This window comes from Merops nubicus, unplaced genomic scaffold, assembly GCF_000691845.1.
Source record: "Merops nubicus isolate BGI_N331 unplaced genomic scaffold, ASM69184v1 scaffold341, whole genome shotgun sequence".
In the NCBI taxonomy this organism is placed as follows: Eukaryota; Metazoa; Chordata; class Aves; order Coraciiformes; family Meropidae; genus Merops; species Merops nubicus.
Genome location: NW_008585971.1, coordinates 60434 through 132522, shown reverse-complemented (window position 1 = coordinate 132522; position 72089 = coordinate 60434).

Here is a 72089-nt window from a genome sequence, read left to right as displayed (position 1 = left end):
ATCAAAAATTCTGCTGGTCAGCCCTCTTTGGTGGCTTTCTGAGTGAATATGGGAGCACAGCGTGGAGGAGAACTTCTTGAGAGCCAAACTTGGTGTTTCCGAGACCATCGTTCAGAGGGGTCAGAAGACTCCAGCTGCTGGTGTTGGCTATTTATTAAAGGCAGTGAACAGGTTAATGTTTCCCAGTTGTTGTTGTTTTAATGCTATTTTTAAACTAATGAATTCCATGAGCTGTGCAGGCAAGGTAGAGTTTCTGTCTCTGCAGGAGAGACAATGCCATATGTTGCTACATCTTTTTCTGGGCTGGTAAACACATAGGGGTGGTAAAATCATCTGAGATGACCCTGGATGTCTCTCTTTACACAGTGCCCTTCAGGGAGGCTCCCACCTATTCCAACAGGAGGAGGAGACCCCCCAGCACCTTAGCAGCACCTCGGATCTTACTGCGCTCCAACAGCGACAACAATCTCAACATCAACAACCTCCCTGAGTGGTCGGCCTCCTCCTCTGCTTCTTCACACCGCAGCCTTTCACCTCATCTGCTTCAACAGATGCAGAATAATCCCAATGGAACTGTAAAAACTGTGGGGAGTTACACTCCGTCCTCCCGGAGCCGGTCACCGTCCCTGAACAGGCTGGGAGATGATGCCAAACGGCAGCAGCACAGGCACATCAGGTGACTCTTTGACTATTTGCCCAGCATGAGATATCCCTAATACCATCATGCTCATCTGTCATGGTCTTTTATGTGACTTAGATGCCTGCTTTGCACTCTATATAGGTAATAAACTCTCAGCACGGTGGAACATGTCTGAGTGTGAATATTTTAATTGGAAGCTCAAGTTCAAGCCAGCTGTTGCCTCACTGAGCCCTTTGCTGACTTTAAAGCTCAGCAGGGACTGATCATTGAGTTTGCAGCTCCAAATCAAGGTGCTAACTCTGGAGGTCTTCTCTAATGGTTGTATTTCACAGCAAAGTAAAATGTTGCTGAGTTACTTGGTCCCTTCATGAAACCACTGGTCATGCCTGAAGCCTGTGTTGGAGCTGCTCGTGGGTGATGAGTCAGGCACTGTTTAAGCTCTCCTTTCTGCGGCTGTGTGTTGAAGCAAAGAGTGAAACAGAGGGAACAACTGGGGGCAATAAGTGGGGCTGTGTAGGGGGCTGGCCTAGAGCAAAGGGATCTTCTTGAGACGGTGGTAGTAGATGTGTGGGCTTCTTTCATGGTTATCCTTGCTGCAGGATTTTGCATTCCGTGTGACTTTGCTGCTCTTTCTGTCCTCTTGAATTACCAGTGTGATTTAGCAGGCACTTTTTGCACATGTCCTGCAGCTACGTCCCACTGGAGAGCAAATCCTGAGTAATTAGAGTGATGGAGGTATTGTGAGTAATATAATCAAAGAGAGGATTGTGTCTAAGTTAGGATCACAAATAGGGGGCTTCAGCTTTGTGAAGCTTTGCTTTGGAATAGACAATTACAGCTTCACTTTGAGGAGGACTCAGGAACAGCATCTGTCAAGTGTGCAAATGATGGAGCTGCACTGGGATGAGGGGTTAAAACTCAGAGCTGTAAAAATGAAGTGAGGCAGAGCTGAGCACTGATGGAGAGGATGAGAGTTTAAATGTTTTGACCAAACACGTTTAATTCAATGGTCATTTAAAATATCAGGCTTTGTCTTTCCTGTTTCCTAATACCCAAAAACTTCCATGGTTCAGAGCAGAAAAGGACATGAGTATTGGTAAGAAATGCAGCCCTTGGTTCCTCTCTGTCATTTTGAAGTGTGATGGATCTTTACTTGAGTTTTCAAGTCAGTAAAACAAAACGTCATGTAGTTGAAGCTGTCATCTGCTACCTTGCACCTTCTCTGCTCAGCTGTAGGCACCCAAACTGACAAGCCCTTTGTGACAGCAACAATACTGCTGGAGAGGGGAAATAAGGTGCAGGGTAAAAAAAAGAAAAGTTGTCTGAAATGTAAGAATCACTGGAAGGAACAGGACAAAAATGTCATGCCAGTGGTTTCATGCTGCAGAGCAAACTCACCTTGTGTGTTACAATAATGGCAAAAAGTCATTTGGTGATAATTTAGGTGATGCTTCCTCACAGCGCCCCGAATCAGCTTGAAACCAGGTTGTCTGGAACGAGGCTGCACGGAGGTGAGGAGGTGGCTGTGAACTGCTTTTGAGAGAATCAGTGTCCTCATACTCCACTGGTGATGCCTCCAGAGTGGGAGGTTTTTCCCTTAGTGTCCGTGATTATAGTAGCTGCAAAGGATAAAATCATTCAAATGTTGTTGGGAATAAGGAAACTTTTGTTTGCTTTGATTTTGTTCAGTAACTTTCCTCTTTTCTGAAAGCCTGTGATTTTGAAAGCTGGCACAAATGGGAGTGGAAACCAATTTAATGCCTGAAATTTTGTGGAAATAAAAGGTTGATCTTTCTCTTAGTGTCTCAGTAGCACAGCTCCTTAAGCTGCAGAGTTTCAGAGGTACCATCAAGACTTCTTTCAGAGATGTCCAGAGTACAACGTGCAAGTACTGAGAAGAGAGCCTCCAGCTCTCTAAATTTTAAGACAGCTAGAATGATTTTAAACATCCTTTTTCCTGCAAGCAATGCCTCTCTTGCCACAGGCCTGTTCTGCAGTCACGAGTGGTACCTTACATGACACTTTCCTCACATATTTTGTTTAACTCTATGGCCACCTACTTACTGTCAGCTAAATGTGGGAATTGTTGCTGTCTCTGCTGATTATTTGCAAATAATAAATTCAGCACGAAGCTGTTGCTCTGCTTAGATGAAAAAGCCCTTTTTGACACAGCAGTAGATGGGGTTCTGGGGCAGAAGCAGCGAGAAGGGCTGGGCTGATGGAGAAGGGTTCCTGAGGTTGTCAGGGTTTGTGTTGTGGGAAGGAGCTGGAGAGTGATGCTAGAAGGGGTTCTTGTGATCTTCACAGCCTGTGTGGCTCTGGTGTTCATCTCATGAGGCTTCTGTTTATCACACTAAACTGGTTTGGGGCGTGCAAGCAAACTGGCACCTTTCCTGTGGGATTTGTCCCATGGTGATTAGCAAAAGGAGGTGCCAGTACAGCCTCTGTCCAGGCTGAGACATCAAGGATGGGTGTGAAGGAAACGTGAGGAAAGATCTTCTCTTAACAAGCCATTTATCTCCTGTTGCAGTGCTGATTTCCTTTAGGAAGCTTGGTTCCTGAGAAATGATGCAGTCAGGGGGAAGGTTAGATGTGCCTTTCCCCCCTCTTTCTGAAAGAGAAAAAATGAATAGATCTTCTGTGACAGGGCTTAAAGAAGATGCTGAGACACAGCAGTGTGAATAGCTGCTACCTGCTTGCTGCTGGGCTAGGCAGAAAATACAGCTTGGCACAGGTGGAGATGGGATGTGTGGCAACAGCTTATGGGCCTGGGTGTTTTCATAGTGATGACTGTTTCTTCACCCATAAGGAAAAAGTAATGTAGCAAAAGAATGAGATGAGAGGGGGATGCTCTTCCAAATGGTAAAGAAGATCCACTATGTTATGATCCATTGGTTTGATCCACTTTACCTGTGTTGAGAGCTTTATTGATTCCTATTTTGTCAGAGATTGGTTAAAAAAAAAAAAAAAAAAAAGACAAACAAACAGTAAACTCCAGCCCCCTTATTTCATTTTGAGGTCTTCAATTTGATTTTCAGTTTGAGATCTTTGCTCTCTTCTTGTAAGGAAAGTAAGTGGAGTGTTGCAATGATGGTTGGACTTGGTGATCTTAGAAGCCCTTTCCAACCTTACTGATTTGATGATTCTATGCTAGATCACCACTGAATCATTCTTATTCCTTTGGTATCCCATCTTCTTCCTGTAAATCTTCCTGAATATTCTTTTTTTCTCATGAATATTTTCTGTTTCTAGATTTTCTCTGTAAGACTCCAAGATTTTATGTTGGTGGTTTTTTTGTTTGTTTTAAAAAACATTGACTGGTAGAATCACAGAATCATTTAAGTCAGAAAAGACCTTGAAGATCATCAAGTCCAACCATTAACCAAGGCTTGGAAACCCCTCCAGGGATGGGGACTCACCACAGCCCTGGGCAACTCCTGAGAGTTAGAAACTGTTCCTTGTGTCCAACCTCAACCTCCCCTGGCACAAATTGAGGCTCTTTCCTCTTGTCCTATCATTACTAGTGTGTTACAAGTTTATTGTGAGATGTCCTATAGGTTCTCTCTGTCTTTAATATTTGCTTCTTTCTCTTATATTTTCTTCTTTCCTTATATTTTTGACAATTCCCTCATTATTCCAGAGGTTTAATAATGACCTTATGTCTCATTCACTGGCTTTCACTAATTTCTTCTTTAGGCACCAGGAGTAGATTGTGTGTTGTTTGATGACCTATGACTTATTCAATCCTTGATTTTGCAGTCCATTCAGTTAATTATTCAGTTGTCTGGATTGTTCAGCTAATGTTAGGCTATTCAGAGAGATCCATTCCAACAAGAGTTGTAAATACTGACATCTTAAAGTCTTTCTGACAAATTGTGATACTTGGGATGTATGATTTGCATATAAATTTTAAACTTCAACAGGGTCTAGTGAATGTGCAAGTTTAATTTGCAGAAAAACTAAAAAAATAAATGGTGTTACATGTTTTTTTTTTCTAGGCCATCACAGTGAGATGAATATTGATTATGTCTCATATTGGGAGATTTCAAGCATTAAAAGTGTGTGTTTAGGTTGAAAAATGGGTGTTTTTTTCTGCAAGGTTAGATGTCTTACTGGAAAACGATTATGTTATTCACTGCTTAATTTAATCCTGCTAATGTGGTGATAAATGATTAACTTTGCCCACTGTAAGTAACAGGTTTGTGTTTTCTAATTTCAATTTCCAGCGCCGTTTACAGTCCTAGTGCCAACAAGGATGCTCTGGCTGCCTTGGATTATCAGGGTCCAAAACGCAAGCTTTACAGTGCTGTACCTGGGAGACTTTTTATTGTTGTAAAGCCATATCAACCTCAAGGAGAAGGGGAAATTCACCTGCACAAAGGAGACAGAGTCAAAGGTGAGTACACAGACTCATAGCATCACTATGGTTGGAAAGGACCTCTAGGATCATCAAGTCCAACCTTCCTCCCAACATCTCCCTACCCACTAGGGAATAATTAATTCTGAATAAACGTTTTCTTCTGCCAGACAAATTTTATTTTTACATTCTCTTTTATTTTAGAGAAAAAAAATATCTGTCCAATAGAATTGCTTTTATGCATTTGTTTCTTTACAGGGTTTTTTTACTCCTAGATCTATTTGTAACCAGTGCATATTTAGCTGCTCTTATAAGTGTAAGTGACTTTGAAGGACTACTAAAATTCAAAATCCATGCACTAATAGCAGCATTGTCTTCCACACAGTGCATGTAATTTGTTTCTGTAGTCATTACAGAAAGACAACTCCAGGGCTTTAAGAGGTTGTAAACATGTCAGCTATCTAAGCAGCTCAGGAAGAAAATGGGGATAAGGTCAAGTCTGTTTCAAGCTCTTCCCTCAAGGAACAATTTATTGGTTAAGTAGAAAAAGTCCCCTCCTGAGACTTAGGATAAGTAGGTGGCTAGAACCTACTGCAGATATTTTGGGGGTGGGGGAGCTGTGTGGTACTGCATGCATAATTTCTGTCCACTGGTGCATCTCCCAACTAAGAATATGCTAAAGTCAAGGCCAAACTTTGTGTTATTCTTTTGAAAACAAGAAGTGCATCCAAAATACAGCTGAGAACATGGACAGTGGGATTTACAGGATTGACCTTCCCAAGGGTGTGTTGGTACAGTTTTAGCTGTGGTCTTGCACATCCAGGTAAAGCTTTTCATGGAATAAAAAGACTTTCTGCTCGATCCACACAAACCAAATATCAGTTATGGAAATCAAATAGAAGGGAATAAATTCAGTGTCCTAAATAATAATGTTAAGCAGCAGAAAATTTCCTTGCAACTGAAACTACTTAACTTACAAAGAGAAACTTCAAATGTCTCCTCCCTTGAGCCTGCAAACAGTAGTTGGGAAAAAAAATAGAGAGCTGTTAGAAGGTATTTTTTGCTTTTTTTATTTTTAGATGTGGCTGATTCTGAAGTGTTTGTGGGTTTAATAATTTTTGTTAGCTCAAGCCTTCAGAAGGTGTAGGACAGTAATCTGAAGAATGCTGCACTTAAAACATACCCAAGATTCATTTTAAATGCAACGTCGAAGGAGGAATGTTAAAGTGAGGAGAGCCAGTGATGTCTGTAGGGCTGGAAAGATAGTTTTGCAGTTTGGGAGATTGTGATCTGATCAGGTAGGAAGTGATAGTTATGATCTAAAGAAAACAGTGCACAAGAAATTCTTGGAAGAGCCTATGTGAATGCTTCATAAAGCATTATAAAAGTTCCCAATTAATGGAAAGTGTCTGGGCTAGAATAAAATTAATAGAAGGCAAGCAAAGCTCTGAGGTGATAGAATTTCTTGGGAGTGCCCAATATCAAATAAAATTCAAGTCATAAGAAACAGAAGTCATCTTCAAATGCAAACAACATTGGCAGAGCCTCACATAGTTTGGGAACCAGCTTTGCAAGCATCTAATATATGAGAATAAACACCAGAGAAGTAATGCATAACAGCACTCCAGAAAAGCCTTCAACTGCCAGAAGAATGGCTACAATTTAGGGAGAAGTAAAGCTATATTCTGAGTAACTGTATTAGGAGTATATTATGAGTAATGTAAATATAAAATGCATTATGAGTATATATAAAAAGCTGTTATTTATATAATATATAGAAAAAGGTAAAGCAAATGTGATCTTTCCATATCTTTACAAAAGGTTGCTGGCTCCTGGGTTACAACATGAGGGCCTGTGTTCTTCTGTATGGAGAGGGCAGTTCTCACTGGAAGGGTGGAGGAACAAAGCAGGAGAGAAAGATGTTTGTCAGTCAATTAAAAGAAAATGAAAACATGTTGCATGTAGTGGAAAAAAACATTTGAAAAAGCAAGATCTGAGCACAGCCCAGAACTCTTTGCTTCTCTGTAATCTCAGAAAATGTAACAACATCAGGGAGAATTCCTGGTACTTATAAAGGATGACATTTTGGGAATCATGAGTGGTACTAAATAACTGTCTACATTGAGTGTGTCTGTAGAGGTCTAGGAGGTGCCAACAGGTACAGTGTGAGTATGGTTCAGCACCATCATCTAGTCTTTGTAGGACCTTGTACACAGCTGTGTTCAAGTGACTTGTTGGATTCCAAGACGTAGAAATATTTTTGTTTCTGTAGAGGATGTAAGATCAACACAGCTTCTTGGCAGCAGAACAAGACAATAGAGACTCCAGGCAGTTCCGGAGAAAGACAAGACAGAAAATGTGTTCTGTGGCAAGAGAGGGAACAATGCAAGAGCTTGGTTGTGGTGCTGAATTTTGCAGATGCATTCATTATCTGGTTGCTTGCTTGCATTAGAATTTCAGACTCTTTTATGGAAAAAAGTCCCAAGAATAAGGGGTTTAAATTTCAATGGAGAGTTTCATATTTTTCAAAAATTATTTCAGGGAGGCCTTGATTTTAAGTTCTTATGACAGTAACTGAAAAACAATGCAAGAAGGAATTGTCCACTTCTCAAATCTTCTTCCAACAGCATGATGTAAACTTGAGGCCAGTAATTTTTGTGGCAGACACGAACCAATGAATGCCAAAATTTTGAAAGAGAAAATAAATTGGTATCTCGTCTGTGAGTTTTGAATCTTTGTTTATGGGGAAAATGTATGTTTACTGCAACTGATTATAAATTAATTATTACTGTTAGGAAGAGGGGGATGTGCCCATCCAACAGCAGATCATCCCTGCAGGGATTATTTTTTCATCTTCAAGTATATGATTTGCACATTAAATTAAAGTCTGGCAGAGGTCTAGGACACTTTTTTTTTTTTTAGAGCATTTTATAGAACTTTGAAGCAGCAAAGTCTAGTGGGGTTTCTATGCATGTCAGTCTGCTTTTAGAAAAAAATTAGGAAAAGAAGAAGTGTACATAGAGATTGTCAGTGTTACTACTGAGGATGAAATCTTCTGGAGTGTAATTTAAGGCTGTTTTCATGGCCAGGCTGGAACTCTGTATGACAGACCCCCCCTTGCAAGTCAAAGGAGAAACTTCCAGAAGGAGATCAAATCCTATTTAGTGTTACCATGTCAATGGTTCCTCAGTTGTCACAAAAAAAAATGTCAGATTGAGCACAACAAGGTCATGTAGAGAACAAAGAGTCCAGGTAAAAAGACAGCAATGCTTTAAAAAATCTTGGTTGTGTAACAGTGTTGAGGAAGCCATTCAAAGTAATAAAAACACTCTGGAAACACCTTAGACTCACATTTAAAAAGAAACAAAAAAGCTTCTCTCCTCTGCCTACTGTTATGTATAAAATATTAGTGCTATTCTTTGTATATAAAATACATAAAATCAAGGCCTGGCTTCTTGGGTGGTTTTGGGGGGATTCAAAAATGAGCTTGGTGTTTGCTGTGGGATTCTGCCCCTGGGGAGATGCACATCACATGTACACCCCATGAGACTAATCGCAGTAAAGATGTAGCAAGGCTTTTATTACAGGGATAAAATCCCAGAACAACATATTACAGAGAAGGATTAGTTGGGAAATGTTTTTATGGCTTTTCTTTTTTAACTTGGCAGAATTAGAAGGGTCACGGAGAGGGACGAATTCCTGAACTCTTGATGAAAAGTGCTTTCATCAGATGAAGATGAGGCAGATTTTTTTTTTTTCCCCTAAAATCTCTAGAATTGCATGAGTGACAATAGTTCACAGTTTGTGATACAAGGAAACTGCTCAGAGAAAACTGTGAATGGGCAAGGTCCAAAAAAAATGTAAACCAAACAAAAAGGTCTTGTATTAGTAGGATATTACGTAGCCTGTACAAAAATATCTGCTTTATTTTTAGTTGTTAGTCATAAATACTGACATCATTTGTGTGTCTGCCACTCATGAGAGAGGGCCATGGCTGTTGTAAAAATAAATCTGATAGCTTTATTTATACAAGAATACCCCTAGTCTTATGTTTTCACATAAATAAAGAAGATGTAGCTTCATTCCTCACTCAAACACTTTTGATCTATTTATTTCTTTTTCCCTTGATGGAACAGTAACAGATATGAGTTCTAGGTACCAATCAACATGGTGCAGACAGTCTCTGGTCATTTAGAAATAAAACAATCAAAATTGTTTTCAGAATTGATGTTGTCTTAAAACATACCTGAAATGCATTTGAATTATCCTTCCCTGACCTAGGAAGAAAAAACTCCACACGGTTGCCTGATTCCAACACTTTGAGAACTTTTGGAGTCTCACCCTCAGTTTTCTTCACCTTGTCTTTCTATGTGTTTTTATTACAGCATTTCCATGTGCCATATGATTTCTAGTTATTTCTTCCAATTTTCAGGTCCCAAATCACAACACAGTTTGTCTATGGGTGGTTTCCAACTGGAAATTTTTATTTTCCTTTCTTTCTTCTGTTACCTGCCCTGATATTACTGTCTCCTCTCTTTCACCTCAAGGACAAACAGGATACAGGGTTGGTTTTGAAAATTTTTTTTTTTTTTTTAACTCTTTCTTACTGTAATTAAACATATTTTATACTGCTTAGGAACTAGAAAAATAGGGAGTTATTTCAGTGTCTCAAATATGCTCCAACAGACTTTTCCATTAACCTTGTGAGATGCCTCCTGTGCAGGCACCGTCTGCAGAGCTGAGAAAAGTTTACCACAACCCAGATCTCTTCTCAACTACATTCTCTGGGTTCAGAGAAATGGTAGTAATTCAGGAATAATGATTGAAGCATCTGTTTTAGGCAGAGAATCTGTAGTTCTCAGCACTGGAAATATTGACCCTTGCTACACTGCTTTTTTTTCAGTGTGATCTCAGCCAGGAGGGCAATCCAAATATATCGCTAACATTTTCATTTCTTGTGAAATCTACTTGTAAGTCATTTTGAAAAAGAAAGATTATTAAACCCCTGCTGTGCTTGAAGATATTGCCAACAGACAGTGCTTGTGGGCAGAAGGAAAGTTGGTCTCCCAGGCTTTTGCACTAGTTAGATTAGTAAATAAAACACTGGGAAGGGAAGAGCCTCAGAAATGCTGTTCGTTTCTTCAAGAGCATTTTGTACCTTGTGTGAATAAGTCTGGCAGCAAAATTTAACCTGAGAGGTTTGCCTGAGTATTGTTTTGCTCCTCTTTTATATGAAGGATGGAATTAATGCGAAATGGAATATTGCTCTTAGCCAGATTCATTGGTCTATTTTGTTGCCTTGCTGTCTCCTGACTTGATGGTTTGATAACATAAATGGTCGTGACTCATCACAGATAATAACCTCACCTAACTCATTTCTTCAAGTTCCTTGTATCCAAAGAGCAGGAGAGAGTTGTGCTTCAAACTGATTTGTCAAAGTGGTGTCATGAACACGTGGCTCCAGCAGAACTTGCTTTCATAGAATCATAGAATCCTTTAGGTTGGAAGGGACCTCCAAGATCATCAAGTCCAACCATTGAGCCATTAGGGCTCTAAAGTCCTCTGCTAGCAACAGAATCAGAATCTGTCAGGGTTGGAAGGGACCACAAGGATCCCCCAGTTCCAACCCCTCTGCCATGAGCAGGGACACCTCCCACTAGAGCAGGCTGCCCAGAGCCTCATCCAGCCTGGCCTTAAAAACCCCCAGGGATGGGGCCTCAACCCCCCCCCTGGGCAACCCATTCCAGGGTCTCCCCACTCTCATGGGGAAGAACTTCTTCCTCACATCCAGCCTGAATCTGCCCACTGCCAGCTTTGCCCCACTCCCCCTCGTCCTGTCGTTACTCGATATCCTAAAAAGTCCCTCCCCAGCTTTCTTGTAGGCCCCCCTAAGATACGGGAAGGCCACAATAAGGTCCCCTCAGAGCCTTCTCTTCTCCAGACTGAGCAGCCCCAACTCTCTCAGTCTGTCCTCGTAGAGACCTGCTGCTCTCAAGGCTGTGAGAACGTCAATAGGACATAAGAAAATCCACAAATCCCAGTTGTCTTTGCCCTTGACTACTTGAAGGCACCCTTCCTTCAGTAGACAGTAGCTGGTCCAAAATATTCAGGGGGTGGGGAGTACCAGAAGACCAAGAGGAGCTATGAATGCCATGTGAGCACACTAGCATAGTCCAGGTTCCAGATCTCAATAGGTTTGGGACATCTCAGCTGAATGCTCTCTACCCATGACCTGTAGTTTGGGCATCACTGCAGAGAAGAGCAAATTTGACTCTGTCTGCACTTTACTCAACAGAGATGGTGATCAGTGTTACAAAGGGATGGATTCTTCCAATGCTTGATTTGAATTTCTGTCCAAAATTCAAATTAGTGCAGAAGATTTGTTTCTTATGCTGTTTTTCTCTCTTCTTCACTTTCCCCAAGCTGTTTAAGAGAGACTCCAATAACAGGAAAGAGATGATCTTCATAGAAAGTTGTTGGCAAAGATAAAAAAGGAATAAAAAACCCCAGAGGTCCAAATGTCTAACAGCACAGCTCGTTCAGTTCTCCTTCAGTTGAGCCACAAACCTCAGATTTGGAGGTTTATGAGCAATTTGTTGTATTTGTAGATTTTGATGTAGTAAGTGGTTGCTCTGTTAATAGTCATCTTCTCATCCCAGGTCCTTTTCCTGAACATTGCTTCTTTGCACTTCTTCTTTCTGGAGAAAGTAGAAGTAATAAAAGATGAGAACTTGTTTTAAGTCAGGATCCAGCCTGACACTGACCATGTCCGTGGTGGTTTGGGCTTGTGATATGCCCCCAAAGCCTGAAGCTAAGGCTTCTTAGTCCTGCAGTGTGGATGGCCATAGAGACTGATGGGCACAGCCAGGAGATGTGCAGGAAGCTCAGGCTATGGCAGTCAGACTGTCAGAAGTCAGACAATTAATTACTGAAGGTAGGTAAGATAGCTTTTCACCTAAACCAGCAGAGTCACTTAGATTACAGGAAGGTAGAGTCTTCAAGCCATGGTTGGATCACACTTTTGTTTTGGAAGCAAAACTGGAAGTTAAATGTAAGATTAAATAGTGAGCTCTATATATCTATCTATCTATCTGTGTTGTTTCCCTAATTGGGTTTCTCTGTGAGGTCCCATAGGCCAAGGTGGGAAAGAACTGAATTTCCTTCTCCACTTGTGCTTCCCAGCAATTGTCTCTTAATAGTGTTTTGAATTTAGCTGTTTGTATCCCAAAGTAGAACAAACACAGGATTTTTGTTTACATCCGTCCAATTTTGATTTGCCATTTTATTCACATTATTGAACATCATTCTTGTTATAAACTATACTTCTGTTATGAAAAAACATACCAGGATTCATGATACTCCTCGAACCTTAACTTTATTCCCATAAAGTCAGATTCTTTCTGTAATTCATGTTGTCTGTAAAGAGACTCTGGGCTGCTCTTGCCATAGCAACCACATGGTTTGGTTTTGCTAAAAGGAAAAGGAAAAAACCATTTGCAATGGTAAAGCTTGATTATTTATTTTGGGGAAGTTATCTTTTGATCATTATTGTGATATAATATCTTATATTATTATGTAATAATAATAATATTTTTATCATTATCATGTCCTTCAGAAGGGAAAATGTTGATTAGAAAATCTCTTGTTGATTATGAAATCATTAGCAAGGTATGAATTTGTCTATTACAACATGCCTCTTAAGCACTATTGTGAGAGGGAAAAGACAGAAGTTAAGGTTTCATTCTTAAAAAAAAAAACATTAATAGATAGAAAAGAGAAATTATATTTTTTGATATATCCTTTAAATTCCCAGTTACCCACATTGGAATACATGAAGTGTTGCCACATTTTATAGAAATGTAGATTATTATGGCTTTGCCTCCTGCTGCAGAATTTCTTATTAACAGCAGCACCTGGGATATATTAAAAAGATTGTGTCAATTTTTTTTGGTGGTGCAGAACCATCTACATCTCAACTTCAACATTTTGAGTATCAGGCCATGCATGTATCCTCCATCTCACCAGCAATGTGTCTCTGCACATCAGCTGTGTCCCTGGCTACCCCACATCTGCCTCTGGTGTCCTCCCTGTGCCCCTTGCAGGTCCATCAGGTTTTCCCTTCCCTTCTTGGCACCTGGAATGATGGTTTTCCATGACAGTAATGCTGAAGGTACTGTCATTGGGATTGTAGATGTGATCTCCACACAGGCTTGACCCAGAATTTTTTCATTTCCCCTTCTGCCTCTTTTCCATAGGCATTATCTCTCCAGGCAGGACTATGTGTATTTTTGCTTTGCTCTTGCTATTAGTAATTGCTAATATTTAATAATTCATGTAATAACAATCTAAAGTTGGGGCTGGTTTTGCTCTGTGGTAATCACTTTTTTTTGCCTTGCATTCACAGTTAGACTTACAAAGCAAATTTCTTTCTCTTTTTGATTTGGGTGTTGTATCAGCTGCTACCACCATAAAGACATGAAATTACTCTATGGCTGTGAAACACCCAACTTCCCTCTTGCAGTGCAAATGCTTTTTGGAGAGGGAAATATCCATGCAATTTGGAGTGTTGAAACAGCAGATCTGACAGACCAATAAAATACCAAATGAGGGAAGTCTTTCTCAATCTCTAAGTAGTTTTCCTTCTCCCTCCCTTGCCAGTATATGGAGTGAAATCAGGACTGAGATTCTGTGCTGAAAACTCTCCTCAAAAACACCTCAAATTATTTGCAGTAAGAATCCTTTGTTGTCTCACATTTTGAAATTTCTTTCAGCTGGAGTCCTAGACTCACTTCTACCATTTGAAGTTAAATTAATCAGTAGGCTCCTACAATATTTATTGTATCTCTATGTTATTAATTAGGTTTTCCTATTTCCTTATCTCATATCTAAGAAATGCACTTTATTCTCATGTGAATAGAGGTTACATTGTTAAAATATACTGGAAGCTGATGAATACCTGATGTATATTGGATGAATTAATAGGCTTCTGGTTTATATAACACTGAATTATCACATTGACTTTGTGTGTTCATGTGCACAGGTTATAAACATTTTCAAAACCAACTGGAATTGATCAACATATTCTTCATAATTATGCCCCCAATTTATTTATCCTTATATTGTTATTTATTTATTATTGATTACATTAATGCAATTAAAGCACGGACCTAGTTTGTTTGTTTTGGCACACATTTGAATGTAGAGATGAAATATTTTCTGCTGATGTTAACAATAGCAGTGGGTGGTGGGTAAATAAAAGGAAAGGCATGCTAAAAATTTTATATTCACCTGAAGTGTCACTGTAGAGTTGTTGGTGTCTTCCAAGGTCAGTGCCCTCCCCCAGTGTCCTGTAACTATCTGGGTAGCTGTAGGTTTGCTCATATATGTCAGAAAGGTGCTTGATAAATTGTGCATTTGGGACCCATCTAGGTAACGGATTTCACCTTAAATGGATCTGTTTCCTGGGGTTTAATATGTATTTATTGACAGTGTTGTGTAAATGTGACGTTTGTGAAAGCTGTATCTCTGCATTTACTACATTGAAAGACTTCAAATTGGCACATTTACAAACATTTTTTTTCTGTAAAATAAGTGAGTTAATAGATATCCATGCTCCTTAACTAATATCACAAATAGCTTAGAATTGCACTGATGAAAAACCAGGTAAATATTTAATTTCAAAAGCAGTTTTACAGGTCCTGGCTGCAGATCCTTACCACCTCTTTAGTATTATCATGGTGTATTTTTTTTTGGAGTCTATTGTTGATTTGATTTTCATCTTACTGTATAGAAGTGCAAATCAGGTCCAAATTCAATGCCATTGTGTCACAGCAGTTGCAGTGATACAGAGTCCAATTGCAGTCAGGGGCAGGGACTATGACTGAAGCCTGATGAGGTGCATTTTAGCAAAGAGCACTTGTGGTGGAGATCATCAAAGGAGCTCTGAGCAAGTTCATAGCCCTCCCTGACAGAAATACCCTGCAGAGATGTCACCCCAGGTCTTGAAATCCATATGCATACACTAGCAAAGAGATGTGCTTGGGCTAATTAGCCTTGCTCTTCAGCAGGGTCAGTTAGCTGGGCTGGCTCACCACCACCACAGGTTTGTTCTGGGTACCTCAGGGGCCTCTCCACTGAATGTTGTGTTTTGTACAGATGGACTCTGAGGAGGGTGTTGTGTGACTGAGCTACATCCCCATTCAATATTGACAGAGCTAACCATGTTTTTGATAATAATATCACCTTTGCTCCAATATTAATGTAGAGTATCTTTAGAATAGCACATTTATGTTGTTTTATATTAAATACACAGTGATTTGTAGGAACATCTATAAAAAGAATTTAAACATAATACTTAGCAAGTATTTAGGATGCTTTCATTGCTGTATAATCAAAGAACCATTCTTGCTGGAAGAGACTTAAGGTATCACATCCAACCCTTAACCCAGCACTGCCAGGTCACCACTAAACCATGTCCCTCAGCACCACTTCTACACATCATTCATCTCCAGTTGCTTACTAGTAAAAACATACATTGTTTTTTTGTCCATTGGTCTCTTGTCACAATCCTTACTGAGTCATCAGATTAGCATTAAGGTGAGTAGAACTACCAGATAAAGCTTTTTCTCCTATTGGTATTGGTATAGAATGATCCTGTTGGAATGATTATTCTTCTCCCTATTGTTGTTATCTTCTACAGAGAAAAATAATTGAAATGTTTCAGAAGGGATCTACATTGTGTATCACACCTATGGGATATTTCTCAAGCCATTAAATTATATTACTCGACCTACATTACACATCTCTGGAGCAAGCCACTGAATAAAACGGCATGTTTGGAGAACTGGACAACATATGAGAGATCAAAATGTGTGTGATTAAAATGAAATTTCAGTGTGGGTTCAGTTTTACAATGGGTTCAGCACTTCAGCTTAATTGGAACGGACAAGGCAAAGTTTGGTCTTAGGATGACCATGCATTTATCCTTGACAAAAGCAGCGATGAGAAAAACTGAAAATGGAAAGAACTACATGAGGGCCAGAGAGTTATGACATAAATAAATTCAAGATGAGGTTCCAAAGGCTGACCAGGGAGGGCTGCATTCAAAGGTGTGCCCAGTTTTGGGGTGCCAGCATTTGAATTACAGTAAAACATTTGCTTTTACTGACATGATACCCAGTTATTACTGACCATGTTATGCAACTAATGTTAGTATTTACATAAGAAGAGAAAAAAAAGCCTAATGCTCCCTCTGTCTGTCTTTATTTAGTGCTAAGCATCGGTGAAGGTGGATTCTGGGAAGGCAGCACCCGGGGACATATTGGCTGGTTTCCTGCAGAATGCGTCGAGGAAGTTCAGTGCAAACCAAACGAAAGCAAACCAGGTAATGGGCTCAAGTTGGTGTGGAACCCTGACCAGGACAAACCTGCTGTGTCTGCTCCAGCAGGGAGGCAGCCTAGGTGGCCATGGTTGATACAACGGGGTGTTTGGCCAATGCTCCAAAGTGGAGAATTCAATAAAGCTGAGCTGCTGGGATTGAAAATAAAGATGGGTTTATTGTTTGGATTTTACTGCATGCTGTCCAAGCAAAATGGTCTTTCTCATGAAGGGTCTGTGCTGGGGAGTGCTGTGAAAGCTTTCACACAGAACCGTATGCAGACGTTTTGTCAGGCATCATGCTGCAGTTTATTTTCTTGCAGGATGAGAGAATGGCTAATTAGACAACTAAATAATGAAAAAAAACCCCACTGGTCAGTCATCTCCAAATATGAGGTAGTCATACAATGTATTTAGCTCTTATCTATAGTAATAAAGTTCCCTCTGGACCTTTTACTCACTTTGAGCAGTGACATCCTTTAGTGGGATGTCCCATATACATCCTTACTGATGACAAAGGAAATAGAATCCTCCTTCTTCATACACTTGTGTGGCAACAGTAAGTAAAACACAAGTGACTTAAAGAGTCTTCACAGTTCTGGGATAATAAAAGAAAAAGAAATGTACATTGAAACGTTATTCTACAAATTACCTGCCTCCATAATTTCTCTGCTTTAGGAATTAAGATATGAGAACATCCTCTCTAATTAAAAGCTCATTATAAATGTGCTCTGAGAATATAATTAATGTTCTCCAGGAGTGTGTGCGGTTTTAAATGAACTATTCGTGTTGTTTGGATCTCTGATGTATTGATGAAGAGCTTTTGGCATTGCACAGACAATACACTAAAATCTGTGCATCCTATCATTAATTCATAAACGTTATTCTTTTATGTATGTCATTATAAACTGCAGAGAGATACTTTTCTTTTATATAAATATATATATATACGCACTGTATAAACGTGATAAAATGGAATAGAATGCATGGGACAAGATAATAATTTGAGAGTAGTAAGGATTTGGAAATACTATTCAATAGGTATTTTAATTTTGTTGGTTATAATGGAAGCAGCAATAAGATGAAACAGAATTTAAGAGATGAGCAGAAGAGGAGGCAAAAAGTTAGATTTTGTAATATGGAAATAATATGGACTGAAGGAATGAGGCATCAGGGACACTGCTTGAGGTAACTAAACAGTGGGTGAAAAGGTTATACTTCCTTTTCTATTTCCCTTTCGAGAGAGAAAAAGAGAAGGAGGCAAACCAGATCTAATATTTAGAGGGAATGGATTTAGGCTTTGAGAATGGTGAGGGAATAGTTGTGTAGCTCTTCAAAAGGCTTAAGAACAAATCAGAATTTAAAGATGCCGGAGTATTAAACAAGAGGAAGACTGGGGTTGGAACTGGCAAATCTAGGAGCAGCACAGTTCTCAAATTCTAGATGTAAAAATGGTGTAAGAAGTTGTAATTCTCGTGTGATTTCATTTGTTGTTAACATTATGGAAGCCAAATTCAGTCAGCGTGAAGCATGGGCTGGTGAGGAACCATGTGTGAACTGTTCTGAAGATCTTCCAGTAAAACCTTGTGGTCACTTGACTGGAAGACTTCAGAAGGACATTGTATAAGAAAGTCATCACAAACACCTTTCTGGAGTCTATCATAGCAACTCTGTGTTAAATTTGAGCTGTGCATTTGTCTCCAAATCTGAAGAAAATTCTGGGGTGGGGCATTAAGTGAAGCTCTAAAATACGAAAGGAGTTTTGCATCTTCTTTAGTGGTTTTGAAGAGAATGGGTTGGGTTGGAAGCAACCTTAAAGATGACCTAGTTCCAACCCTCCCTGCCATGGGCAGGGACACCTCCCACTAAACTAGGTTGTGCAAGGCTCCATCCAAACTGGTCTTGAACACCTTCAGTGATGGAGCATCCACAGCTTCCCAGGGCAACCTGTGCCAGTGTCTCACCACCTTCAGAGTGAAGCACTTGCTCCTTATGTCTAATCTACATCTTTCCTCTTCCAGTTTGAAGCCATTACTCCCTGTCATATCACTACAACCCCCTGTAAAAAGTCCCTCCCCAGCTTTCTTGTAGGGTCCCTCCATAGCTAAAGACTTTAAACATACGATTCTTCTACTCTAAAAAAGACAAAGACATAAATAAGTTAGCACAAAATGGGCACATTTTCAATACTTTTGAACTTGTTCACTTGTAACTTGTATTTTTCTGGACTGTCTTGAAAAATTTCCTCCACCTAGAAGGCACAAAGGAGGTACAGTGTGGTAGAGGTTGGAGCTGTGGGTATGAAATACATGAAATCCACAGCATGTGCCATATTATTATTGAAATATGGGATGGTCTGAAAGCAGCTGATCACAGAATTGCTCTGTGCAGCTTCGTTCCCTTTGCATAGCAAACAATGGAAATGAAAGAGGGGAGCTTTATAAGCAAAAATCAGTCAGTGCTCCCTCTGAGTACAAATGCAAAAGTCATTTAGAAAAATGTGTTAAGCATGGTGAAATGATTAGAAATTAAATTAGGTCTGCTGGGATTGCTGAAAGAACATCAGCTGAGAAACATCACAAAGTGGTGAGAGCTGCAAGAATTTGCATCGTGGACTTTGCAGAGCAGCAGAACTTCTTATGGTAATGATTTAGAAAGTAGTTCATCTTCATGTGCAGGAAACGAATCCCAAACTCAGCCTTTTTCAGAGCAGCACCACAGTAACTGTTCCTATAAATGAGATTTAGGAACATTTCTTCAAAGAGCTTCCCTTCGCTATTAAGTTTGAATAATTGTGTTTAATAGTGGCTTGTCACCTGCACACCATGGATGAAAGGGAGAGGAATAGTTTTTGGAGGGAAGGAGCCACAATTAAACACCACATGCCCAGTAAAGCTGGCAGGCAGGTGTTTCATGTCGTGCTGATGTATAATCTCACTTCTAAGACAAGTTCAATTTTTGGGGAACTTCATTGCCATCCCAACTGTTCTCTGGAAGGAGGCAGTACCTGGTTCCTGGGATCTCTTCAAAGGTATCATGCTAGCTTGGCAAGTTCTCTTTTCCCCAAAAAAATCCTGTTGACTGACATTAATTCTATATCCCTTCTTTAATCCTTCATCGATAGACCCCTGTAAAAAGTCTTCCATTATTTTAATGATTCCATTATTTTGCTAGGATTGATGCCAGGTTTATAGGCTTCTAATTATCCAGGTTGTCTCATTTGCCCTTTAATAGCACTGGCACAGGACCTGCTGCCTCTTGGCCTTAAGGAGTTTCCCTGACATTTCAAGATCTAATGAAAAAGGAAGAACAAATAAAACCATTGTCAGTGGTCTGCTAAATTCTTTTGCTGGCTTTTAAAAAACTCTTGGGTGCAAGAATTTTGTACCATCTCATTTTAAAAAAATGCCAGTTTTTAACATTATCTAGAATTATTCTTAGAGTGAAAGAATTCCTTCAGATGAGATGGATACAACACCTTGGGTTTTTTTTTCCCCTGTACAAGCAAAGAATACAAATATTACATGTATCTTCTTTCTGCATTGACAGTTCTGTGTTATTCAGTAATGAACTGTGTATTCCTAAATATGTGAAAATATACTATGGGTTTTTTTTTTACTAAAACATGCTGGGTAGATTGAAGGAATTTCTGTGCAGGAGAAGCTTGATTCATATAAAACCCAAATTAACTGAAATTTTTACAAACGTGAGGCACTACCTTGGGTTAACAGACAGTTTAACAGGATTTATTAACTAAGTGCTGTTGGTGCTGCAGAGAATCACCAAACATCTTGGATCTCTAGCAGCAGGAGTTTGCATCCACTGAGAATACACTATATAACGGCTCTGTTTCATTTTTCTACCCATAAAAAAAAGGAAGGCTTTGCTTTTTACCAGCTTATTCTCCACTTAAAATTTATTACCCTTCTTAAAATAGGGATAATTCCTACCTCCTATCTTCCAGTGGGAAGTAAAGTACAGAAGAATCTCTTGCCCATAAAATAATCTGTGCCACCAGTGGAAGACACAGTTTTCTTACTCCTGCTTTAAATATTCCCATTTGGTTTTCTTTCATCGTAGGGTATTCATCCAACCTGAGAGATTTACTACAAAAATGCTTTCTGTTAGACTTGTGAATGTTTTCTGCATGCCCTTGAGAATTCAGATGCTTTATGAGCGATAAGATAAATGTATTAGATTATTAATAAGATAATAATATGAATTATGACTGAGTGAAGTATTCCTTTTCAAGCTAGAAGTTATCGTTAACTATATTGTGTCTTTTCCACTTGTTCCTTCCTCCCTGAAGTGCCTGAAGAACTCAGCAGGGTGGGCAGCACTTCCACAGCCCCTTCCTGGCTAACGTAGATGCTCCCATGCTGACCTCTAGTGTCACTGGTGCTCTGAGCAAACACTACCTAGCATCTAAACTGGGATTTTTCTCTTTCGAAATATCCGTGCTTAAACATTCCATATACTTTATTCTTGATTTTCCAGCAACTTGAAAATACCACGAGAGATGATTCAGTAATCGTACAGTTCCCTTGCCCGTTTCTTTTTACCAGTGTGATCACACACAGAGGTTATAAGTGGAAATTGCAGCATTCCTTATCCAACATTCCCTCTAGATTTCAGAATTTGCCAAACAAATAACACAAGAATAACACAACAAATGTTGTGCCAATGAAAAGCATACAGACTGCTATTTTTGAAGTATAGATTTTATTTTTTTTATTATTCCATATTTGTAGCTTTTAACACCTTGTGCATTGAATAAAACCAGATTTGTTCCTCATTTCCACCATTCCTTTTTAGAATTAGCACAACACCTTCCCAGACAATCTAGCTGGCCAGGTTGCTAGAAAATTGATTTGCCTTCTTGCAAAAAGGAAAGATGCTTTGCTGTGAATTGAGGAGTTGCCATCTGTACTAGTACCTGGTAGCTGTTCTGTCCTCTGCAGACAAGTGCCTTGGCACATACTATGTCTGAAAGTTTTCTTCCCCTTCCTTTTGGAACAGTCACCAACCATTTTTCATCCACTGTAATATGTCTGGAAGAATGATAGTTGGTGTAAGTGGAAGTTGTGCCAAGGACCTGCTGAGTGAAACTGGATGGATGGTTACACACCAGAGCACAAGCTGCATCCATGACTGTGTCCTGTGTGGACACATGTAGGCTGCCTGAAGTTCTACAAAACTGAATTTATGTAGCTTAAGGTTAACTTCAAACATGTCCTGGTTAACCTTTCATGAGAAGGATGGCTGCTAAAAAATGAATTCTTTTTGTCTACCTTTTAAAGCCTCTCAGGGGAGGTTTATTGCAAGCAGTGTTGTTACTGGGTGCACTCTGTGAGGCAGTTGGACACTAAAGAATACCACAGAAATGTGGACAAGAGGAAACGGCCTCAAGCTGCCCCAGGGGAGGTTTCAGTTGTCCCTGAGGAACAATTTCTTGCCCTGGAGGGTTGTCCAGGGCTGTGCCAGGCTGCCCAGGGCAGTGGTGGAGTCCCCACCCCTGGAGGGGTTTCCAAGCCGTGGAGATGTGGTGTGAGGGACACAGGGGACCTGGCAGAGCTGGCTTAAGGATCGGACTTGATCTTAAAGGTCTTTGCTTTCCTCTGAGTCACCCAATTTTGGCAGTCAGGGGCTACATTTACATACGTGAATAGTTTAAGATGTATTTCAAGTCTCCTGGGGCTTTGCTGAGTTTGCATCCAGATATTAGTTCTTCAACTCATGTAAAACTGGAATTTGTGAGTTGTAGCTCTGGTTCTTCCAGAGTAAGGACAGGAGTCTTGATTTACCAAATTTGCTGTTTTGGACATAAAAGCCAGCACACAATCAGCTCATAATCAAAAGCACTCTCAAATCACATGCAATTATGCATGTAAAGGTCAGAACTAGAAGAAAAAGATGGGAAGTAAAAAAAATCTTTTCATCCAGCCTTAATTCTCTTCATTACCCACCTTTTAGAAACGATTCAGATGAACAAAATCTCTTTTTAAACATTTTCCTGCTTGGTTAGGATCAGGTCTGGGTCGTTATTTAACTTGAAAGACAACTGTAAGACCATATGAAAAGATTGCAGAGATTATTAGAACTCTGAAAAATTCTATAAACAAAATAACTTTGAAAACCATTGGAAAGAAAAGGATTTCACTGAGACAGGAGAGCCTGAAAATAAGAGATGCTGTCTGACCAGATGAGCACCTTGAGGATTTTGATAATGTTTTGATAAATGCTGTTTTCTCATGATTTCACAAGGAATAGAAGGTACCTGTGTATCTGTGACAAAATAATCATGAAACTTAAATTGTTTGGCTTGAGCAGCAGCAAAGGACAAAACGTTACTGCAGCTGGAAGGAGTAAATGGAGGCAGGAGAAAAGTTAATTTCTATATATATAAGAGAGGAAAGACAAATTTTGAGTAAATGGAGACAGTACAAAAGTTCATTTCTAGGTGTATAAGAAGGGAAAAACATTTTTGCTAGGAAAGTAAATCCCAAACATTCTTGTGTTGGTTGTGTGAAGAGCTCAGAAGTCTGATAGCTTGGAAACATGTCCTGACTCAACAGTGCAGGCAAAGGCTGAGCTTCATACAGCACAGAGAATATAAGCCAATTGATTTTAAAAAAATGGAAATGCAGGATTGCCTGACACATAAATGGGCTTATCAGTGTAAGAAGTGGTATGATGTGGATACAAATTCAGCCATTTGAAAAGGGATAGAAAGCTCAGGAGATTAAGATGATACCTTTGTAATCCCAGACAGAGTCCTATGTGTTGGCCATGTGGTCAGACAAATGTATTTATTGAAGTTTATCCATGCCTGTTTGAGGAGCAGTGTCCAGCTATCAAACCCTGGTACCCAGAGCTCCATCTGACAGGTCAAGCACTGTTCAATAAGTCCTCTTGCCTGGAAGGATACTGCCCAAAGCTCTGACCCCTGAAATAGTCCTTTCTGCCTTGTTTCTGTATCTTACACAACAAACCACAGGGCTCACGTGATTCTGAGAATTTTCACTTTTTGATAATAGATTTTCTGCCACAAAATATGTTTCCCACGCACAAATTTGTAGTTTAAAAATTGTCAGCAGATGACAAAACTCAGAACAGTGATCATCCACAAAGATCCTGTGCTCTGTTTTATGGCTTAGAAAGATCAGGAATATGCTACATAGCATGTTTTTGCATAAACTGCATTCCCTTCCATCAAATAGCAGGAAAAATACTTTATTCTGAAAAAAAAAAATCAATGCAAAGATCTAGATCTGAGGTGCTGCTGGCAAGCCAGGCCACAAAACACAGCTGACAGAGAGCTTGGTGCAGTAATATTCAACTTACTCTGACAACTCTCTTGTAGCTGAGCATGTAAATCAACTCCACTTTTTGTCTCAAGTAATGGCAATGTAAAGAAGGAGCCTCAGCAAGTTTCTGCTCTCCAGCTTTGCTGAGCAAAGCAGTTGTGTTCTCAGCAATGATAAACAGTTTGGGAGAAGGCTTCTAAATGAATCATCACTCAATAATAATGCTAATTGGGGAGCAGAGGTAACTCAAGAGCTGTTGTCTGCAAGCTGGCTATAAGATGGAGCCATGAGCAGAACCTGGTAGTGTGTGTTCTTTCTGACCAAGGGTGCCTGGAAAGACCTTGGTCTTCTGACCAAGATGCAATAGAGGTTTTTTTACTGTAATAGTAGTATTTTTAAGAAGTGCTTTGGAAGCCTGAGTCTACCAACTCATTTCATGGGTCAGCTTCTCTAAAATGACAGAGGTTTTCCTTTGCTAATGAGCAGCCTGATCTACTTGAAGATGTCCCTGCTCACTGCAGGGAGGTTGGACTAGTTGACTACTAAAGGTCCCTCTCAACTCAAACCAGCCTATGAGTTTGGTTTGAAGAAAGAGCAAAATAAAGCATTCCATAATTATAACTTCATCATTTATTCTGGGTTTTGAGAACAGCATAAAGCGAAAGCATTAAAAAATTATTGAAAAGAAAGAAAAGACAAGCCTTGGACTTAGAGCTTGTAAAGAATGTGAGGCTGTCTACATCTTTATCTCTGAATAAGTAATTTTTAATTCATAGCATTTGACTGTCTCGGCTCCTCAGCTGACGTGCACTTCATCCCTTTCCCTCTGATTTCCATGCTTGCTAAGAGCCACTTAGGAATAACTCTAATCAGCTGAAAAGGAGAAACACAATTCTCTGAAGCATCGAAATAGGCTAAAAATAAATTGCACGGCAATATAATATTAAACTTACATGGTAGGAAACTCAACATTTCAAATACATCTGGGGCTGCTGCTGTGTGAAATGGGACATGCAAGTGTAGAGTTTTTCCTTTTCTGATTCTTTCTGCGTTTTTTTTCCTCAAAAAAATGTCTATCAGACCAAACAAGGTAAAAAAAGTGCAAACTCTTGAGTGTCTCCCAAAGACTGGAGTTACCATTACAGTGCCTTTTACTTGCAGTGATGTGTTCACATTTTCTGGTCAAAATCACCCTCCTTCTAACATTAAGAAGCAACTTTTAAAGCCTGAGAGCATATATAGATATCAAAAATGTCTCATGTCACAAAGTAATTTAGAAGTATGAAAAAGGTAAAGGTATAAAGTGAATGTTTTATAATGTGATATACCCTCCTGAGGAATTTTAGCCAAATTATTGGTTTAAGACAGAATACTTCAGCCTGTGTCAGAATTTGAGCAGCCCTGTTGTGAAATGTGCTAATTAAATAGAAATAATACTATTTTTATTTTGATGCCTAATTGTTCTTGTGGAAGCTACATATATGGCATGGTTTTTTTTTTCATCCCATCAAAGTCTGGGGTCAAGTTATTTGAGTTTTAACCAATTTTGCATATCTCAAGAATTGCTAGTAGGCAAAAATCCTTAGGTTTCAGCTTTTGGAATTTTGAACCATTTCAGATTTTGGAAAGAATATCTATTTTGATAGTACCATCTCTTGCCTGTACTAATAGTTTTTTGGTTTTTTTGGTTTTTTTTTTAATTAGAGTTACTTCTTAAGATCTTATGATCAAATATACTTCATCTTTGCTCTTTCTTGAAATAAATTATAGTAGCAACAGGTTTTAGCTCTTATTATTTTGCATCCATTTTTTTCTGGAATTCTATTTGGTCACATTTCTCTGATGCACCTGTGTAAATATTATTTATATCCAAATAGAACATCTGTTAAAATCATTCTGGGCATCTGTCAGGATTAACTAAAGTGCCATATTTCATTTAACTCATTTTGTTTAGCATAACCTAACACTTTTTAAAAGCATTTACTAAAAATGGCTGACTTAAAGCAAGGCAAGTCTTAGATCTATGTCTGTTCTGAAAGCATTGATAAGTCATCTTTTTCTTCTGTATTCTCTTGCACTAAATGACACATTTGGGTTTTTTTTCCCCTCTTGTTTTTAATGATTCAGATAAAAGGCTTGACAACAGAGGCTGAAAACCCTTTGAAATATTCCCCAATTATTTGAGATCAAATTCATATTAATTTAAGGAAGATGATAAAGCATCTACTTATAGTAATGGCAATGCTGGAGGTGATCAGGAAAATGTTCTGTGACTAGCAGGAGGTGTTAGATGATCCATATTCTGTTCTTAAAACACATTACTGCTTCTGGATGGAAAGGGGCTTTTTTTTTTTAATGGAAAGGTGCTTTTTCCAGCTTGCTAAAAGATCCTCCAGTGTCTGATGGTGAGAAAATGACCGGATAATATGCTACTTGATGGCAAAAACTCATCATAGTAGAAGCAGCATGAAAACAAGCATGCTATTTTGATTAATTAAAGAAAAACCCAAACCAATTGCTTAGGACCATTACATACTGCTTGCTGATTTTATTCTGTAGTGCAAACCATGTAAGTGGAATCCTGCCCTTGCCAGAGAGCTCTGCTAATTTTATTATGGGGTCAGCACGAAGGCAAGCTCTGGGCTCTCACTTTGCCTTGTCAGCTGCTAACCTAGACTAGTAAGCTAAGGGGTTTAAAGTGTAATTTCTGGAAATGAGCATCATTTTCTCTCCAGCCTTTCATCTTGGGCTCAATCAGCTCTAGGTAAGAAGCCCCAGACCTGACCAGTATGTCAGATGGCTTTCAGGATGGTCACAGAGCTTGCAGGGAGTTTTTCTCTTCCCCTCTTCTCCTCCTCCTCCCTATTTCTGTTGCTTTCTGTCTCCAGATGTCTTGTTCTTAGATACCTGCACCACCCACTTTGTGGCTGCAGGGCAGAGTCAGGAGGGACTGGTCAGCAGAGTTTTTGTGGCAGTGGGTTTAAAGGTTGTGCCTCCAGTGCTGGGCTTTAAAACTGGCTGTGCCAGGGCTGTTCTTCCTCAGACTATTAATATTCCAGAGTCTGTTTATTTAGCTAAGTGAAAGAACATCACATCAATATTAATAGTCTCATTTTTCAAGTCAGGAGCAAGTTATTTGTCTTCAGGTCAAACAGACAAACCTGAGTGTTTCTAATTCTGAACTCACAAAATGGATTGCCCATTAAGTGGTACTGGAGCCTGGCCACAGGATTTATAAATGCATGTTTGTGTTTGGAATTGAGTTGGGAAATTTGCTCTCCTTTCTGATCGAAAGGGAAAAATCCCCAGCAACTTCAGTTCACAAAATCTAAACCATGGCTTCAAAGGTATTTTTGTGGATGATTTACAAGCATAAAAAGAATTCAGTGTATTGTTTTAGGGCTTTTCTTTTGAGCCAAAAGTTCAACAGCACTTGTACAATAATCATGGGAAGCTATAGAGTCTTTACTTCATGCTTATAGATGTTATGCACGTATCAAGCACTAGTTTAATGTTATCCAGAGAGACATTTAAAATAGTTACATATTTGGCCTGCTTTCCTGGAAATAATAAAAGGAATGTATTAAATTCCCTCGACAACATATTAGTAGCTTAAGGAAATGAAATATAATGTATCCTTGTCTCATTTATCTAAAAATTTCTTATGTTTAAAAAACTACTTGTTGTGGAGTAAAGGTTATCAGGAAACCTCTAGGAGATTAAGATTACCTCTGGAAGGTAATCTGTGAGATTACCTTTTGCCTGAACGGTGAAAATGTTGGATCATATGAGTTAAGAGAAGTCCTTCTTCTCTGTTGGACTCTGAGTGCAATAGGAAACTGCAGGAAATGGAAACCTGAAGTTAGGTAATGAGAGTAGAACCTTTGCAACCACGTTATAATGAAGGATTGAGAGTGTTGGTGTTTCAGTGTGTGCTGGGAGTGTTCATGCATGCTATGAGAGCTGTGCATGGTCAAAACCAAAATAGACTGGCAAAAGCAACCTGGTCAGACACCAGCAACACTGATAACAGACAGGGCTTGGGAAAATCTTGGCAGTGGAAAGGAGGAAGAGATGTTGAAAAAGGATCTGAGCCAGGAGCTGGTCTTTGCCAAAGCCTAGCTGCAGGAGAGGAGGGAAAGGAAGGGCTTTGATGCTTTTAGCACATCTGCACTTTGGAGGTTGTCACTTGGAAGGCACCTAAGCCCAAGAATAACCCAGCATTCCTGTAAAGTTTTGGATGAAGTTGAAGTTAGTGCAGACGAGCTCACAGATGCTTTTACATGGCTCTGTAAAGGCAGAGACATCACTCTGTCAGTTGCTAAGGGAACTAAAAAGTTTATAGTAATATCTCCATCTTGTACAATGTTGTCTGCAGAATCACATCCTTTTTGGGTGCAAATTTTGTGTCAGTGTTTTCTTTGTCAGTAACAATTTTTTAATTTTTTTTTTTTCCTCCCTCTCTCCCTGTTTCTGCTCCACAGTTGTACTGGCACAAAGCACTTTGGACTGGAAGGGAAAAACACTTCTTTTTTAAATAACAAAAAGTTGTTAGTTTGAGAAATGCATATATATACATATATACACACAGAGGGGTTGTCCAAGGCACTTTCACAAAAATCAGAAGCCTATCTTGCTAAGATTTTATCATCAAAGACAAGATACAGTTACATGCAGTGAACAAAAGACCACAAGAAGAAACAATGCTGGGATTTATTGATTTGTAATGAACAGAAGATGTTTCAAAATAATAGAAAGGTTGGTGATTTTTGCTAAGTGCTTGCCCCAGAAAACAGAAGGGGAACTTGGAGATGGGTGCTGCAGGAAGAAAAGCTTAGATAAAGTCAGAGGAGAGGTACAAGGCAAAATTGGAATAGAAATGTAATCCTTCAGATTTTTCTGTTTATTGGGAAGTACTGTTATGATCCTAGGAGTGGGCTGTTGACTGCTGATAAAAGAGTGCTCCCAGACAGAAGGAAAATCTGGCTAAAAAGTGAAACAGTGAGTCTCCAGATAAGGAGCTCCTCTGGCTGGAAAAGAGACTTGTAGTGTTCTAGTTCTTTGCTGATAACATCTCAATATCTAGTCCAATTTTAAACACTTAAAACTGTGTCTTCAGACATTTCTGTCCAACAGTGTGCAAAGTAAAGATTTAATTTATTTTTCTTTTAAAATGATCAAGGTTTCGTTAGCCCCCGAGTGGCACTCACCTCTGCCACAGCACACCTAAACTTTCTCATTATTCACCCATTTTGAACTAGTTACCAAACATCCAGACATCATCATTACAGGGAAGAAGACCCCAAATCACATACTCTTTCTAATATTTTTTCTGGTTTGATTTGCATACTCAAATAAGAAATTAAAGTGAAAAATGTTCTAAAAATGTAGCAGTACCCAAAGCTGAGTTCCTGGGAGGAGGTTTTAAAAAGCATGCTGTATTTGAAGGGTGCACTGCAAGGCAATTTCAAGGAAATTGAAATTCCTAATTAATTAGGAAAACTGGTAAATCAGGTGAACATTTGGTTTGTTCTTCTCTCTTGCTTCGTTTTTTAGAAAAGCAGTGTTAAGGGCATCACTTGTTTTCCTAAGAACATTTAACATCTTTCTGTTGTTCCTAGTTGTTTGGTTTAATTCTTTCACCACAAATTAATGCCATTTTCATGGGGTAGCTGCTGATGTGGTACAGGGCTCTCTGTTTTCCTGGCAGCAGCTGGGGAGATGAAAGAGGAAGATTTTTATTTTCTTGGAAAAGTCTTGTTTCACGAGACCTATGGTAGAGTCCACAGAAAAATGGGAAGGTGGAAGTGATTGTCAGAAGGACCATTCATTCTTACTCTGTGATTAGAAATAGGTGATCCCCAGTTTTTGCTTTTTCTCGTTGCTGCCTCTGAGGTAGTCTATCAGAGAGGGGAAATGCTCTTCCTACTGAGCAGCCTAGAGCTCCTTTTCTCTGTGCATCATGCCTCATCTCCTGAGGAAGCCTTCCATGCTGCAGGCTAGAAGATGCTATTCTTAGGACTGGATGTCCTCAGGTCCCCACTCCCCCAAACCATCTTGCAATAGTGTTAAAAAGCACAGACACTTGGCAGCACAGGCAGACACAGCCCCAGACCTTGACACAAGGGCTTCATGACTCCAAGTAGCTCGGGGTGGGAAGTGTTTATGAGACTGATAAGGAGGGAAAAACCTACACCTGGGAAGTAAAATAGCTGCCATGGTTGCAAGTGCTGTTAGTTCTCCATCTATTTTGGTGCACCACTGCCTCCAGCTTCCCTTCTGCTTTGTGTGTTTACCAATACAGGGAGTAGTGGCACTAACCCATAAATAGATATATATTGGGTTTGGGTTAGGCTGTGTGTAAAGCTTTATGTAAATAATCTTGAAACTGAGTTTGTGCTTAGTCCTGTTTCTGTCTCCACGAGAAGAGAACTATCTAATGTTACTGAGTTTCTTATTAAATGGGAGTTGGGTTTATTAGCATGTGTCTTACTAGCTATCTAATAAGTGCACACAATACTGCTTATTTAATTAGAAGCTTAATATTTAACAATATGCTTTTAAGTATTAATTTTGATAGATTGATTTTAGATTAATTTTTTTAAGTATTAATTCTCGGATTCAGATCCTAAAATATAAACTACTTTAAATGTGAGTGATGGTGACTTATATGAGCTATGCTGGAGTTGCTGGATATCAGGAGTCAGTGAAGTTTCAACATGTAGATAGACTAGGAAGACTGAAATGTGTTATAAATATTCTTCTTCAGAAGTAAGTCTTTAGAATTTCTTGAAGTCCTAAACTTACTTTGTAGGGTGTTGTAACTCCTAAGTTGAAGTTAATTGGAAGTACTTGAGTTAATGGGTTTTGAAGCATCAGCCAAACATTTCAGACGCTTCTTGAAAAGTTGTTTTGATCAATTAGGTAAGAAATTTACTGTATATGTTGGGGTTTTTTTATAATAACCAGACTGAACTTGATTTTTTTTTCCTGTAGCATGGAAGCCTAGTGTAGGGATGTCTCATGCATATTCCTAATATATCACAAACTGCTGTTTTGAGCATGAAGTTTATGTAATTTCTGGTCCTAGTTGGTTGGGGAGTAGACATGGGCAATAGTCTTGAAGTTTTCATAGCTATGTTCTCAAATTGTAACATCCCACAGGTTTATGGCTGCCATAGCTGCTGTATTTCACCCAAGTGATAGTTCTGATGGATGTTCCTCAAGCAAAGAAATGCAGCTGAGAACAGTGTGCCAGCTTTTGGTGGCTCTATCATGGCTTGAAGACAGAATATGAGGAAATACAGAGTTTTTGCTCTAGAAGTGTCTCTGTTGGAAGTGTTCTACTGATTAAGTAGTCAGGTCAATGTGCATTATTAGTGAATCCCCTGCCATTGTTGTCCAATGAACCAAAAAATGGTTGGGACTAATACCATTCTGTGTCCTGCTCTTCTCTTTTCTGTGGCAACATCACCTGGCTTTAGAGCAGGCAACAGAGGGAACTTGCAGTCCCTGAAATTCCAGCCAGTTCTGCATATTTTAGGTAAATAGCACGTGAGGGACACAGGGGATCCACAGCACAATGCATGAGATGTATTCAAAGTGGTGGAAGATTAACCACCAACTCAGCAAACTTTTATCTACAGTCACAGCAGCTGTGCCAGTGGAAATCTGCATAAAGAGGGGTTTTTTTTGCCTTTTTTTTTGTGCCTACCACTCTTTGCTTTGACTTAATTTAGTGAAATGTATTTCTCTCACCTAAGGCAGACTATTTGAACTCCAATTTAAAACTCACTGGTGAGTTAGTGTCTTGGCCTCTTGTGTGCAATAGGCTGCTACCATCCATACTTTGGGCAAGATAATGATAGAACAAAAAGAAAATAGTTGCTAGCAGTTATCACAGGTAGACCCTTACACACAGAGGAAAGATCTGGGCTTTCTAATAAGATTCACCCCTGACAGGGATTTTCCCTTAATCCTCATGTTTCAGATAGCTCCAACAGATTACATGGATGCTGAAATGGGTAGGCTTAAAATGCCATTTATCTCTGATTGCTGGAATCTCATTCTGGGAAGCATTTGGGAGGATAACGATTGTTTTGGTTTTTAAACCAGAACTTTCAGCTTAACCCTGGAAAAACCTTTTATGGCACAAGCTCTGGATGACTCAACCTGTCACTAAGTGGCAGATTTAGAGTATGACTTTCCACCACCATTTCAAAGCGCAGAGAAAGCACACTAACCACAACAGCCTGTTAAATCAGTAATAATTTTGAGTGAAAATAAGCTTGAAATGGTTTTTGTCTGAATATTAACTAATTTTCAGTCTGACAAGTCCACATCCACAGCATGCAATAGCAGCCCTATCATCAACCCAGATTTGGGAGGCACAGACTGGGATAACAGGGAGTGTTTGAGTCACAAAATGTTGTGGGTATCATGACAACTGGTCTGACCTGCAGGTGTGAATTTAAACTACCATACATCCCTGTCGTTCTGCTTTAAAAGTGTTTTAACCCATTCTAATGTTATGCCTTCAGATTAAATTCATTTTGCCCAAGCAGTGTCTTATAATCGAGTTATGAATTAACATTAATGATATTCATAAATGTAAGAGACCAATAATTTCCTAGGAACCACATTTTCCAGAGATAAACAGCATTTTGCTTAAAATACATCTGATATTAAACATTAGAACACTTAAAAATATATCATTGCTAACAAAAGGCATTTTTAATGCTTTAATTTTGAAAGTAATACTGTTGCTGGAGTCTTTTTTTTTTTTTTTGCCCCAAAGGCTTTAGCTTACAAAGATAGATTTAAAATGTTTTTTCTTCTAAAACCTGCACAGTATGTCACTGTGATTTCCTCTCCTATGTAACCTGTGCATGACATAATATATTTAAGCACTTCTTTTTCATGCCCTAAGCCAGGTTTTACCAGTGCCTTTGCAATATTCATTCTGCTTACATGGTCAAATATACTCTTCTATGCATATGAATGCACCATTGATTTGAATTGATTTTTCTCTTCCTTAATTAATCAAGACAATGTGGAGAAAGTTTTGGAGGCTTTCTCCCTAATTTTCTTGATGAGTTGTTCTAGGCTAGAAAAAGGAAAAAAAATACCCTAGAGACCATCCTACAAAAGTCCATAAAATATGACCTACTGCTCATTGACATACCTCCTTCATGGGTTTTTCAACATCTCAGAAACAAGACCATATTTTGAATTGTTATTATATGCACTTGATGAGCAATTAAGTCAGGGCTTCTTGAAGTCCAGATCTGGTATTACACAAATCAGCTAACTTCATTAGTTAAAAACTCAAGCATCTTTTTAGGAAGCTATTTCTCAATAAATCTGGCTGTTCTGGTATCTTTATCTGGAGTATCAATATTCAAAAGCCTTTCTACATTCTTAACTGGCTGATTGCATCTTTTCCTTACAGAAAATCAATTCCTCTTACCTACAGTAGCAGAATTTTAAAAAGATACAATCAACGCTAGAATTTCATTCTCTGCCTTCTGGATGCTTTGTGTGTACATCCCCTTTTTACCCTGTGTTTTAAGTTCCCTTTGGGATTCAGATAAGATCAGAAAGGTGCTTTCTTATTCCAAAAAAGTGGGCACATGAAGATGTTTCTTTCTCTGAGGCCTCTTGTACCAACCCTTACAACAGAGAGTACTGCAGCTCTTGTGATGTTTGCTCTATTGATTACCTTTCATGGCAGTAGACTCACAGCATTGTGAATTCTTGTGGATGGAGAGATATTAGCAAAATGAATGCAGGAGTGTTGGGTACTTTATTGTTTTTCTGTAGTGGTTTATAATGTAGCTAAACAGAGGAAGGTAAATCCCTGTGTAGATAGTTGTATTTTGTGTGAGGGATTTATCTGATGCCACTACCTGGTAATGAAAGAGGATGGTAACAACTGTTATTCCTTAAATCTGGTGTAAATCTGTACATGTTCTGCTCAATCTAATTTTAATGCAGAGCTTTTAATGGTAATTATAAGTTATCAATAGGCCTAGCTTGTAGTTTTCCACCTAATACTGTGCAAACCCCTTTTCTTTTATTTCCTAATAGGCAATTTCATCAAGGGCTTTTAAACACTTTGTCCTTGCTATCAATCTCTATGTAGAAGAAGACTTTACTCAAGTTTTCTAATGAGGCATCCCTAGTGAGGCTGCATTTTCCTGTGATCATCTGAATGTGACTTGCTTCTGTGTTTATTGCTTGCAAAGTTAGTTCTTAGCATTGCACCAGTAAAAAGGGAATATTTTTGAAATAAGATGCATCTAGTGCTGTTATTCAGATGAAGCTATTCTGTGTTTCTGAGCTGCTTATTTATCATCAGACTGCATAATTTTGTCTATTACTCTTTATAGTATTATTCTGAGTGTTAGCCACACAGCAGGACGTACTCCCCAATTTCCTAAAGGAGGTGGGTAAAGATTAGCAAGGGAAACATCAAACCACTGAAATATCAGTTTTCAGTAACAAAATATGCCTTTATCAGGCAATAAGTGACTAGGATGCTAATAAGTTTCTTTCATCTCCATATGTGAGATTAAGTCGTGTTTTGGGAGAGCAAAACGTGTTATATTTATTACATGGGGTGGAGGGCTTGTTGATAAGTCTTGCTTTTAGGAGTTTTGTAAAATATGGTTTGTGTTCAAGTGTGGTGCAAGTTTCAGTGTGGGCAAGATGTCATCATCTTTTGGAATAAAATGTGCTGTGTAAGAGATACTGTCACAACACAAAATACAGCACTTTATCTAAGCTGTTAAATTTTTTTTAATGATATTGAAGTTATCTTGATATTTCTTCTTAAGGAAAAAATTGAGAAGCTGGGTAGCAAGAAAAAATGGGATCATTCCTGTTTACAGAGCACTGGGAAGCCATAAATACCTCAGTGTTTAGCTGTTTGTAGCCGTGCATGGAGACAATTATCCTAAAAATCTTCTAAGACTGAAGCCACCTTCTGGATGGAGAAGTTGAAGCAGAGAGGAAGTGACAAATTTGCTGAGAGATGTCAGATGTCCTTGAATAAAAATACTCAGGTGAAGAACTTTTCCTTTCTGTTTCTTATCCACACACCCCTCTCCAATAAAAGGGTAAAAAATGAACATGCAGATGCTGTTTCATGTGGAAAACCTGTTCCTTTAACAGTTGAATGCCTTATGGATGCCAACTCTTTGTTCAGTCAGTGGTCACTAGATGGCATTCTTTGGGTAGAGAATTTAAGGGGAAAACAGTCTGTAAGGTTTAATTTGTATTCAGCTGCATTTCAGTCCACTGTTATTTCTGCCTGAACAGAAAAACTTACAGAAGGATGTGTTGGGGCAGTGGGGGAGAGGGGGATAAGAAACATTTTGGTGTGTTTTGTTATTTCAGAGGCTGTGTTTTCTAAGCAGTGTAGTTTATCTTGAACTCTAATAATAGTGTGTAAATATTTTGGGATACTTTTCTGTTTAGTATATATGGAAATATGCTTTTAGATTATAGATTAATGTGGATCTATGAATCTGTTAGGTGTTTTGCTCGCCCTCCTGAGTGATGCCAATCAGTCACTATGAAATGGTCCAGAGAAGATCACACCTTCAAAGCACTTCAAGCTGCAAGCAATGAACCAACCAAACCAGCTCCTTGTGGAGCAGAACTGCAGGAAAACTCTGCCAATCAAAGGATGAGTGCAGATAATCATGTTATCTCATTTAGGGTTGGGACAAGGTGTGTGTGTATTATTAGGATAACCTCTCAGAAGCTGATCAAGAATTCCTTTTAGGCTTGAGGATCATTTCCTGATAAAACCTGTGGCAAAACCATCACAGGACTGCGGAAATGACAGACTGATTAAAAGAATGTTGTTGTGGTAAAAGCTGTAGGTAGTGGCTGGCTGGGTGGCAGCAGCCTCACCTCTATCAGTGCCATGTTTTAGGGTGAATAACAGCAGTCAGCATTGATTTCTTAGCTGGGTTTCTGATCTGACTCATCCATTTTGTTCTCAAAGTGAGAGATGAGGTGTCTCAAGTGGCTGTGAACACCATTCTGTAAGAAAGAAAAAATACATCTGGCCTTTGAAGCCTTACAAAGTTAGGTACCTTTTTGTGTCTTTATGTATAAATAAAAAGAAAGTAAAAAAAAAGTTATAAAAATTCTCATTATTTGGAGGTCATGTTGATTTCTTTCCTAATGACATATGAAGTTGAGGGTCACTCAGTAGGTGGCAGTCCTCTTAAATCCAAAGAAGAAACAGTGTGAGCATAAAGGACTGGGATTTGAATGCAGTAAACTGTTTAGGAGGTATTTCTGTGTCACCTAAAGCCAACATAGCTTGTATCTTTAATTTAGATTCCTCCTAGCTATTGACAGTTTCTTTTTTCTATCTGGGGCTCTGTAAAATCATAATAACCCTCTAAATGTATTTAAAGAGCAATGCTATAAAAATGAAAAAAAAAAAAAAAACAAACCAAAAGTGAGTTTCCATATTTTTCTTCCTGATTTGTCAATATTTGAACTTGATTCCTGAGTAGTTTTATGCACTTTTCTGAAGATAGATTCTCCCTAGATGCTGCTGTAACAGTTGTAAAACATCAGTGCTTGGCATTCTTCTGCCCAAGCAGTAGATTTCCTGCAGCTCTTCCCATTCCTGCAGTTTATCACTTCATCTGGCCCAATGGCACTTGGGACTGACTGGTTTCCAGTAGCAGCTGCTTTTCCCAGGTTCTGCTCTCTGTCTCACATTTCCATCTCTTCTGTTCAGATCTTCAAGCTCTTCTCACAGACCTATTCTCCATAAAGCTTTCCTGTGTAGCTATAGCTTGTGTGTTGTAGGGTGGGTTTTTTCCTTTTTTTTTTTTTTTTTTTGCCTTGCATACAAAAAAGCAGCTCTGCCATTCACATTACCCAGTGTTTTCATCTAAATTTTTCATAGGATAATCCTTAGACCAAGAATCAGTGCCCTTCTCTCCCAAGTGAAAGAGATGCTGCTAAACAACATCTCCTCTTGCATGCTTCCCAGTGGCTAAATCCTTCCTCTGTGGTCTCAGCTCAATAACAGAAACAAATGCTTCTATCTGCTTTGCTTCCAGCCTTTGGCAAAGTTGGGTTTGTATTGATGATGCTGTAGTATCTAGCAAACAAATTGTTTCCTCCAGGCTAGTCCTCATCATCAATAGCATGAGGGACCTCTTTGATTCAGTCCTGGTTGCTAAGGCAGAGACTAGATCATTTTTTTTGGTCTTACCTGTGTGATAGATTTGTGTCCCCAGCAGTATGAAAACTGTTTTAAAATTAATAAAGTTAAAATGCTTTCATTAAAAAATAAAAAACCACAGCCAAACTAAACAAAAAAACCCACAAACACACAAAAAAACCCCAATGCCATAAACCAGCATGTGTTCTAAACATGTTAAATATAATTCATGTTGCCTTCATCCCACTGTGTGCTTGCTTCACTCCCAGTCCCTTTCAAGTAGGCTACAATCACTCCTCCTCTGCATGAAAGGAGCACTCATAAAATAAAGATCTTAAAATAAATCCAAAGGAGCTGCTTATTTTCACGTAACACAGAAGATGTGGGTGTTAGGGGTGAAAAGCTCTGATAACTTGCTTAAGCTGATGAAACAGTGTTGGTGGAGACATGGGAAGAGCAGGTCAAAGGGAGGTTTTCATCATGTTTGGGAAAGTTTGGCCGTGAACCTGTCTTGTCTTTCTCCTACGTGTTTGGCCAGACGTAGGATGTGGGGGAAAAAAATGTGGTGAAAATACAAATGTTGCCTTTAGGCCACTGCAAATGAGACCAAAGGGTCACTGCTGAGGTCTGAGGGAGATGAATGGATGTTAAAGGGAGACCATGTGGGTGGTGGAAAAGTGAAAATCACATAAACCTCAGGTTCCTGACCCACTGCCTGTTGCATGTTGCTGTGGCTGTTTCCAGGAGTTTGTGTTTTGGGGTGTTTGAGAGGGGTTGTTTGTTTTTACCCAAGTACAGATGATCCATGGGTGATTGTGTCCTGTGAAGAACTTGATAGGCGTAAATGAACATTAAGTAGGATCCATCCTAAGCCTCTGTTGCTTGCTATACTGTTTATTTGTGGGGTTTTCAAAACATGGCCAGTATGACATAATTGTGAGCCTTTCTGCTGGAGGCAGGCAAAAAAAAAGAACTATAAACCCAAAATATTTCCTTGCTAAGAGTTGGATAGTCTTTGGAATGACTGCTCATGAGGCTACAGCTCTTCTATTGTTGCTTCTGCATCAGTGTGATCTCAATACCTGCAGGCATCATATTCTGGAGTGATTTCTTTTTTTTCCTTTAAGTTCTGATCAAGTTCTGATTCAGCAAATAAGGAAGGGAAAATGTCTATATTAGGGGAGTATTTAGCTGAGTCCCTTAAACTTGTGATAGATATCAGTGTATGGTCATTCTGCCTGAGGAAAATTCCCTTAAAATTGTCTTACAGAGCCCTCTTCAGAGTGGGTCTCTTGTGCATTTTAATCCATAATATAGAATTTAATATAGACCTATAGAATTTAATATAGAACCAGAGGTTGCTTTTGTGTGCCCAAGGTACTCTCTGCATTGTAGTGGTTTAACAGAAATAGTTACATGTTGTATTTTTCATAGTCACATCCAACAGTAATAAATATGCTTTTTATAAAGAATAACATTTCAGCAGTTTGCATAATTTCCTGTGAATATAGTTAGTGAATTAGAAATAACTAAATGAGTGGTTGATGGTTCTTTAATCTTTTTATAGGCAACATAAATGCTGAAGTAAAATATGCAATACTAATAGCTACTTAATGATCATGCAAGATATCATGCAGGGGGAAAATAACTCAGCATATGAAAAACTGGTGCAGAAGACTTAAAAAAAGAAAGGAAGAAAGAACATAAGTTTTTACTGTGTGAAACTATAAAATAGATTGTAGTGTGATATAATCTTATCACTACTGTGCTCAACTGAGCAGAAATAACACAAAGTCGCCTACTATTGTCTTGGTGAATGTCTTCAAAATCTTTAGTGATCAAAGGCATAATTTTGGGCTTCCCAGTGTCCAAGTGAGGAAATCAGATTCTGGGGTTCTTCATCCCTAGCTGCAGCTACACATTGTGCAGCTGAATAAAGCTTTAGAGAATCTCCGTTTCCAAACACTTCCATTCATGTGACAGGAAATGAACGTTTAGACCATGCAAGAAAACTGTCCATTGGCTTAATCATCAATGGTTGATCCTCAGAGGGAAATAAAGGCAATATTTTATATCTATAGCATTGCAAATCCCCAAAACAAGTGTAAGGATAAGTTTGAATTGCCTCCTGTATACCCGTTCAGAAAATATTCTCATTTCTGAGTGGATTTACTGCCACATATCTACAACAATATAAACCCCAAACCCTGAAAACTACACAGTAAAAAGAGAAAATCCTATCAAGTTGTTCTTCTTCCTCCTATACAATGTTTGCAGCATTGAGACATATATGAAGCCTAGTGAGCAGGTTTCAGAAGGTGGTTTATGTCTTTTTAGCAGACCCAGGGCTTAGCACTTGCAGGAAACCTCTGAATTCTGAGCAGGAGCAATGACCTCGGAGCATTCAGCAGGATGGTGTCAAAGGATTCTCTCTTATCTGGCAGCTCTTTGCTTCTCACCCTTTTTGTGAAGGAGAGAAAATACCAGGTGATGGTTTTTAGAAGTCTCAACAAGCCATGAAAAGAACAGGAGACAGTTCCTTTCAGGAACAGGCTGGGAAGATCCTGAATCCTGACCTTCCTGGCTGCCAGCTGAATAAGCAGCCCAGATGGAAAGAAAATCTTTCTTTCACCCCTTATAAACTTTGGCTTTGGGAAGGGGAAGAGTTTGGTTTTTTTTTTTCCCCACCAGAGATTTAGATTTAATAATGTGCATACATGAATTTTTGCAGGTAATTAGAATCTGTCCTGATATTAATGTATTTTAACTTCTAAGGTACAAATTGACTTTGAAAATCTCCCCCTTCATTTATCTGAAAATTATTTAGCTTTTTAATATCAATTCCAATTCAACCAGTAAATGAAGTACAATCTAGTTTTGCTGTGATACCAGAACTGTCTGCAGTCCTCAAGACATGCGAGGATGAAATTACATATTTTTTCTTGCTTTCTGTAGATTTTTGTTGAGTTAATCAGTTTGTAGAGATGGTTTTATAAAGCTTAAAGTCCAACAGGCTGTGACTAATGCATTAAAATTGTATATCCATAGTTCTGCCTTCTTGGTTTATTGATCTTTTCATTTTTAGGAGTTCTTCAGGGTTTGAGAGGGTTTGTTTCCTTTTGGGAAGGTTTTTTGCCACATCTTTTTACTAAGACAATATTTTGGTCCTAATGTCACTCTTGAGTTTGTTCTTATGAAGATGTCAAAAAAAAACACCTTAGCAACGTTGTGTGAAAATTTGAAGTATTTCTTCATAAAGCAAGAGAGTCTTCAGTGGAAATGCTTCTCTGAAATGAAATTTAGGGGGTTGGTTTTAATACACTGCTGTTGGTATTAGGCATGTGTATCAAAGGGATATGGCAAATTTGCAGCTCTGGTGAGAAAAAAAACTAGTAAGCCCTTAAGTAATGTATCTGCAATTATGATCACTTCTAATTGTGCTTTTCCTCATCTTCTTTAATTGATGTTGTTTATTCCAAGTGATGGTTGTTGCTTCTGGATGTTGTAGATGCCCAGAGTTACATGTACTCATTAGTTTTCTAAAATGTCTCTAACATCTGGCTCTTCTAGAGGACTGCTTGAAGTGTTGATTGTGTTCCTACAGTGGAGAATGTCCTCCTCTTACACACTAGAAATAATAACACAGCTAAAAATCCAGTAAGCAAAACTTAATCAAAATATAATCTGGAAATTTAATTATGAGCTGTAGTAACAGAGGGAAAGAAAATAAATTCCTCAGTATTATTTTTAAAATAAAACTGAAGTAAAACGGGAAAAACTTTGTACTACTAACCTTCAAACTCCAGGATATTCCAAATAGCCATAGTAAATACACATTTCAATTGTACCTGATTGATAAATCCTAGAGGATCTTTCTTCTCTCTGTGTTTTTTACTTTCAACAAAGCTGATGAGACTTTCTCTTTCCTCACACTAATTTCTGCTCTTCTGGATAAAGGAGTCCATTTCATTGGATCTCTGATTAGGTGTTGAAGAAACTTCTCATTCCTTTTTTTTTGTGAAGTAATGACCATTCTACTTCTCTTTATCTCAGAGAAAAATGTATGATGGCTTCTATCACTTCAGGACTAAACCAGATGTCCTTCAGCACAGCATCTGGGGGCAAAAAAATCATATTGCTGAAGCTTAAATAGTGAACACTCCTAACATGAAATGATCAATGGCTGCCTTTACTAAGAATATCCCTGGACTGAGGGCAGACTGGTTTAGTTGGTACCTTTTTTGAGTGTTTTGTGTCTACAGACAGGATTGGGAGTAGTTATGTATAACTAGCGTTTCAGTTTTATTTCAGACATTTCGTTGATAAATGCCTTTGAAGAAGAAGTGTTATTATTACTTTAGTTGGGGAAGGAACACCCTGCTGAGCAGACTTGAAAACAACTCAGTGGAGTTGGGCTAATGCTGAAAACATTGAACATCTCCAAACTGATTTTTGTGATTGTAAGTCAAGCTAAAGAAGGAATTCAGGTTTAAAAAAAAATAAAATAATAATCACAATGAAACTGTGGTAGCTTCCACAAGAATCCTGCAGAGGTGTGAACATCTGTGGAAATATAGGAGGTCTTATTAGCAAGCTGAATTATTGATTAGATCATTTTCTGGTAGCAGAATGCACTTAAAGCTGACAGAACTGTATTTAACTCTAAGTACTACGAGTAGCAAGTCTACCTTTACCCACCTTACTCCTGTTACCCATTTCTAGATGAGACTCTTCCTTTCACACAGTATCATCTTAAAATTTTGACATCATAATGTTAGTGAGGTGACAGGTTGACAGCTTCAGGTTATATGATGCGAAAGAAGGTTATTTAAAAGCAGTTATGTCCTTTCTCTCCTAAAATGCTTGTGATGTTACACATATGCCAATAACCTGTAGTGCCCTAATAGTCCTGTAAAGAGTAATTAGGTGGTGATGTATTAAAGCATAATTGTTTAACCAGTTAGATCATTTTGAGTGTCAAAAGAGCTCTTCAAGCTGTGCAAGTCATTAGCACTGCTAGGTGATTATTTTGTGTGCTGCCTGTGTGCAGGATTATGGTAAATAAAAACGAAGTGGGATTTTTTTAATGATATATTTGGAGGATTAGATTTGCATGGTTTCTGTGAGGATTAAGTTTGAGTATGCTGGGATGCAGTTTGTATGTGAGGAAGAGATAAAGGGAGAGGGAACACGGTGAGAAGGAGGGAGTGTGGTTATCAGGTACAGAATAATGGCTGATCCAGGTTGGATTGGTACACTCAATTACTTTTGTAGAAGGGAATAAACCTAGTGAGTGAATATCTCAGTTCTAAGTCTCACATTTGAGACACCACTACAAAACAAAAATTCACAAGCTCTTCCACTTCTTTTCTTTTTTTTTGTTGTTCCAATCAAATTTTAGATGTCACAAATCTCAGGATGTCACAAAGTCCATAATATAAAAGTTTCTATCAGGTCAAGGCTGTATTTTCAGTAAGCACTGCAAGTTTTAAAGTGGGTTTGAGAGGTTCACTAACCAATTGGGAGATTCACTTACATCAAGCCTTTCCCATTATTTTGCTTTAAGGTGGGGGAAGAACCAGCAAGTCTTTCTCTATGATTCCTTGTGATCCAGAGCCAGTTCTAGTTGTACCTTTTCCCTTTTTAGAGTGAAGGTCACTAGCACTTCTCTTTCACTTGGGCTCAGGACCAAACTATACTACATCTAAATTCCTCTTGTCTTCTGTCTCTACCCCTTCTTGCCAGTCAGCCTCCTGGATTTATCTGAGTAATAAACCCAGAGTATTTGATTTCTTCAGTTATAACATTTTGCAAATCTCATGACTAAAATTGTCATAAGTACAAAGATGCAACATAATTATTTTTCTTATTAGTTTATAGGCATTAAGCGTGATACATAATGGAGTTTCAGGAATGTATCAGTCTTAAGAGAATTGGTTTCCACTACTTGCTTCCAAGAATTCATCATTTAGACTTACAGAAAACATCTGGAAATTTAATTCCTGCTTTTTAAGCCTTTGGATATCTTAGAAAATAGGGTTTGACATTTCTGTAACAATCAGCAAATGTACATTTTTTTTAATTAAACTTAAAGCTCACCTACTTTTTCAGCTGAACTACTTGAAAACAGATTTATTGCCTTCTCTCTGTCTCTTGTTGTAGCCTTTGACATGCTGTTTACACCCCCTGTGCCTGTTACCCAGTTCTCTAAATTGCAATGCTGTTCTGAGGAGAAACACCCTGAAGATTTAGATTGTTGTAGTGACTCTATGAATGGTGATCTACAATCACAAACTTGCCTTTTCCTCTTCACAGTGATAATTCCAGGGATGATTTTCACTTCACTTTAGACAATTTCATCTGGATGGCATTAAGTGAAGTATAAGGTTTTTAATATTTGCAGTACATACATATTCCTACAATTACATATTCAAATATTATTCTAAATTCCAAACTTGTGTGTCAACATAACCTCTTTGATTTAATCTGCACTGAAGTGAGACTGGATTTTGATATTAACTGGGCAAGTCATTAAACTTACTGTAGAATTTAAAGCCAGGCTGCTTTCTAGTGATCTGTTCAAGGCTTTGTATTTTTTAAGGGTTTCAAAGTGTGATATAATTTTTTTTTTAAAGTTACTGTAATAGTAGATGTCTAAAATCTTTAACTTTAAAAAGCATTTTACTGTCACTTTTAAAATATTCTTGATTCAGATTTGATTAAATATTAGGAAATGAATCTTGAAAGGGTCTGGCTTGAGGAGTAGATAAAAGATTGTCAGATTTGAGAAGAAAGACCTACTTTCTACTGATTTTTTTGAAGTCTTCAGCAGGTGAAGAAAAGGCATTTAAGTCTTGGAACCAACAAACTGAAATCTAATGTAAAGGATAATATATATTTGAGCTGATTTGTAGTATAATTTTTTTAGTGTTCTTAATGTATACATACGCCTCTTCCATTTTCTCTTTTTTTATTTTTTCCTTTTGAGATTAAACAGGCAAAACTTTCTTCCTCTGATAGTCTGTTAGGCTAATATACCAAGTACATTGCTGAATCATGTTCCATTCTCCTTGCACCAGAAATGCCACATACAGCTAGTCTCATCCTGTGATTTTAAATGTGTTTGCATCTACAGGAATCCAAAGGTTGACATTCAGTTCAGAAAACAAAGGTCAACTTTGCTGCAGAAAACTGTGTAATAAATGCTGTACAATATATAGGATTGATAGTGAAATTTTAATCGGATTTAGAGTCGAAATGTTTTGCTTCCATTTTTTGCAGGAAAAATACAGGTGTGGTACTTCTGGACATTTTCTATGATGGAGCTTTCTATACTTTGCTGGGATTTCCCCAGCTGCTTCTCCCTGCTTGGGTAGCTGCCACCTTGTTAGGCTTTGCATGTTAATTTTTACTATAAAATGAAATTTCCTAATCCTGCCAGCCATGCTAAAAATATATATATATAAAAATTGTGGCTATTTGTCTTAATGATGTAAAAACAAGCAATTATTTCTTCTTGCATGACAAGTAGGTGGGTAAGAAGTGGCAGGGACATAGATTGTCTAATCTATCTTTCATTTCCCTCATTCTGGCTTTTATATCCTGTGAATTCAAATATAGTTAATTAGGCTTTATTCCCAGTGGTGCCGTGATGTCAGCAAGGAAAACCCTAAGCACGTAAGAAAACTCAGTTCTCTGCCTCCTGTGTGCTTCCTTCATTAGATATACCCAGTACTTTAGGGTAGATGGGGAGTGCTTAGCTGTGGTCTGGAAATAGAATTCATGCAGTTAACTGCAATTAAAAATTTAAGAGGTCTTTTCCTCCAGAATTGCGTTTCCTCCTTCTCAGATCCTGCTGTTTGTGGTCTAATTGCACCATTTATTGGCTGAAATCACAGGAATTTCAAGTAGTCTTGTCAAGGGAACTACAGCTCACATGTTTCCAGCACATATATGTGTGGCATAGATGCTAGAGCTCAAATCTGTGCTCCAGACTTTGGAACAGTGCTATTTATCCCCTAACCTCACTATTATAGATAATCACAATCATTTTGGAGACATTTTCTGTAAAAACTGATACAGACAATCAGAACTTGACAAAATTGTCATTGGAATCCTAAACCTTCATCTTTTCAAGGCTGGCTGCCCAGTGTCATCTTTTATCAGCTGTACTACAATAGCTCATTCTTGAAGAGTGAGGGAAGAGGGGAAAATAACTGGGGAGTAATACTAAGTTCAAATAGTTTGAAATGACTCTTTGGCTTTATGGCAAAACATTTATTCACAGGCAACAGCATAGCCCCTGCTCCACATCACTGGAAATTTTTCTGTGTGACAAGAGGTAGGACCAGGTTGAGCAGAAAGCAGGAGGAGGATAGGAAAGGTGGGTGACATTTATCCCACCCTGCTCCTCTGCCTGATGGGAAGTGTACAGAGGATGGAATTTGGCAGGGGGTCTTTGGAGCTCTGGATGTGCCAAGTAAAGAGCTATAAGCACTTGGGCACTAATGGAGAGGAGTGGGTGCCCATACTGCTGTATATGTGTGTGTGTGTATATATATATATATCTATATGCTCTATACACAAAGTTAGTACAAGTGCTGCATTTATCTTTGCAAGTGGAGACTCACCTATGCCTGCCACATATGCTGTGGTTACAAATCAATGCTTAGTAATGCATTAATCAGATTCTATATTTACTTTTTTTTTTCTTCTAAGGATCACTAGCCCTTTAATGCAGATCAAACTGTCCATTTTCTATCGCTCATCAAAGTGACTCAAGGGAGGTACCTTTGACCAGCAATGGAAAGACAAGTTTTCACATACAATGAATTTTCATGGCAAAATAAATGTGTGTTATTAACCACATTTGTGGTTTGCAACTGATATGGTCTGACCTCATTGTGTGCTTGTTACGTGAGTGGTATTTTTAATGCCTTTTCCTTTTATTTTTCCCCCTTATAGGCAGTAAAAGAGTGGGTTTAAAAAAAAATAAAGCCGTTTTGTTTTTAGAACACTACAACAATATATAGAAGAGATAGCAGTGCCACATTTCTAATAGCTGGGTTGAATCATGTTTTTTCCTCTCCTGGCATGCGTAATTGCTGGAGGTTTTCAGGCGTCCTTCACCCGCACTTATTTAGATTAGTGACTGATGCATTTCCATGGAAACCTGCAGCAGGGGAAAAAAAAATTCCTTGGTACAGTGTGGAACTGAAAGGATGTGGGCTTGGAGTCTCAGCCTCTAACTTGTGTAAAATAAGATTTCTTCTTTGTGGTCATCTTGATTGGGGATTTTTGTTGTTCCTGTGCTCCACAAAGTAAGAATTGTTTCCAGCAGCATTTTGTATAAAAAAAATTGACACCACTCCTTCAAATCCTCTATTTCTTGAGAACCTTCAGTTTCTTTTGTGTAGCTAAAACAGTCCAGTTTGCAATTAAATGTCTGGGATGTTTTTCTTCGTGAGGATGCAGAAGCACACAAAACTCAAGTAAGCTGGTTAGAAACTATGGCTGAAAAGTCAAGATCCAAGAAGAGAGTTCGTTTTGGAGGTATTGTGTGTAGATTGAATGAAGAATGGCTGGTTTTGAAGGGCTGGTGGGGAAAAGGGAACAGTTTTCTATAAAGAGAGTAGTGACCTCAGACAGTAAAATACTTAGAAAATATGGGTATTTTTAGAACCTTTGCACAGTACTATATTGCTTTTCTCAATAACTGGTACATTCTTAATATACACTGTGTAACATAGAATATCTTTTTAATAATAGTATTTTTAGTGCTTTCTTAGGAAAACTTTATTGTTGGCATTTTCCTGAATTTATTCTAATTTCCAGGAGTGTTTAAGGTTGCAACGGATCTTAGATTTTTCTCATATTCTCTTTTAAAGTAGTTGCTCTTTTCTGTCCTCGCAATGCTGAAAGGACAAGTACCTTGTAGACTTTTTAAAAAGTAGAAATATTTTCGTGTTTTTTCCTCTCAACCTGCAGTCATCTGAACTGTTTTGAATACTGGTGTAGGTTCTCTAGGTGTAGGCTTCTAAACCAATGATCAAATTACTAGTTTAGGTGTAGTTCCACTCTGAAACTTGTGTCACTTAACAGCCATTAATAAGAGCTGTCTCTAACCATATCTATATATAATTTTTAATATTTATGTATTATATGCTGCATGTTGTTTGTATTATTATAACATCTACCTATAGCTGTATCTATGCATTCTGATAAAGCATCACAAGTTCAGCTGATAAAGTTTTATACTCCAGTTTCCTGAAGTGTGGTGAGGTGTTCCCAAGTGATTTTGCTGTTGTGATCACTTTGTACTTCAGCCACACTCAGCAGCCTGGTAAGGAAGGAGTTCCTTCCATGGGGCAGGGATCCATCATCTCCATCATCTCCTATCCTTATCTTCCTCTCCCTGGTCCTGTGTAAACTCTGGTACAACATTGCTTAGCAACGTTCTGCTCTGCTAATCTGTGCTATTTGTTCTCTCTGACTGAAGTGATGATATTAAATTATAAGTTATTCTGAGGCCCTTACAGCAGAAGCTGCAGAGTATTCCTCTGTGTGTCTCCTGGGGTTTGGTCGTGGTGTATTTTACTTATAGTGAAGTTCAGGCTGCAAAACCCACATGCACAATCCAAGCAGAAGAAGAAAAACATACCGATTAAAGAGTTAAATTTTTGGCCCTTGCTTCACTTGTATTTAGTGTTGTCTTGTTCTAAGGAATGATCTTCATTTTATGGGGTGATGAACTTGGGCAAGATTTGGGAAGAAGGATAAGAGGAGATGCAACCTATATATGCAGGACAGAGTGAGAAAGTTATTTTTTGAGATGTTTTCACTGATGTCTGAAATACTCCATGAGAACTGAGCCCTCCAGCTCATTGACTTCAGTGCCCCTTAGTAGAGGAAAGGGGAACTTGAGTGTTCTGCATGGTTCTCCAGGTGGATGATGTAGTGGGAAGTATTAAAAATATCCTCCTGGCTTCCCTGTTGGCCTCTCAGGGCAGTCAGAAGCCTGTTTGATGGCAGGAAGAGGAGAACTACATGGAGTTTGACTTGATAGCTAACTGTGAACCTGGCCAAAAGATGTTTGAAACCACTGTGTATATCTGGGAGCGTTCAGGTGAAAAAGACTGGGGGGATCCTTGAACGTCCTATGTATCTCCTGTGCACAGCAGATGATGGCTCCTTATGTATTCAAAACTTTCTCTATTATTGAAGTGAGAGAATTTGACAGATCATTGACCCTGAATATAGCTGGCAAAGATTTAGACTTGAATGAGGCTTCCATACGGGAGGAAATTGAGGGGAAACGTTTGTATCGCCATTGATGATGAAAGTCCATAATAATTTTGGTTGAAACTTGCTGTGCATGAAAATTAATGATTTTTGAAATTGAATAGAAGAATGACTTTTCAGGGCCTGTTTTCCCTAACCCAGCCCAAAATAGTTCTCCATCTGTTCTTTCTACCTTAGGGTGCAGAATGACCTTCTTCAAAGCTTTTGTTTATCTTTGTGTGATTGTAAACACTTCTCAGGTAGACCACAGCTCCTGCCACACAAACAAATGCAGAGATCCTTCACAAACTTCTAGTGGACTTCCCTTAAATTTAAAGTGAAGTCCTGAAAATTATCTGCTACTCCCTAATAATATTGAAATTATATTTGGATTAGATTGCAAGTCAAGTTCTGTTGGCAGGTTTAAAATGAGTGATGACTACTGAAATACTGGAAGTTAGGATTTCCATAAAATTAAGCCTGGGCAGAAGCATTGCAAGTTGGAACTGCAAAATTAGTGTCTGCCAAGTGTCAAAAATAAAATCCCACTCTTAAGCAAACTGTCAAGCCAAGTTTCACCTTACTCCTGCCCTTTGTTACAGACCATCATTTTGGATTATGCTGCTGTTATCAGTGAGAATACTGCGGGCATTCACTGGAATATTTGCAGGAAAGATGGAAAATATGAAATAAGATGTTATGAGTACAAACAGTGTACTCATTTGTACAATCAGTTCCAAAGAACTGGAACATCACACCACCTGAGCCTTGGAGTTGAACAAACCACCCTGACCTTCAGGATAAGTAGTATTTGCAACAGATGATACTCCAGCAGTCAGCAAATCAAGATTTCTTTGTTCCACCTAAGTTGGGAAAACAAGGTGCCTTTATTAGGTGATCAGGAATGATTTGGGATCCACAATGAGAACTGCTTTTTTTATAAAACATCCTCTCCATTTTGCCAGTCTGCAATAAAGGGTTAAGCAAAGTGCATTGAAGTTCCTTTATTTTGGAGCTGGCTTTGTAAAAGTTGCATATTTCAACAACGATCAAACCATGTGTAAATGGACCAACTCCATACTTGTTGTTGGAATCTCTGAGGTCTGTTATCAGTTCAGGTCAACATCTAACTCTTTACAAGTCTTCAAAGCCTAATAAATCTTGGACCAAAGAAGGAAAAATATCCTTCCTCCCCCAGCTAGTTTCCTTTGATGACATCACCCAGACCTCTGTCTGTGTCTCTTCCAGACACCGAGTAATTTAATTCTCCATTTCAACTGAGACCATGGACACAGAGCTGCCTTGCAGCATCTGCTGTAGGCTGATTAACTGTTCTGCTGCAGATGGGCTGTAAATGAGGAGCAGAAGCCTGTAGAAGCCCAAAACCAGACCTGAGGAAAGATCAAGTGACCACTACGGTGTTTTGAACATATTCTGCAAATGAAGAAAGAGCCATGCAAGAGTAAACTATTTGCTGTGCCTGCTCCCCACACAGATGAGCAACAGTTTGCCTGAGGAAAACTAGGCAGAGCTAGTTTTGAAATAAAATCTACCTCAGAGATTTGCCTTGGTTTTAATGTATGTGGAACTTTGCTTCTTCACAAGGCACGAATACAAGCAGGTGAATTTATGTTTCCAGTTAGATTTGAACTTCAACAAGAGAACTGTAGACATAGCTGGTGAAGTTGTTAAAAGAACACTCATTTCCTCCTAATTCACCTCCATAACCCTTATTCAGTGTTAGAGAATAAGAATAAGAAGCAAACATTTTGACAGTGGTTTGCTGGTTTGGGTTTTTTTTGGTCAGGTGTAAGTGAGCTTTTTGGTAAATTGAAGGAAAGCTAATGACATGGGAAAGCAATAGTCTTTGTTTTCACCACATTGACTGAACACTGAGATTAAAAAAAAACAAAACTACAACCTTGAAGAAAAGTGAATTATCAATTCACTATGAATAATTTCATTAGTTTACAGTTTATAATGCCTTCATCATGTATTTCTTTTTCCTTGCTCCTCGTAGTCTGTCCCTTCTAATGAAGCAACAATGTTATTACTTCAGATTTGCAAGGATATGGAAAATAGAATTCTAGTTTCTTCTGAATTCTTGGGTCATACACACCTGCAGATTTCAATTTTATGAGTTTTAGTTTATTTAATAGATGGGTAAAACAGATGCTAACAAGTTTTTGGATAAGAACGTCCACTTTAAGTTAGTGTTTTTAGACATGGTCTTGCTAACCAAACTGCTCCTGCTTTTTGTGTGTTGCTTCCTCTGCAATAGAGATATTTTGGCATCATTTAGTATGACAAATATCTTGAATGTGCATGTGTCTAGGACAGGTGACCCTAAACTGCCCAACGAGGGCTTTCATTCCACATACATCATATTTGGTATCAAACTGAGGGACCACGAGGGTCAATCCCTGTTCTTCAATGGCTGGTGTCCGAGGAGGACTCTGTCCTGTCTTTGATCCCAATCTGTGTGTTCCTGAATCCAGTTCCAGAATCCAACTCTTGAGTCCAGGTCCTCTCTTCTGAGTCCAGCCTGGGAGTGCCTGCTCCACAGCATCAGTGCTGATGGTGATGTAACTGCCATCAGGGGGGCTGGGGTTGATACGGGGTTTGTAGGTATTTATATTTATTTCATTTTATTGTTATTATTTTCATGAAAGCTGTTGAAGTGCTCTTTTCCAATCTGTAAGCCTCTCTCCTTTATTTCCTTTCTCTTCCCCCTTGGGGAGAGGGGTTAATAGAGAGCATCTGGCATTTATCTAGTGGCTGCCCTGACCCTTGACACTGTCATAAGGAATTTTAGACTGCTTTCCTCAGCTTTGAATAACTTCTGGTCTAACTCTTCAGAGCAGTACTTGTGAAAGTATTTTTTCCCCAGGAAGGAGAAGGTGCACAGTGGCAACCTTAGCTTCTGCCTGCTGTTCTTTTGCTTTCCATCAGACACATGCAGAGTGCTGAACCTCTTTTAACCATGAACATCTCTATTGCATTAGTGAAACATCTCTCAGAGATGTCAGTGTGGAAGAGGGAGGAATGAAAAGCTTCATGTTTTGGGATGGTGATAAGTGGTTGAATTTTCTGTGCCTAGATGAAGAACAAAGGGAAGGACTCTGGCTCTGGCTTCTGAATTTTATTTTGGTTTTCATTATGTTTGGGTTGAAAAAGCATTTCTTAGTGTGAAGACTTTTCTTCTTGCTGGAAATTGGCTTTAGAACAGACTGAAACCATTTCTTAAATCCCACTAGCATAGCAAGTGCAGCAACTCTGTAGGAGCAGCAGTATAACCTGACTTTACCTTGAAAAATCAGCGATATTTGGAGGGTATCTGCTGCCTTGTGTCGTCTCTCCAGCATCACAGATAAATTAGGCTGTTACACTTTGATTTCCTTTGTTCATCCTATGGATGTGTGGATCACTCCAAGCCCTTTCTGGTGAGGAGTCTGACAACAGAACCCTCTGGCAGAGCAACCCCGAGCAGTTTCCTTGGAAACGCCGCCGCTGAAATGCCCTGCGAGGAAGCAGGAAGAATAAAAAGAATGAAGACAGTTGCTTTGGGATTTTTTTTCCCCCTCCTAGTTCTTTACTCTTCCAAACAATCTCAAATATGTAAGCAATCTAGTACAAATAATAGTGTCAGGGTGGTAATCGGGTCGTCTGTTCTAACGTGCCTACAAAGGTTGTGTGCTAATCCATGATGCAATAGAGCAAGGATGGCCTTAGCTGTCTTTGGGGATTAGAGTCTGAATTTTATACATTGCTTTTCATGTCAGTGTTTTTTTCTGATAATGTCTGCAGGGGTTGTTGAAGTCATGTGGTCAGTTATGAGACTAACACAGCAAAGCTACAGGGAAGCCATATACACATTTCTCAGGGGAGGAGGTTCATCACCCCTCCCAAGGTGGAAGAAGAAAAGGAACAAATATTTTTTCACCTTCATCTTCTTGAAGTTCATCTTCGAACCCTATAAATTACATTCTGGAATGACAGGATCTGAGTCTGTGGCTTCCTGAAATGTCTGTGACAATAAATGATTCTAATAAAGAAGCAACCAGGGCTTTATTATTTGTATTACCACTAATGCACAAAATACAGTCAAGTAGCTCCAAATACAAATGGGCTTCTCAAGAAATCTAGAACTTCCAACTGATAGGCCAGTGTTCCTTTTTTTCTGTCAATGGAAAGGAAATTATACCATATTTGCAAACACTGGTGCTTTGTTCTACCTCTTAGAATAAGTTTTGAACTGATCCAAGCTGATGCAATGACTTTTCATCTGTGGTGACAGATGTTCTTCTCAGTAATATTGTAGTAATACACTGCTAAATAGTGGTTTTCTTTCTGTTGTCCATATCTTCTTGCTAGTCTTTCTAATCTATCAGCAACCAAGTTTATAAGGAAACTCCCAGATGATCCCAAAGGTGAAGACTTCATAAATGATGACAGGGCTACTACAGGTCCTAATTTACTCCAATTTCTGTGATTTAGAGGTGCTGATCTTCAAAAAACCTGAGGACATAAGAATGGGAAAATTCCAGTGAAAACTGGAACAAATCCTTTGGTGCTATTATACCTATAATAGTGCTGTTCTGCTGTGTATGGCTTCAATTCAGAAAAGCATTTGTTAAACAGTTGCCTGGAGGTTCTTTGTAGTTTTTAGTCATATTAGAGAACAGAATCTTTTTTTCTCCTTTTTCTCCTTTTTCTCCTTTTTCTCTTTTTTTTTTTCCTCCTTTCCTCTTTTTATCCAGTTAATCATGATGGCAGATTCCTGATCCTTCCCTCCCTTTTGAATCTCTGTATTTATGCTGTGTAATAAGACAGACTGGAATCTGAGTCAGAGGTTAGGGAAAGAGGGTAATTAAAGAACTCACACAGCAGCCTGGGAAACATAGCACTTAGCCTTGAGTTTGGGGATTTGTAAGGCTAATGTTTTCCCAAATAATCCTTGTGAATATGATTGCACACAAAGAAGCAGGGGAAAGTAATGGGCTGGGAGAGACAGGGAGCAGATACAAGCTGCAGCTGAGGAATGCTGGCTTTGCAATACTAAGTAGCTGAACAAAGCTTCTCTGTCTTACTGTGCCTTTCTGTTCCTCCCACCCACTTTGTATTCGTTAAAAGCACTGAAATATCATGCCACAGAAAACAGTTTCTGCAGAAGAAACATCTGGTTCCTTAAGGCCCAAGCAGTGGCTTTAAGATTTCCAAGATATTCTTCATCATCCTTAGCCCTTTTCATTATTTGTAGGTGACTTTTGAAAGCAGGTAAACTCCAAGTGGAATCCAGGTTGATGTTTTTCTGTGTTTCTTCTGATTATTGATATTTATCTAATTTTTAGGATAGCATGAGAAAGAATGTTGCTCGATGGGGAGTAAACTGCAGTTCCTGCAAGTCAGGAATATATAAGAGAGATTTTCTCCCTCTTTGGCCACCCTCTCAGAAGGAGGCTGGCTGGTCTACACAAAACTGATATCAATTAAATATTTCTGTTTTTTCTTAGTACTGCTTTTCTCTTGTACCTTGCACTGCTCTGAGGAAATAACTTGCTTAGTCTTTTAGTCAGCTGCAACCTTCAAGTCTATTTTCAGCCACAATTCCTCTGTATTATGTATATATTTGTACGTATGCCTTCAGCTGGGGGAACGATCCAGTTAGATGTCAGCTGTCCTGACTAAAGCAAGGAAACATGCATTTTGTCAATCCTTTTTCCCACAGTGTCTCCCAGTTCTTTCTTCTGCAATGTGCTCCTTGGCCACGTTTAAAGCCTGTCATCCTGCACTGGTGTATTTTTTTTCTCTCTACAGACTAGCACTTGGTTTTCTGACAGCCCTACCTCTCACCATAATTTTTAACATCCTTAGAAGCTGTGACACAGAGATGGTGTACCTTGAGGGCTGTGTCTAGCTTGGAGAACTAATAAAATCTGTTTGGATGGAGACAGGCTGTCCTTCAGTGAAAAATTCCTCAGCCACACAGATGAGAATTTCATGGTCACAAGCTAAACCAGGAACTTTTCAATTTTTTGATGTCTGTTAGCCTAACTTAATGGGATTGGATTTGAGGACCAAGCTGTATCTAGGCAAGACTTTTTCCTGTCTCAAAAACTATGGTTTCTGCATAAGTATCTTCCCCTGAATGAAGAAGCTGTATGAAAAGGGACTGCACTGAAGGTATTCATCTGAGGGAAAATGAATACACTAAAATACTGTTGTGGTAAAGGCTGAATAAGACCCAGAAAATAGATATGTTTGAACAATTAGTGGAATACATAAAGCTGCCAAAGAAGGTCCCTTACTCTCTATTTTTTGTTAAAGTTTTACTTTCTTTGAATGCCTCTCTGGAAGCAAGCTTCTGTGTGTTTTCCCATCATTCTGAAGAAGAATGTGGCAATGAATTATCTACCTCCTCTACAATCCTTTTGTCCTTCCCTAGGAGTGTAATGTTTATATATTTATATACACACACATATAGTGATAGTCTTTGAGTGAAAGCCTTTTAGGTTATGCTCTTTGCTGTGCAAACTGAAGCAAGCAAATACTGGAGCAGCTTCTCCATCTTTCCACATTCTTGATTTATTGGTGTTCCTGTAGGTACCCACTGAAAGCAATAAATGAGAAAGCATCTTTCCAATCCTAGAGGAAGAGAAATGTTTAGCTCTGTCTGCCATTATATAGATAGGATCCTAAACTAAGTACTTTAACTGTTGTATCCATACTAAACCCATATAAATGTTGGTAAACTGTAGAAATACTTGTGGGCATCCCATCCATAGCCCTAGAGGTTGACTTAATGCTGTAGGCATCAGATGTGGGAACTGCTTCAGTGGGATGGATATTTTTTTTTCCTTAAGAAAAGGCGTAAATGTAAAAATTTAATGTATTTGAGGTTTTAAATGCCTTTTGTAGTAAATATGTTGTATCTTGTGCCTTTGTTCTTCGTGTTTCCCAGGTATGGGGTTTCTTTGGGTTTTGCATTATCTCATATGCTGCAGGTTTATTTGATTGTTGCTTTTGCTGTATAATGGTAGTACAAGTTTCATACTACTGTTTCCTGTGAGATTTGATGGATGGTGATGAATGTGGGCAGCTACTTTCCCCTCTACTCCATTCTCCATATGCCTAATAAAATTATAGAAATTTTTGTATGTGTTTAAACCAAAAAAATATTCTTTTGCATTCTTATGGCTATTTTTCCAACCTTTCCAAAACATATTGCTGTTTTTTCTTCTCTCTTTCTTCTTGTATTTTGCCTCAGTCCAAGCTATAAAAGAACCAAAGATTGGACTTGAAAGGCTTTGCAACTGAGAATGTGGGTGGAACTTTAAAACTTCTGAATGGTATGATACGTGGTGTACAAGAAGTTCTCCTTATTCATTTGATGTGTGTGATATGATAAAAGAATGTTTCCACTCCGGAGTCGAAACTTTCCTCAAAACTCCTTGAAACTGCTTTAATTTGGTATAAGGGAACACAAGGAAACATTATTTGACTGAGAGGGTGATTGAACACTGGAGTAGGTTGCCCAGAAGGGTTGTGGAGTCTCTCTGCTTGGAGATACTCAAAAGCTGCTTGGACACAATCATGAGTAGCTGGGTGTAGGTGGCCCTGTTTGAGCAGGGAGGTTGGACCACAATGACCTCCTGAGGTCCCTTCTGACCTCAACACTTCTGTGATTCTTTGAAGTTTTCTTTTATTGATGTATAGCAGAAAATCTGCCTTGGAATCATAAATTGCAATTCTTCATTAAGCAATACAGGAGTATTATTAAAAGGTCTCTTTTCTTTCTGCAGAAACACGAACAGATAGAACAAAGAAACTGTTCAGACACTACACAGTTGGGTCCTATGACAGCTTTGATGCTTCAAGGTAAGAATTTTTCTTTTTGGTCACAACCTGTTTACAAAACATTTCTGGGTTTTAGTTAATTGTTACTTTTGGTTTAGACTTTGGAGGAGAGGAGGAAGCAGGTTACTGAACAGAGCTTCTCAAGATATCATTCTACATCTAAATTGTTTTATATCACGTCTTCTTTTCATATGGGATGGGTCTATAAAAACAGAGAGTAATGAAGCCATGAGTATCACTGCTTTGTTTTCATGAGTGGGGAAAGATGAACATTTCACAGCAGCTGTATGTTCCAGCTGCTTCTGCAGTCAAGGATCCCTTAAATCGGATACTTCACAAGATCAAACGTTCTGTATCTGTTCACAGAATCATCATTGCTCACAAGAAAAGCAAAACAAAAACTTGTGTTTTTTTGTTCTGAATGGTATCTGTATATCCTATGTAGAAATTAGGCTGTTTAGCCTGAGGAATTTAGAAATTAGATTATTTATTTGCACTATCTGCTGAGTATTCATAATTTTTAAGCAGGTTCTACTCCCACATGCATATACACTGGACATAGAGCCAGCTTCTGGTAGAAGGTTGGTGTTTAAAACCTCAGTTAGCTGTTGGTGTCTTCTTGAGAAAATTGTGGTGACATACTGGAATCATTACTCATTTCTGCTGACTGCCTAATTACAGCTTGAGGTCTTGTTTTCTTTCAAGAAAAACACCTTTTTTTTTCCTAGGAGTATTCTGAAATGTGTAAAGCAATGATGGCAGAGTTTTATGTGACACATTTTTAAAAAAAAAGTAGTAACTGTTTGTTTTATTATGTGATCTTAATCTTTCTTCTGAAGGTCATGCCTAGTTTCTATGCAATTATAGAATTTGAGGAGGGATGATGGGGTTCAAGTTGGCTGAAGGAGTTTGGATACCCAAGATGTCCTTCTGTGTTCCTGATGGTTGGTGTGTGGAGCTTTGAAAGGCAGAGCTCTGCTGGGAGTCTGCTGAATGCAGCCTATAAATATTTGGAAAATGCATAAGTTCTCAGTCCCTGGAGTTGTGATTTGGAAAAATGATGAAGTTGTCAAGAGAAGCTGTTGGCCTGGACTGTGAAACACAAACCTGTTCTGTAGAGCAAGCTCACTGGTGACTGGTTCCATTTCCAGTGAGCAGAGTTGGCTTTTTGCAGGATTCTTTGAGTGATTGTTGTTCTACAAAGCTGATAGCCTCGTCTCTATATCCCAGGGTTAATGGGTGAAGTTGTTTCTGTAAAACTAAAAGTTGTGGCCCCAACATATTGCCCTGGAGATGCCAAAAACTCCTACTTGGAAACCTACTGCTGCTTTCTAGTCAGGGTGCTATTGATCCTAAAGCATTTGAATTTTTTTTTTGTTATCCTTTTCCCCAGAAAATTCAAGTCTGTTTTTGGGACAGAACAATGACACTGCTGTTCTGAAATAGGCAATATTCTGTTTTTTAGAGAGGTTAATTTGAAAGCAGGAGGCCAGAAGCCATATTCAGACCAAGGGCTTGAACCTTATCTTTGTGGTACTCAAGTATGTCTCTTAACCAGTGAGCTGTTGGGGATGAATGGATTATACTCTGCTTTTGGGAAGTTATGGAAAGCAGGTGAGAAGTTTGGTGGTTTGGGGAGAAAAGAGGGGAGGAGGATGGTTTATTTTTGGATTTTGTTTTTATCCTCCTAAGGTATTTGGCTTGTGCAGTGAAAGAACAAAGCTCTCAAAAATTTTACGTTACCTGATTCAGGGCTACAGCTGAGCAGGAGACTTTATCAGATAAATTGGTAGTTTTTGTACAGCCTTATTGTTGAGAAATTAGGTATGAAATATGTCTGCAGTTGTTGTTGATTCTAGCACTGATGCCTATTAATTGTCTGAGCAGTAAAAGGGAAAGCAACAGGGTTCTCCTGACAGCTTCCAAGAAGAGTTTTGAAGAAAACTGAAGGCTAGTTTCCCTAGAGAATCTGAAACCCAGTGGACCCATTTTGAGGAGCAGTGGTGGAAACTGATAGGGAAAGGCAGGAGAAAGTGAATTAATGGCAAATTCCTAGGAAGAGAGTGGAAAGGTAGGTTTGCTTAACACACTTTTAGGCAGAGAAAAGTACAGTCATTTTAGAATTTTTGTAAAATAGCACTAGGAATAGTAAAATAAATAAATAAATAACTTGTTTTGCTGTCCAAGTTTCCAAACCTAGATAGTTGTTGGAAAAGAAAAACCTTGTTTCTCTGAGGTGTATGTAATAACTTACTGTAATGAAGTATTTAGAGAGTACATGCACTGTGATGAAAGGTGAACTTCGTTCATCCTTTACAAACAGGACACGTAGTGAAATGCTGTTCTGATGCTTTTTTCCCCTCAAGAAAACAGAGTTTGAGAACTTGCTGTCCCAAAACTGCAGTAGCACATAAAGTCATGTTTCAGATACTTCACTGAGGCTGCAAATCAGCTTTTTGTACTTGTAAATGGTAATTTTACTGCTGCTTACGTATTACTGCTCAAGAGAAGAATTTGCATTTGAAACTCTGACTGGAGATTAGTATGTTTTGTTAATATGTACAGATTTAATTCTTAGCATGGGCTTCTTCAGGGAGGGGAATTGTTAAGAAGCAAACAAGTTGTCAAACTAACAATAATTCTTGATATTTTCAAATTTTACTGCTTTACTTACTTTCTCTGTTATCGTTTCCTATCAAAGTATAGGGAGAATATAGTAAAACATATATAATTGCAGCTAAGTTTAATACGTGCTTTCAGAAGATGATTTGGCCTATGTAGTAAGAGCTTTGAAACCAAAGTATTACCAAAGTTGATCCAGTTCCTTGCTGGAGATGATGTGGGGGAGTGAGGGGAAGTCTCTGCTCCCTTCTCTTGTTTCCTTCCCAAAGGGCAAAAATTGCTGAATAGAAACACTCTGTTCAGATATCTGTGTTAATGGGCTTATTCACATGCAGGAAAATGTATGGTACATGGCATTTCTCATCTTTAGGAAAATGTGCAGCTTGAGTAATGGAGGTTCATTAAAACCTATTTCAGCTTTGCATGAGAGGTCAGTTATCCATACATTAATCCTTCAGCAAAATGGGTAGTTTACTTACTAATAGGTAGAAAGGCAATGAAACTTGCTTACCAGTATAGTTAGTAATTAAATAACATACAAATATAATTTTTGAAACTACTGGGTCTAATGTATTATCTGCTTTAAATGCTGATGGGATATATCTCTGGAGTTTTGTGTCTTCCCTGCATTTGGGGTCAGCAGTGGCCAAGACAACCATGGGACATTGTTTGTGAGAGCTGGGGTGGCTTCCCTTTGAATATGTTAGGATAAAAGTTTGTTTGGGTTGGTCTTGTCTAAGCTGCATGGGCAGTATTGTGACCAGCAAAGCCAAAGCTTCCAAACTGTTATAAATATTCTTCAGAAGTCTAGCTGAAGTTCAGGACTGCCTTTAAGTCAAAGGAAATTATATGTAGGCCTTAAATCAGTTTTTTCATTGAGGCTGAGTTCTTTAACAAATTATTCTAGAAATAGAATGGATGGTGGAATTTAAAAAAAAATTATTAAAAAATAAGATAAACCTTTAGAAATTATAAATTTTTATAATTCCCTCACTAGAGTGAGGGAATTGGTTAATTCTCAAGATAGGACTGTGAATCGTTCAGTCAGGAAAATCAGAGAGAAGACAAAATCCAGTTATCAAATTAAATTAGGTGAAAATAATCTGTTGTTCAACTTCAAATCTAAAATGTTAGCACATTTAAAGGTGTGGTGTGACTGCTGATAAAGCAGTAGCATAGATTTCATTCTCTGGAGACCATATAATAGGAGCAATTTTGGTACTATGTAAAGCTTATAAACTTGGTGGAAAACATGATCCAGTTGCCTTCATGAATTCAGAAACTTTAGAACACAACAGTGGAAACTTTTCTTACTGCAATAACCTCATCTCCTTCCCACCCCTAACAGATGAGTGAAATAGCAAAAGCCAACAGCATAACTGGATGCCTCCTTCAGTGCAGTTAGGTGGTGTGTGATATAAATGTCAGGTTTCCTGCCTGTTGTGATCTTCTCTTCCTTCACAGTACAATCGACTTTCACATCTTTATTTTATTCCCTAACCACTTTAACTGGTACTAATCACTGCATGGGAGAATTTTTCTTGGTGCCTTCTCTTGACGTCCTCTGGCTAGAGCAAAATTAAGAGGCTCACAGGAGAGGATGTAATGATAAATAACCTTTTTCAAAGGCTTCTTGCCACAAAGTTAATGATGGGGCCAAATTAATTTGCCTTCTGGATTTAGTTCTGTTTTACTGGATGAAGAAAAAGAGGAAAATTGGATTGTATAGTCTGGGAGGTATGTGTAAGAAAGCTTAATTAAAAACCTAATTCATTAACCCTAATGTCCCTGCTTGGAGTCAAGTAGCAGCATCTATGTCTCATGAGCGTAGAAGCTGACAGATGCAACTCCTCAAAAGCCAATTTACATACAAACACCTTTAAAAAAAAAAAAAAAACAAAAAACTAAGAAGAGAGATTCTTCTCAGCTGTAGTTCTCCCCAATTTTCTGTTGATGTTGTCATCCACCTGGTCAGAGAGAGCAGTATAAGATTTAATCCTGGACAGCTTGGAGAGATTCTTGGGCACAGCTGACGCTGCCTACCCCTGTGTGCTGGGCAGTGCTTTTTGGGTTTTAACCCACAGAATACCTCAGTCTTTCTCCCAAAGTTGTGCTGTAAATGGTGCTGTCTTTTTTAGTGGAAGCTCTCAATCTGATGCAGAAGTGATTTCATCTGGTTTGATACCTGCTTTCATGTGGGTATTCAACATAAAAAGAGTCTTCCTTCAGGAAAAGTGTGATTCTTCATCTATTTAAATATGCATTTTAAAGGGATGGAAACCTTTTGTAGAATTCTGGTCATCACAGAATGGTCATTTTCCTGATTATGGCTCATCAGTGGTTCCTCTTCCATGTTGTGATGATTCCAAGTATGTACTTGAGAGCTGCTTGCTTGTGGGCAGCCATCAGCAGCAATCTGTTCAATCCTGCCAAATGGTTCTTCACAACATTTGAAGGAACGTGTAAGAGCTGTTAATTTTCATATCCTGCTTGCCATATTGTCACATTGGTTCTCCCTAAGTGTGCAGAACAGTGAGGAAGACACCAAGAGAGGTATTGTTACATAGAATGTAGATTTTTCTGCATTGACATAACTGAATTTTTTGGGTTTCTATTGGATGACACCAGTTCCACTGTTTTCAGTGAAGTTTGTACCCATCAGTTAATCCCTTGCAGGAAGTGGAGTAAGGATATTAAAATGGGTTCTGTTCATTCTTAACAGTAAAATCACAATTTCTGTTACTTTATTCTGGGATAGATACACTGATAATAATCTCAAAGTGATTTTACAGTTCTTAACTGCAGGCATAGATTTTTCCACATCATTCTTCATTTCCTCTGGTGGAAAGAAGTAAAACCTATAGTCTTTAAAATTTTTTAGATACATACATAGCTCAGTTTTTATCTGGGAGATGGCTACAAAATATCTGAGTATGCTCCTAGCTGGAATGAAATAGATACATGGAGATAACCACACGATGTAATGATGTGGTTACATCTGAATGCTCACTGGGATTTTTTAAGATCTCTGCATACGTGATAATTTTTGTTCTTTTAGGCCCAGAGAACAGTTAGCACCAACCAAATTATAAAAAAAACAAAGGCTGTAAAATGTTTTGTGTGTGTGTGTATTGTTACTTTTTGCTGGGCTTGCCTGTTCTGCAATCATTAATTGACTGTGAGTACAATAGCTTTATAGCATTGAACTGCTCTTAATGTGTGAGGCAGAAAGATGAGGGTAGCTCACTGTTAAAACCTCGTGCCTCATTAGCCAGAAGAATATAATTTAATACAATTTGGAAAATTACATATATGTTTAAGCATTAATTAAAGCACTCTAGACTTTGTGGAGCAGGTGGAGATGTAAAATGTGAATTTTTTTCATTTACGGTTATTTAATTTCTAATGAAAATGATCTTACTTGCTGATAAACAACTTTGCACTTTCCCTCCCCTACTGTTATGTGCTGCCACAACGGAGTGTTTTCTGTTGGGGACTACAGAAAATATTTAATGTAACTGCTAAAATAGGAGGTGAAAAGGGTGTATGTGTGTGTGTATGTGAACTGTAGTATCTCTTCATTAAATCTCCAGTATAATTGCATGAAGATGCAATATTCAAATTAATACAATTACAGTAAGAAAAAATGTTCAGCGAGTGGTAAGAGTTTCCATGAACTTGGAAGTTCATTTTTTAAGTTGTTTGCTGCCTTAATAGTGAAGTTTGTTTAAAGCACTTCACTAAGATCCTGCTTTTAGCAAGTTTTGTAACTAATGATTAAAATTTGCCATTTTCTGGGCTAGATCTTCACCTAAATTTTTAGTGGGCAAGTGTTAGCATAGAAAAAAACAACATTTCCAAGACCAAAGTTGGAAAAAAAAAAAAAAAAAATATATATATATATATGGCCTTTCCCAAATTTAGAATGGTCTTTCTGAAAAACTTTGAGGCTCTACCTCTACTGCTAGGAAAAAAAACTAAGTGTATAACTATGGGTACAGAAGATCCTGATTGCAAGGGCTGAGATTTGGTGCCTGTGCTGTATCCTCAGGAGTGTTTTCTCTGTAACTCTTCCAATGGGATGCTGAGGACAGGATGGATTTAAGTGTCAGAACTCAAAGCAGCAGCCTGTGTCGTGTGCATGGGGAGGGATAGTTTTTAAAATTAGAATAGAGAATATTTTTTAAAATATAGGAAGAAGGAGTGGAAATGCCAGGAGGTGAGGAGAGCAAGGAAAGATTGTGAGGGTGTGATACCAGGTAAGTTACAAACAGGAGCCACATAATTAGATGCAGAGATAGAGCAGAGGAAAATGAGATTCAAATGCTTGTTTCTCATGGAAAAGGAGGATTAAGTTTCTAGCAATTAGTGTTTGACATTCCTGTCTCCTGGCTTCCACGGCAATGACTTCACTTCTTCTATGTGACCTTTAATTCCCTGCCCCACTACACCTTTGGCTGCCTTCCTCTCACCTAATCCTAGATGAGCAAAAGCCAACATATGGTGCCTCTGATGGTAAGTGATGCATTTTTAAGTTTTGGCAGGCCAAAAGGAACAAATAACCCTTGTGCTCACACTGTGGGCTTTCCTTCAGTGGGAGCAATGAGTTAAACCATGTTTTTTAACCCCCCTCGTCTTTCCAGCCAGATTTTCACCACTCTTTGTTGCATTTGCAGAATTTGATCTACAAGGCAAATTCTAAGGGTGACTGGCAGGCAACATGTGGCTTTTTTTTGGTACAGCTGGTCACTTCCATTGTGCAAAACATAGGGTTGATGGGGGGAGGATGACTTGCTTTGTCATGAGGCAAAATAGATGGGCTGGAATTATAATTCCTTATAAACTGAGTGGGGTCAAACCCTACAAAGAAGGACCTGCTGAAGAGCAAGCCAGAGCTGGTGTCAGGTGTTCACGTGGAATAAAGAAGGTCTGGGCTTCAGTCCCATGTGTGTTAGACTGCTTTGACTTAAATCCTTGCTTTGTGCTGCTGACAAGTGCCAAGTACCTGGTGGATAGAGAGGCTCTTCATCCAAGTCTTTTGAAAGCTATTACTCTTTCACTGAGCCAAGAGACAGATGATAGCTCCATCCTCAGAGGTTGTGGCATGCTAGGTTTGAATGATTGGCAGATATACCAATTGACTAGCTGGTGATATTGCTGGGATGTCTGCTCTCTCTGGCAGAAAATTCATCCCATATTGTGGAGAAATAATGTCTAAAAAAGGTGCAATTCAGACTAAAATACATCAATAAAAGATTTGCTTTAATGGATAAGCATTTCACTAAAACTGGTTTCATGGCAAAATTCTGAACAGAAGAGAAGTGAAAAATATGTACACTAGGAGTAGTGGTAAGTGCATATTTAGAAACAAGACTCTTACTCAGGTGTCCACTAGTTTCTCTATTTTTTTTAATTTAAAAAAAAAAGCTTGTTGGGCACAGATAACAGCTCTCAGAATTAAGAGTTTAATACTACAATTGAAAACTTGGGCTTATATTGAGTAAATTGTATGATCCTTTAGCATTTCTAGAGGCTGACAGTGTGGCACTGTTGGATTTGTAGGACTGTTGTAACTATAGCAGAGGTGCTTTAAATCTCTACTGTAAACATTCAGACATCATAAATTCTGAACTACCCTTGAAATTAAACTCTGTGCATCTGAAGTTAGTTACTCAATTGAACTGAAATCAAATTTTTTACCCTACCTGCAGGGTGAAAATATGTATTCTATTAGAAAAATGAAAGCTTCATATTTCCAGAAATTACGTGTCAATGCAACCAGCAAGCTGTAGCTGAATGTCACAGAAAAAGGAGCAATAAGGAGAGATTCCAGTTCAACATTCACTTAATTAAGAAAAATAATGACAAATTTAAATAAAGCAGATTTCTCTCTCTTGGTAGCATCATAGAATGATTGTAGTTAGAAGAGACCTTCAAGATGATCAAGTCTAATGGTTTTCATCAGCTGGTATCTGTAAAGTCAGTGACTTTCCACTGCTACCAAGGTTGTGGCCTAAACTGGCCATGGTGTGACAAAATTGCTGAAAATTATCATAGTTAGAGAGGAAAGCTGTTAAAATGGACATTTCTCAACGTGTGTTGCAGATAAGTAAACAAAATTTGGAACAGGCTTGAAATAACTCAAGAGCTTAGTGTAAATAGACAGGTGGAGAGAGGGGAGAATAGATTTCCAAAAATAAGGTAGTTGCCACCTCCTTTTTCATATTAATGAGACTGTAAAATAATATGGTCATTAGTCAGGATTTTTAAAGGGCTATGTGAAAATTAAACTGTAATTGAAATCACCTTTTAATGTCTTCTCAGTAAAATCCTAGAAAATCAAAATTTCTCACTCTTTACTGTATTTTTAAAGGTCTTGGAGAGGGGAAAAAGTGAGAAAATCTTTTCACAAAAACTTTCCTCTATGCCTTTGTTAATACTTCATTTGTTTTGAGACAGAAATTGAAGTTATGATACTAAAATATAGAGTGAGTTTAGTAATTTTTATTCGAATTTTTATGCTCTCACACCTTTCTCTGCTTTGGCCTTTGGCAGGGACAGGCTGTTGGCCTCCAAGGGCTGACCTATGTCCAACCCAGCATGGTTGTGCCTGTCTTCTAGTGGCTCTCTCTAGAAAGGGAAGGAAAAACTTCAAAGTCCTGTCTGATGTGTGCCAACTCTGAGATAAGCATAGAAATTGCTTAGCAAGCTTTATGAACCAGTTCAGATCCTGCATCAGCTGAAGAAAAAAGTTATTGTTACAGATAATTATATTTTTGTACACTTGTACCATTATCTTAGGTCTGGATTTGTTTCCCTGGTTTTAGCTTTGTTACTTGTCCCTTTTGCTAACCTTGAACACGTTCTTTTCTTTGTTCCTGTGGTTGTCTGAGATAATACATTTAGCAAAAACGTTTGGAAAATTATTGATTTAAGAAAAAAAACTATATAGGAAAGAAATGTTGTCATTAATAGCTATTATTATTCCTTTTGTGTAAATACTTTATATCTTAATTGCTTAGTGAAATTCCTATTTCTGTGTGATTTGGTGTCAATAGCAGGGGCTGGAACTGAAGTTGGGCTGGGGTAGAAAAATATAAACCTAAAAAATAAGGTGGATAAATATTCTAGTTATTTAAACCTATGTGTTTGTATAGTGTTTTTATTCAAGGCTCATAGCACGAGGAAGAGATATTAGTATTTTCATAGTGCAGGCTTAGATTGCTCAAATGCTTGATAATTACAACAGAAAATTGCTACTAGGTGTCAGGTATAAGTGGAGTGTGCTGTAGCCCAAAATACTAATGTGATTGGTGGAACATCTGTATGAAATGATTTGAAGGACTCTGGATTATAAAACTCTCATCTCCTGTACTAGAAGGACACCTGCCTGAAAGTTTCATGCTTAGTTTTCACTTTGACATTTGTGGCATTTGAATTGACTCTTTATTTTTAAAGTAGAAATGAAATGAATGAAGATAGAGGAGTGAAAGCTGAATTTGCCACCTCCTAATACCACCAGAACTTATTTGTTTTGTCCCTACCAGTGCAGATGCAAGAGAATATAACATTTTTCTTTAAATTATATATATATATACTCATTTTATTGTGTGTATGTGTATTCAAACAGGGATATCCATATATCCATACATATGGGTATCTATGTATCCTGTATATATAGTGTGTATATATATATATATATATATAGGATCATGACCTTAACATTCACTTTTTTTCCCCTTCATATCCTATCCTGAGATATCTGTAGAACATAAAATCAGTCTTTTACTGGAGGATTTATATCTCCAGGAAGTTGAGCTCCTCTTTTCCTGTATCAATATGCTACTCCAGTGGTTACAGTTCCAGCAGCTTCAGGTGAAAACAGGGAAAAACCCAAAAGTAGTAATATGCAAATCAGTTGACTTGGGTATTACTTTAGATCATCTACTGCCTGCTCCTACACACCAAATATTATGATATTAAGTTTAAAGGCTGGATAAAAGAACATAGACTGACACACATGCATAAAGAGAAGTTTCTCTTTGGTTCTACATAAAGAAATTGTGTAGCACCTTTACATAAAATTTAGCAATTTTCTTTAAAATCCTGTTTTTCTTTGTAATGTTTCATAGCATCCATGCATCCAGGTCTACAGCCCTGTTACTTTTTTTCACATAGGTCACTTCTTTGTAAGTATGGTTCATCTTTGGGCAACTCTGTCAGAGGCCTGGAAAAAGTAGCACAGTCTTTCTGACTTCCTGATTCCTATCCAGTCACTTCATGACTGGTATGGGTGGGTTTGGTTAGTGAAGAACTGTCCATTTTTTACCAAGGGTATCAAGTCTTCAGAATCTAGTAAAGGCAGTTTGATCATTTGTTTAAAAGTGTGAATGCAACACATTTTAGGTAGAAGAAGTTATACAGCCTGTCAGATTTTGCTGTAGTCTGTGCAAAATATGAATTAGGGTATATCAAAAAGTCTTTTATGGCATGCTATAGGTTGACATCTACCTCTTTCATCAACAAATGAATTTCAGTGGGAAATATTCAGCCTTGTTTTTTCACAATCAAAAATCTCTCTGTGATGTTTACTGAACTCTGTGGAAACACCATTAAAATTGAAAAGACAAATATATGAATATATAGGAGTACTCCTGAAGCATCTTCCCTTCTTTTCCCACTCCTCTTCTTGGCCTGATGAGGAAGACATGGCTATGCTGAGTCAGCTGTTCATGGAGGGAAGGTACATTTGGCTGAGGAGAAATTAAGATGTGTCCTTTCACTTGCAATTTGAAGTTATTTGCCACAAATCATAAAGCCAAAGAGAAAATTGTTCAAGGGTGCTGGTGTTGGTCTTTTTTTTTCCTTCTGTGGCTTTTTTTTGCTTGATACTCAGCTGTACCAGTCAAGGCATTGACACACACCCAAGTGTTGGAAGTCCTAGTGAAGATACTGTTGCTGGATGCTGCAATTCCTTGGAGAGCATTTTTGAAGCTGGAATCAATAGATAGCACTAAGCATTTTATTCCATGCTGCATGTCCATAGGCAGCCCTGATTTTGTAATTGGTTTTTTCATGAAATAGCAAAGTGACTTGGGGTCCTTATCTTTGTGAATGCTTGAGGAAATGATGGTTATTCTCCGGTGTAACTATTTTGGAGACACTAAAGGTTATTTTGAGAATTGTATTAGCTTTTATACATGGGCAGCTTTCTTACCTACAAATATGACCTAGAGCATCTAATTCAGTATTAACAGCAAATGTACTCATGGGAGAATTCTGGATCATGACAATGAAATTGTTGTTTTGGGCAACAATTCATCCTGACTCCACTTTATACGCAGGAGCTCCATGGAAGACAATGTAAGCCTGTGCCCCAGTACCTGGAAGACATTAAAACCAATTACATCTTTGAGTTCCTACAAATAATTCAGGTGGTTTTGGGGTAAGGAGAAGGAAGAGGAAGGTTAAGCCCTGCAAAGGAAGGACACAATGTTTTTATTTGGCTTGTTGTGAGAACCTCTTGGCCTCAGGTGTGGAAGAGCAGGAAGGATGACCCTGCATTCATCCATTCTCCATCACATTTTAGTTATTACACTCCTTGGACTTCTATCTTCAGCTATCTAATAAGGAGTTTATCAAGTTAAAGGTTCTCCATTGTTTCTCCATTGTTCTCCGTTGTTTCTGTTCTAATGACAGGTGTGTCTTCCTTGAATATAATGGTGAGGTACTTACCAATGATCTATTTGAAAATACTTTATTGCCTTTCTCAAACACATCTTGCTATAATCTTCCAGGTAAACATTCTAAAGGAAAATCATTTATGGTTGTCTTATATGACTGAAATGCTATTGGCAGGATTGATTGGTTGTAGAAAGTGGGGTCTATGGGTGTGTTTTTGGCACAAGGCAGGATGAAATATGTAATTTTGTTTTACTGAATAACTCCTGGAAGAGTATGTTGTGCCTACAGGAAGTATTGCTAGAAGGTGGGAATAGGCAGTTGAAAAAAGCAAAATATCAAAAGTAAACAGATTCTGAAAAACAGTAAAACATGCTTGACCATAATTGCTGGAAATTATTATCGATTATTTAAGATGTTATCATGAAAAACTACAAAAGGATTCTATCAAGCACAGTAGTACTGGGTTGTGAATTATTCTTTAGTGTAATAACCTCCTATTGTTCAAGGCTGTATCATATATTTGCCAAACACCACATTCTTCAGACAGATTGCATTGCCATGAAAGGGAAGACATCATCACGTGAAGACCTACAGATGGATGATCAGTGCCTGGGAAACTTGAGCAATCACATACAGAGGCTTCATTAATCTCAAAGGCCATAATTACTAGGATTAGTCAATTTTCCTGGAGTCATTACAGCAGATGACTATAAATACTAATGTTGACCCCCTCCAGCAATGACAGCAAAAGTTTTTCCACTGGAAGTCTGTTATATCTTACAAGAAGATTTGCTGTAGGCATAATTTCCATTTTAGATGGGATCAGGACAGGTAACTTCCCCAAAAGAGGGAAATATTTGAGGAGAACGTTCTTCATGTGCTTTTAACAGGGACTGAGTGTTGGAACATACAGGAAAGAGCTCCTGAATAATTTCCCAACTGCTCTTCTATGGGCTTGAAGGTAACCACCATAAATTGACTATTTTAGCCTGAAAGGAATTAGTGTGACTGCTTTCAGACATTCTGTATAAATTTATGGAATGTTTTAAATATTGTTTTATTGTATCTGGCAAAGGATAAAAAAGGCATTTCCTTTATTGTTGGGTTGTGATTTGATCCTTCTAGCACGTAGCTGGCTGTGAGTTCAGTAGGTCTTTCAAAAAGATTGAAATTACATAGCACTGAGGAGAGGACATAAAAAAGATCTACTGAAGAGATTTGGATTTCCTTGGCCAGCTGAAAGACGTGGACTTGGAGAGAAGAACTTCTCCTCAAGGAGAGAGCAAGCAGTCTGACTGAAGGGTTTGTGGGCTGGAGAGGCTGCTCATTTGGTTGTAACTCTGTTTGGTTAAATCTCATGTGTGATCTGTTAGATAACTTTTCTGCTGGGGAAGCCTGTAGTCCAGTTTGTTAAAGCTGAGAAGATCAGACTTGGATTATGTTTCTAGGGGATGCAGGATGGGGAAAAAGAAAAAAGAACCAAAAAAAAGAAAATAGCTTCTATTTAAGTCCTGTCTTTCTCTGCCTTATGGAGAGATTGACAATATTCTAAATAGCCATTTGTGTTTCTAAATAATGATGATTATTTCCAGTGGAGTTTACTCTACATGCTGTTTTTCAGATTGAAATCAGCAATGATACAGGAAATACAAACTTACCTAAACATATTTTTTTGATCCTGCTAGTTCTGTTTCCATAATTTAGTATTTTAACTTCTGGAATAAGGCATGCTTTAAGATAGGGTGTAGTTATTCCAGCTGTGAAATGGAAGCCAGGTTGGCTGGGTTTGCCTCCATCAGGAACCTGTGCTTCAACCTTGATTTTCTTCATACAGATCTTTATGAAGGACTTGACATTTCCTCAGCTATTGTCTTAACAGGCTGTTAGCAGAGTAGAAATTCTTGCTCTCTTGAAAAGTCACCAATGATGGTTGTTAAGATGAGTATAACAGTGCTGAGTTCAAATTTCAGATGTCTGTCTGACCACGGGTAAATCTCTTTATTTCCTTGTCTCCATTGGAAAGTCTGTAAAATCAGAGATTCTGACAGGTCTGCACAATTCTTGAGCCTTAAGGTGTTAAGGAAGCTACATAAACTGAACAAATATGTTTTCTGATATTTAGTGTTTGGATAAAGCAAAAGATGTTTTAGATTGTCTTTTTTTTTTTTGGCCTGAAGTTTTTATATTTAAGATTGTACTTCATGCAGCAATATTCTGCATTTGGTAGGATGTAATTTGCATTAAACTTTGTATGCAATGAATCTTGGACTCACACAGCCCAAAGTCAAAGTAATGTGTGCCCTATTTAAGTAATGAGCTATTGATTTTAAAATTACTCATTTTATTACCATACTATGGGACTAGTAATATTCTGAAAACTCATCTCTGAAATGGATGCTGTTTAATTTCAGTTTGAGCTGGGACAGAAATGGGCTTTAAGGGTTTTTACCTGTTGAAACTTGTGTGATAGATAGCAGGGACTCTTCCACCTCATGTAGAGCCCTAAACTCTTCTCAAAGCTTCTGTGAACCAATGCCTCTTCCTCTTGCTTGAGCTCAGACCCCTGAAGAGCCTTGTAGCATAATGTCACCTTTATTTGTCACTGGTAGCTATACCCTATATGCATTCACATAGTTGTAACACTTCCAGGATCAAAGACATGCTGCCAAGAAGGCTCACTGTGAAATTTTTTACCTGCTTTTACATTTGGGACCACTTTGCCTGACAAGACCAGGTAGATTGTGAACAGACCCTTCAGCAAGTCTTCAGTGAAGAGGTCCTGTCTGATGTTAAGAGAACCTGGTCATGGCAAAGCAAACCAAAAGCAACATTGGAAACACTCAGAGGTTAAATGTCTTTTCCACTCTTTTGCCCTTTTCCCTTGGGGATGCAAAGCGAGTTTCCCTGGAAAATGGGTGTGGAGGTTCCAGGTTTGGTTCTTTATTTGTGCATATTTGTTTTCCATCCTTTTCCTGCTGCTGCTTCTGAGCTCTGCAGCACTGGAGTGTAGAGAATCAATTTGCTGCCTGTGATTGCTCTGAACAAGTTTAAACTGCTCATGCCATGAGATTATTGCAGGTCTCCTTCTCCTAGCATGTAAATGAGAAGAGATGGCTACACATCTATTTTTTTTAAAATCTACATTCTTGCATCAGCTGTGATGGAATTTTCCTTATGTAGTATGTGACTGAAACAGAATTATTAGTAAGCTGTATCTGTCAAGTAGCAGAGACCAGTTTGTGTACTTGGTTACCAAAAATCCATGTTGCTCTTCCCTTTCCCCTCCCCCTTGCATGTAAACTTTGTAAAATTTTGATGATATATTATTCTCACTTTTGGTGCCTAAATTGAAGTATAGAACTGGGTGGTTTATGCATTCACTGTGCTGTATATGAAAAGGAAATCACAGGTGGTTTTCATACTTTTGGAACTTGAGCCTTCAGCTTTTTAAGGAATGATATTATGAATTTGTTTGGGTTTTGTTAACAAAAATGCAGGAATTGGAGCAAAGTTTGGTGAGGTACCTACCTAAGAGGCTTCTGAATTCTATACAGTGATGAATTGAGGTAGGAGTGGGAGTTGGGCAGAGGAGAGGAGGGATGTCTTTGAACCAAGAGCTTTCTGTGATTAGTTTCTCAAGAGTAGCCTTCTAACTTCTATGAAGCTATTAACTGTTTACAGGGAAACTTGAAGGAAATGGGTTTTATTAATTTGACACTGTGTTAAGAAAAAGGCTGGAGTCAACTTTGCTGTTGACTCTCAGTG